Source organism: Melitaea cinxia, chromosome 19, assembly GCF_905220565.1.
Source record: "Melitaea cinxia chromosome 19, ilMelCinx1.1, whole genome shotgun sequence".
Taxonomy (NCBI): Eukaryota; Metazoa; Arthropoda; class Insecta; order Lepidoptera; family Nymphalidae; genus Melitaea; species Melitaea cinxia.
This window is the reverse complement of record NC_059412.1, coordinates 8,773,985-8,846,073: the sequence shown is the minus strand read 5'-3', so window position 1 is coordinate 8,846,073 and position 72,089 is coordinate 8,773,985. Positions and strand designations below refer to the sequence as shown.

Genomic DNA, 72,089 nt, shown 5'->3' with positions numbered 1-72,089 from the left:
TTTTTTTTTCTTCACTCTTCGCGATGTTAATGCTTTTTAAATTATATTCCAAAATTTTTTAATTATTTAAAAGTATCAAATTTTTTATATTGACGTTTTCATCATTTCAGCCTATCGCAGTCCACTACTGGATTATGGATATTAATGTTTTATCTGTTTTGAATTAACTCATTTCAAATTAGTTTGACAATCACTACGATATGTTTAACCTATACGAGTATATTCAATCCGAAGCGGAGCAGCGTTTTGTGTTATAGTGCGACCCTTCTTCTACATGAAGAAGAAATTATACCCAGTTGTGGGATGTTTAAGGATGAATCAATCAATCCATAAAAAATGACTATTTATATACTAAATTTAACAGTAGTACCTCTGATGTTATGCTTCAGCCTGTAATATCCCACTACTGGGCATAGGCCTGTTTCCCCATATAGGAGAAGGATCAGAGCTTAATCCTCTCGTGTTAAAGCTAATGGTATTTAGTCTCTGTGTCTTATATAACTTTCTCCTTCTTACTTTCGTTGATTATAAGTATTATCATAATTCTATTTCTATTGTTTGTGTTATTATTACTGTTGTCTTCTTGAGTCGTCGCATCTGCTCAAATTTGAATAAAACCATTGTGTTGTCCTTGTCCATTTTTATGTAGACCCATTTCTATAAAGCATTGTCTGCTTACTGCGCATTTACATTTATATCGTGTTTTGCTGTGTGTATGGTCACACCCACATACTAGAGCACATGTATGAGTGTTATCTATGCACTGCGTTGTTAGTATGATTTCAATGTCATTTTCGATACAAACTTTTATCTTGATTTGAATTTATTCCTTAATCACACTTAAATGATCACGCCGTGTATCAATATCATTATCATCGTAAAAAAAGCGTGTGTCTACTTGTGTACGCCTTTAAGTAGTTATACTTCATTGACTAGCTAAATTCACGTTGCTAACTTCCTCTTCGTTGACTACTAATTTCAGGGTGTCGGTTTATCGTGACGGTGTGCGTATCGTAAAATTTTCTTCTCATCATTTTTTCCCTAACGCGTCAACAGGAGTATAACTTCAAATATATTACTTAAATTACAATATAGCAATTATATTAAATATGTATATTATAAAAAGTTTTCATCGTTGAATTTATTAATATTGAAAAGGTTGTTGCAGCTAGAGAATAAGTTTGTGTTTCGTAAGGCAATATATCACAATGTTACATTGTAAGGAAAACGTTGATGTCGGTAACGTCGCCATGTGTTTCACAATATATTCGTCGCAGTGTTTACATTATTTCCTAGACATGAAGCAACTTCGTTATCAGTTTCGCCAGCGGATGCTAACACATGCATCGCCAGGTAGCGAGCAAACATCCGAACGAGGACGCACTGTTCGACGCTCATTCTACTTCAATTTGTAACATCCCATTTTTACATTTCCGCACATGTAATTACGACATGTTTTCCTTTGAATATTTTTTTTATTGTTGACGATTTTTTATTTGAATAATGTCAAAAAGAGAGAGAAGGTGAAACTCGGTTCATCTCGACCCTTGTCAAGATTATTGTAATCTATCATTTACCTGTTAATCTGATGATAAAAAAATATGTCCCCGACTCTCATTGTGTATTTATTAACTCATGATATATGAATGTGTGTTGGTATTGTTAAGAACATATGTATTTGACTTATACTTCCAACGTTGTAACAGTTCTCTGCACCTGTAAACTCATATTAGACGCGTTTTTGGACAAAACGATTTAGTAATTATCAGTAACTTTTCAAGAAATCAAAATTTATAGTGACACAAATATTCGTTAAAGCACTAAGTAGAAGAGAAATCTAAGCAATAATTTCCTACTAATTATTTTTGGCAGGTTTAGTTTTCTACTTTTTTATATTTTAATGACAGGTCCAATTCTAACTGTGATTTAGTACTCTAATGGTGAAGTATCCAATAGCGTACTAGTAAAAATAAAACGTTACCAAAATTCTAGATAATAAACGTCATTGATCCAAAAGTGGGACACGTTGAGGGTAGTGGTAAAATACAATGCAATGCAAACTCATTACATAGATTAACATACAAATAAATTAAAAAAACGTCATATAAGAGGCAGCATTATCGCTAAAACAGTGTTAATAAACTTAGAGAAAAGAGATAAGAAGATGTGGAAAGAGATAAGGAGATGGTAGTTCCTGAGGTGAAAATAATCTTGAAATAAAACTAGCCTTACAAAATCACTTTTTAAATACGTATAACCTTCATTTACTTCACTTTATATTCATAACAAGGAGTAAGCTTATAATTCCCGATGCTGTTACATTTCGTCGAACTTAACAATGCAAGCGGGAATAATAGCGTCATTAGCACACGTTTACAATGATTCACTTCATTCATCAATCTCGTTTGAACTCCCGTGAGTCAACTGTACAAACTATAGTTACCATTGTCAAAAATTATCCGTTCAGTTTTTCTGCTTGTGGTTTCAGTAACATTAAGGAATCGTATACTTGAATGAGTTCCACTATTACTTTAAACAGCTAGTAAAGCTGCGTCTCGCGGATTCGCCCGCGTAATTGCTGATCCCGTTTGCATATCTGTTATTCAGGATCTCAACCTCTTACGTAACGAGTTTCATTACAATAAGATAATGAGTGACAATCATCCATCCGTATTTAAAAATAATATTAAATTACATTCATAATATTAGTAGAAATTGCCAATTTAAATACGTCGACTAGATCAGATTACAATCACTCTGTTTAAAAAAGTATAAACTACCGAATTCAGGCTTCATACTAGCAGATTTTAGCCTGTATATTAATTAGTACAAGAAACTTGTGTTATAACAATATATCTGGAAATTACATGCAAAGCAATCGCTATTTTTAAGAATACTCGTATTATTATGCCATTTAACCAACAATGCAAATATGTCTACCATTGAGTGGATATTTCTAAAAATTCATTAGTTTCGTCGAATTATGACGTCAATAGAAATCTAATATGTCGTCATTAAAGATGTTTGTCATGATTTATATATTCATGTAAGAAACGAGATTTTCGCTATTGTACGTGCTTTATTTCTTTATAACTATTTATTACATTTTTTTTAATTGTGATGAGAGTGAATGTTACGTAACTATAACCTGCTTATCAGCAGGTTATAGTGACATTTACTAGTTGATTATAACGGTTTCACCCGCGTGTTGTTGATATACTTATCAGATTGTTTGATATGATTACTTCTTAGTCCGTGTGGCTTGTAATGATGCTTGCTATGCCATAATCTATAAAAATATTTTTGCAAAATTGTTAAAAAAAAATCAAGTGCGAGAGATATAGTTTTCTAAATGTTTTCTACTTTTTACATTCGAGTGTAGATTTAAGAAGTCTCTACGAATTGGTATATGATATAGATATAGATAGGATTTTAACTACTTTTTGCTTTATGTTTCGTTTGGTTGGTAGGTATTTGTCACTTTTACTATTATATTCTTTATTAATAGATAATACAAAGTTAACCTGAAAGCTATCTGCATATCTATCAGACTTGGGAGTTGGTTTATTTTGCGACAGTTTGATTTTCCGTACAGTATTATATTATAAAAGATATACACAATAAAACAAACGCATTAAGTTCGTGTTAAAATAAAGGTGTGTATGTTTATCCCCAAATAGTTTAATGTAACGGTCCTTCGTGACAGTGACGTGATTTCTCTTTAAAATAATGAGATATAATGTGACCTTCGTGTCCGATTTCTATGTCACGGGAACAATAAAGAATTCGTTCGTGAAATTGAATTAGTCACGGTTCGTTGTTTGAATTTGTTTTAAATTATCTTTAATTTGATTCAATTGTTATTTAGACGTACCTTGGTTAGAATTCAAAATACTATATATGGGTTCCCGGGGGTCACGACATAAACAAAAATACAATAAAGAAACTAACATTTAAGTTAATTGCCCAGTTTCTATATTCAGAAAACGATTTGTTACCCTAACGGATAGTTGTTTTTCGAATATGTGCTGGCCGATTTTGGCAATTATGGTACCAGTAGATGTCACCTGATCTCGTATAAAAGTATTCTTTTGTAGTAAAGATCGTTATCATGAACTAAAAATATTACTGCATATTATATTAAACTTATTGAGTTTCTACATCTTATTACTTACTTTCTAAAAATATTTCTGTGTTGTTTAAATTTTCATTCTCATTTTCATAATACGCTTTTTAAAGTAATTAACACAAAATTAACCGCATTTTTTCCTACTCCGCATTCTAATGAGCTCAAAAACAATGCTTTTTCAGTAATTAACAGCAGAGGTGTGGAGTATAAATCATGCAAATTCCGGGTGGTGCTATAGCAAAAGGTCAAGGTCATGGTGTTCTTTTTTGAATTAGCGGGATATCGTTTTCAGCAATAGCAGGAAAACAATTATATTAATAGATTTCTCAAATATAAAAGAATTGATGATCTTTAAATTGTCGAAGTAACTTCTCTAAATCATAGTAAAGTTAACGCGTCGTCAATAGTATAATAAATACAATATCATCAATCACGTGAAATAACCAAGGAATTCTTAAGTCTTCTTTTTAAAATAACTCTGACCAATCGTTCTACCATTTTAGTCATACGCTTGTACTTCGATTACCCTTGTAGTCATTATAAAATCAAAATCAAAAATAACTTTATTCAAATAGGCTTCAAAAGCATCTTAGAATCGAAAATATTGTTATAAATATATGACTAGATTTCATTTGTGGTCCACTTGCTTGAACATATCTATTGGATTTTTTTTTTATATCACTAGGTCGGCAAACAAGCGTACGGCTCACCTGATGGTAAGCGGTTACCGTAGCTTATAGACGCCTGCAACACCGGAGGCATCGCAAGCGCGTTGCCGACCCAATCCCCAATCCCCCCCAGGAGCTCTGGTCACCTTACTCACCAACAGGAACACAATACTGTTTGAAAACAGTATTATTTAGCTGTGATCTTCTGTAAGGTCGAGGTACTACCCCAGTCGGGCTGCTCCATATTTTGAGCAGGGAATTCCTGCTGTGCCTTACCTCAGTAAAATAATATATTCTTATCCCTTTTCTATTTAGCGACATGTTTTTATAGTCCGTGTCTTTTCTGTATTCTATTCTCTGTAGTCTATTCTGTGTGTATACCTAGTTACTTTAAAATGATTGGACCATTTAGTTCACATATATGTCATGTGTAGGATTTATTTACAAGCTACCGCTAACTAGGAGACGAGTCACTAACTTTAGTTCTATTTTCGTTTGCAATGTTATACGTTTTATAATGTTCGTTAGTATCAATGTAATCCTGCTGACAATTGCTTGATTACGACAATTAAAGACAATTGAGTGGAATGCATGTTGCGGTGCCGACACTTTAAATGGACTATTATAGCTGTTATATCACAAGTATATAGTACACTTATGTATATAGTATGTAGATATATATGTACATAACTAGCTGACCTGGCGAACTTCGTATCACCTTATTTTTTTCTGAAATATAATAATAACATAATATATCAAAATAAAATATAGCCTATCTTTTAAGTTGGATCAAACTGCACACGGTGTTCAAATTTGATTAAAATCGGTTAAGTAGTTTAGGAGTCCATTGAGGACAAACATTGTGACACGAGATTTATATATATTAAGATATAGAATACTTACTCTGCTACTGTATCATGTCTGCTGCTATTTTATCGTATCCAATGCCCAAATGTTATTTGGAAGAAATCGCTCTTTTAGCGATAAAAACGCCTTTGTACGTTTTTTATGTGCTTTTTTACTGTAATTGTTTGGTTTACAATAAAAATTCATCAATAAATAATAATATGACAAAGTTTTATGATTCATTTGTCGTTAGTTGATGTTAATAAAACGTTAGACATTAAATATATCAAGTCATATATGTCTTGTTCAAAAACAGTCTATCGCTCAAAGAATTTTTATCAGTAGGATAAGTAATTTTATTAGTTAAAGTAATTTAAACAAATAAATGCAACACAACAAAAAAAACAATTTTTTTAAGGTCGGCAAATTAGCGTACGGCTCACCTGATAATAAGTGATTACCGTAGCTTATTGACGTCTGCAACACCAGAAGCATCGCAAACGATGTGAAAGCGATGCTGACCCTATCCCCAATTCTCCCCAAGAGCTCTGGTCACTTTACTCGCCAGGTACATAATACTGCTTGGAAACAGTATTATTTAACTGTGATCATCTCTAAGGTTAGGGCACTACCCCAGTTAGGCTGCTCCATATTTTGAGCAGGAAATCTCCTGCTGTGCCTTAGTTCAGTTAATGTTATGTGTATTTCAAAGTTAGTCTAGTCTTAATTTTATGGTCTTAATCCGACTTCTCAGTGAACGAAACTCTTAACAGTTGGTTAGTATGTATGATTGTTATGCAAATAGTAACGCTTGTAATGCAATTCTAGCATATGACGTATGTTCGTGCGCAAGCTGCCACGAGCCAAACGTTATTTTTAGGTTATTTGTTTTATTTGGAGTTTATATCTTTAATTAATTGAAAATATATCAACCAAAATACACACCTATATTTATAGTTTAATTATAAGCTTTTACCTTACAAAAATATTTGTATTTTTAAAACGCTTATTATTTTTATTATCTTAATAATTTAATAGGGATATCTTATCTTTATAAATCTAATTAAATAATATTACTAGTAAAATCAATAATCTTATATCTAACGTAAGTTGAATGTTATATAAAGTTTTAAATAAGATTTAATGATAAGACTTTGCGGGATACTTTTTTTTAAATATTTGGTAATAAAAATTGGCTGTGTTTAAAACATTTAATAAAAACTCGCAAAAAATATTCCAAAAAGCTTATATAACGAAATATAACAAAATTATTTGAATAAAATTAGTTTCTTACGACTGCTAAATTATCTTAATTTTATACTTTTAGCAAAGATAACATTTTCGTTCTCTAGTTAAAAATTAATTTAGATCGATATGTGTGTGTACTTGAAATTATAGAGCATGCGATGTCTACATTTTGAAGCTTTTTTTTTGGTAGGAAGCTTTGGTAGGAAAATAATAGAGTAAGATTCCATCATCATCATTATCATCATTTCAGCCTATCACAGTCCACTGCTGGACAAAGGCCTCCTCAAGTTCACGTCAAAAATGACGTGAACTCACGTGTTTTGCCCATAGTCACCACGCTGGGCAGGCGGGTTGGTGACCGCAGGGCTGGCTTTGTCGCACCGAAAACGCTGCTGCCCGTCATAGGCCTGAGTATTTCAAAGCCAGCAGTTGGATGGTTATCCCGCCATCGGTCGGCTTTTTAAGTTCCAAGGTGGTAGTGAATCTGTGTTATCCCTTGGTCGCCTCTTACGACACCTATGGGAAAAGAGAGGGTGGCTATATTTTTTACTACCGTTCTGGTGATGGGGATGGGGAATCTTGGACAGTGGTAGACTTGGACTTGGACTTGGTAGTTAGGGCTTCTGAAAGCAAATTTGTTTCATTCGTTCTATTTGACTTTTTCATCGTAACTTTACCTATTAAGGTTATTTTTAACATAACGTTTATAAGGAAAGCAATTAAACAATAAATCTCTTAAACCCGTGATTGACCGTACAACATTACGTGATTTACGCGGATTCCAGCTAAGATAAATAAGCGTGGCGTCGGCGCCTGCGCAGGTTCCGTCTTTTCTTTTTTACTTTGTTACATGCGAGATCTCTGAACACGCGTCTCGAATTAGGGCAGCTTTCTTAGTAAGCTTTAATTAAATTTACATAATCTCCAATACATGGTGGTGTTTAAAAATAATTTTATAATTGTGTCATTATAATTTTGGAGAATGAATTATACTAATAAAATTTATCGATGAATATTCGATGTATTTTATAATTGTGTCTTTATCATTTTGGAGAATGAATTATACTAATAAAATTTTCGATGAATATTCGATGTATTTTATAATTGTGTCATTATGATTTTGGAGAATGAATTATACTAATAAAATTTTCGATGAATATTCGGTGTATTTTATAATTGTGTCATTATTATTTTGGAGAATGAATTATACTAATAAAATTTTCGATGAATATTAGATGTATTTTATAATTGTGTCATTATCATTTTGGAGAATGAATTATACTAATAAAATTTGCGATGAATATTCGATGTATTTTATAATTGTGTCATTATTATTCTGGAGAATGTTTATATATGTATTAAGGTAAATTGGCAATTTTTTTTTTCCTGAAAACTTATAATAAAACCTTTATTTTACATTATACTTATAATCATATAATAGGTATGTAATCTGCTTTACTGGAGTTGTAAAAAGTTTCGCTAACCCACTGTTTAGCCATAAAAACGTAACTGTAAATATACAGATGGACTTTATCATTTATTTATGTACTTGGTGTACCCGCAGTTTCACAGATATACATATATGTATATCGTAACTATGCTCTTGTTTTCCAAGGTTTTACTGAATTTTGGGAACAAAAGTATACAAGTACTTCAACCGTATCAAGTTTCTTACAAGTAAATGCAATAGTTTCGAAGTGATGCGCGGCTAACGGTAAAAAATTGTTAACTCTGCATTCTCTTTCAATTTTAGTTACCTTTAATACATAAGACAAACATTAATTGAGAAACACATTCATTTCTAAACTTTAAATACAGTTTTACATCTAATTATACATAAAAAAAGTAATCCATATGCGTATCATAAAAACAGACATTATGTAATGAAATTTTCAATATTAAGGACATTGTATATTAATTGGTTACTAATTAAACTACGGAAGTACAACGATAACGTATTAAAGTTCATGATATATGTCTAATAAAATTTATCAGTAGCTTAGAGTTCATTGCCAAGTTTTTTTCTGCAAAATTTTAAATCATTCAGCTAAATTAAACTAATTCTAGGTGCATAAGTAATCCACGATCAAATCAAATCTAATTGTAATTTGTAAAATTACTATTAAAAGTTCTGTTTAGTAAAGATACTTGCGATTTTTTTTATTGATCAAGCTATGAAAAAGAACCTATCTGTTACAAATTTACTATGTTTCGTTACCATTGTTGTTGTTACACGTAGAGTAGATAGTAGGCGGTTCTAGAACATTACTCAAGTACTGGCGCCAAACATTTCAGACCTTTCTTCGTGAGTAATCATGAAATAATTTATTGATTGCATATTGCATTCAAATATTGTACACGAACGTTAAAAGGAGCGTTTTCATATGTTAACGATTTTTTTCCCTTTATAACTAATAAACGCGTTAACGTTGTTATAGTCCACTATAATATTATTTTTTAATAAATAAACGCCTCACACTCAACTTCTTTATTTTTTTAATTAATTTTTTTTTTTGGATTTTTTATATAAAAAAATTCTTCTATTATTTTTAAAAAGGAGGAGGTTCTCAATTTGACTGTATTTTTTTGTATGTTACATCATAACTTTTTACTTGGTGGACCGATATTTTTAGTCGTAAGGTATTGAAATTTAGTCGAGATTTGATGACGACTTTTTGAGCTATCTAATATCTAATAACGCGTATTTACTTGACTATTTGAGGGGTATAGTTTCAAAAACAGCTAAGTCCAATGTTAATGATTTTAAATAAAATGAAATAAACGTTTTCCTCCCTTCATCATAAAGTAGACTTTACAAATTTATTAAATAATAAACCAAACAATAAAATACAAGTCATAATTATTATAAAACAACGTATTTATTGTCCTAAATATAAATAAAACACTAAAAACCAATGGACTTTGCGTTTTTTGAAACTAATCTGAGGACAATGCAGGTTTTGAATCAAACTTTGATGGACATTGCTGATATTGATTATACTATTTTAGTATAGTGCAACTTCTATAGATAGTTTGATACTTAACGAATTTTTTAAAAAAAATACATAAGTATCTATAAATTACATGAATATGAAGGGGCAATTGGCATGTTCAAATTGATATAAATAAAAATATTAAGTATGATGTAATTTATTGTTAAACAAAAACTTTTACTAATTTATCAATTTAAATTTTATAAAAAAAAAAAAAAAAAAAAAAAAACAATAGAACGTCAAACGATTTTCTTTGGAAATAAGTAATAAAGGATCTAGAAAGAAAATATCTGTATTGCGATTATTTAATCAAATTCGAACATCAGGTAGATCAAAATTTTCTTGACAAGATGCTTCTTCGTCTTCTTCTTCATGTAGTTCGCATCTTCCGCTATCTATATTTTGAGGTATGAGCTTATCATAATAGGACAATGTGGGTAATTCTCTCCATGCATCACCAAAATGCGGTGTCAACAGCTTATTCAAGTCTTTGATTTTTACTGTTTTTATACGTCCTATATTGGGTATACTCAGAGGAGTAATATCAGCCGCTTTTTTACCTTTTTTGCAAACACTTCTATAAAATCCTGTGTCAATTGAATATCATATCAAAAATTGACCGCTCCAGCGGGGATCAAACCCGCGTCTCCGACAGACCTTGTCGGCGCTCTAGCCAATTTAACTATGGAACGATGTACCCGCTAGATCAAAATTTTTGATATGATGATTTTTATTTTCGGTTTAAGCGAACCGTGGCGCTGTGAATATATAATTTTCTTTAGGCGTAACTGAATAAAAACAAACACACTTTCGTATTTATAATATTGGTTATGACGATAGCTAAAAAATACTACTACCATACTAAAATTATAAATAGATAAATTTTTTTTGGTATAGGAGGGCAAGCGAGCAGTCGAAGCCTTTTGGTGACTATCGACGCCCATAAACATCAACACAACCAGAGGTTATGTAAATACGTTGCCTACCTTCACTCCTCCTCTTCTAATAGGTCACCGGAAATTTACAAACCGTACGAAACGCGACAGCATAGCTGTCACTTTACGCCGGTATTATGTGAGCGAGAAGTACCACCCCGGTCGTGCAAGCCCAATTCGGCTGCAAAGCAGCATTGTACTACTTCTTACATATAATTACATACATCGACATAAATATTATAAAATATCTAGATTTATTTAAAAATAAAATATATATAAACAATAATTTTAGGTATAATAATATTTCCCAGAGTTAAAGGATCAAAATTAGTAAATGAAACTAAACTAACTGCTCAAATTTCTCCAAATTTCTTTTCCATTTTGTGGGATCTCTGATTCGTTTTCTAGATTTGTTATTATCGACAACTATTGGTGAGTTATCCATAATTAACAATTGAATAGTCTACCAACAAAATACAATTATTTACTATTTCTAAAAGTTGTTTTATTGGGTACAAAAGTCACACCGTATTACTCTCTGCGTTTGCACCCGCCATACTGTTTAGGCATAACACGCCGGCCTCTCATTGGCCGAATGGACAATGCTGTTTTTGATTTAACCGCATTAGGACATTGCTGTTTTTGTTGCATTCTTCATTCTTTGACCTCTAATTTCTATTGCACAAAGCTGATGTTGCTTTGATTGGTAAGAACGAATTAGTAGGAAAAGATATGAAGTTAGTATATGTATAAAAATGTGGCTACCCTAAAAAAATGGACTTTGCTGTTTTTGATACTAAACCCCTCATTTGTTCGTCTACCGACGTTACACTACTGGTCGATATAAATGAAGTCGGTTTTTTCGATTTGCGAGCAAACACGTGTATATAAACATACATAATGTAGGCATTGTATTTCCAATAACTTACAAATTAAGTATAGATTAAGATTAAAATCTGAATAAGCTTCATTAAGTAGGTACAAAGTAAGATGAAAAATAGTTTTATGTGTAGTAAAAGAAAATGAAAAGTAATATGTGGGCACATAGTAAATGTAAAGGATATTTTACCGACATTGGAAGAAAGTAAACCATCGTTTTAGAGATCTAAAAACCGTATGAGTGTACAGAGTCCGGTTTACGTAACATGCTAATGAGAATCGTGCGCCCGCGCAGGCGTCCCGTTAATAACTCCTGACCAATTTAACGCACGGATAACAAATAACACTTAAAATATAGCTACGTAAAAATTAGTTATAAATGCTATCTAAGTTCTGTTTATTTATAAAATAATTACATTATCGAATCAAAACGTCTTGCAAAATTCTGCTTACAGTAAATAAAAGTAACAACCTATCTATCTAATGAGATCATATAAATAAAATTCGATGCTTAGACATTTAGATAATATAAAAAAAATACCTACTATTGTAGGATGAACATAGCAATCAAAGTATCCTACTAATTAAAGAAAACTTTTATTACTCGTACTGGTCTTGTTTCGTTATGATAGGTACATAGTACTTTATATTATTATACAAATAGTTTTTCAGGTTTGATTAGAAAGTTAGTGGGTGAACATTAACATTGACCTATTAATATATTATGATTAACAGTTTTGGTTATTTATTAACAAAATGTTTTTTTATAATGGCGCTATATGTCAATCATTCCATAAAGAGCAGGTGACTATTAATATATTGTTAACACGTATTTAAATTATGAAATTGATGTATCTAGGACGGCATTAGGGGGTGACGTGTGTGGGATAAAAATCCCTTAATTAAATTAAAAGATTAAAAAAATGCATATGTATGATTAAAACCGTTTTGCACCGTTAGTTTCCTAATTATAATTGATTATTTGATATTTATTTTCTGCTGTCCGTACGTAACGGAAGATCTCTTTTTATTATCCTTCTGTGTTTTGGTTTTATTTCGGGTTCGCGGCCACTCGCGGACACGACGTCAATAAAGGTTAAGTGTTTGTAACTGGACATCGTTTATATACCGTTTACTTATATAGAAAATAAAAGTATATTTAGTTAACTAGTGTTAGTAGTTGTTGTGTAAATAGTATTTTTATGCTATGAAACTTACAAATTACTTACATCTGGGACTGTTTATATTGAAGGTTTTATATGCATTTATATTCATAAGTATATAAAATAGTTATATGTAAACGTGTGTATGTTATGTTGTATTACGCCTTTGATACCTGGAATCTACAAAAGTAACTATGAGTTCTAAACTTCATATTTGGCCATTGCTTCTATCGGTGTTTGGAGCATGCACTGAGAAATTTTCAGCTTTTATGAAATGACGAAAGTCCTTCTGGGCTCTCGGTCTATTAAGCACGTATCTATTACGTAACTTTCAGCTTGTAAATGTCTTTGCGGACAAAGACCTCTGTATCTGTTAAGAAGAAAGATACGGAGCTAAACTCAATATACTGTATCATTGTGGAGCAACGGTTATCTAGTAACTTTATGTTCTTACTTCCGTATGTACATAATTATGTATGTAGCAGTACGCCTTTTTAATTTTAAAAATTTAGTTATGTTTTCTCGGAAGAACCGTTTTTGAAAGCATGAGTAAAAAAATTTACCCTGAAGTTCTAAATACAAAATATGCAAGAGATATATACATAGGTAGATTATAAAATAAATAGAAATAGAAGTTTAAGTATTGATAATTTATTATTGAATTGTTAAAAATAAATTAATATCTAATTTGTTATACAAACGACAATAATTTAATTTGATAATTTTACCCGTCTGGGAACTTGGAAAAAATAATACCAGGTGTCTGTAATATAAGTGGCGTAGACGAACACTTTGACGCTTCATGGGCGGGAATCAAGCAATTTCAAGTGAATATACTAGCTACTTATATACTATAGTATGAATATGTGTATGATTTGGAATTCGTTTTAAACTGTCACGATTATTTCTAATTTAAATAAAACAATGGTCTGTCTATTTGACCTTATACATACTATATTTTTGACGGCACTTTAGGTAGAGAAATGTGATAAAGTTAAGTCAGCAAGTGATTTAAATAAAGTATTTAATAAAGATTTTTAAATAGGTACGAAAAGATAGATTTAAAATGATGTTTTGCTTAAAGGGGTAAATCTCACAATAAGACTGGGTAATTATCCCTAATAAGTCATTATAACGTTGGATGTTAAATGCGGGTATCTCAAGTTCATTTTAACATATTGTCACACCTGGTTAAATATTGAATCTTATTACAATGGTACCAACCCTGTCTCTGGTCAACTATTGCCATTGTAGTGATTGTTATTTACGGTTTCAGGTCATTTTATAACTTTAAAATGGCGCACAATGTTACCAGCTATCAAATTTATGGTTTTATTTTAAATCCTGCAAAATAAACTTCCAAAGTTTTTATAATTTGAAAAGGTAGAACTCGTTGACCTGCATACGGGCTGATAAAATATAATTTATTAGACACTAACCAGCTGCTACCGCTCAGGAGCAACAAAAAGTCCACACGTGTCCGTCCTTTCATAATTTAACGGACGTCTGTTTTGTTTACATATGTCACAGATAATATAATAGCTGTTATTAAAAGAAATGTATAGCTATTTTTTTTTTCATGCGCAAGGTATTAAATTATTGATCTTTATTTTCTATTTTTATAAATTACTACAGAAGGTAATTTTAAACTACTACGAAGAAAGCTTATTAAAGTTTTTGGGGTGAAATTAAAATACTTGCACGAATGTTAGAGCATTTATAAACGAGTGTGGAGTTAGACAACTAATTTGTCTGTCTATCATCGGGGTAAAGATATATTTGGGTTGTAAGTTTTCGTTAAGGATTAGAGGACATTTGACTCTTCTATATTAAGACTACGTATTGTTACTATATATTTTATATTATACAATTTTACTTAGAAAATAATATGAGTAAATTCAATTAATAAGTAAATTTTAAACGTACGAGGAAAATTACCAGAAGTATTTATAATGAGTTTAGCAGCAATCAAGCAATTGCTGCTAAGTTCTTGCTGTAATTTAATTTACCATCCTACATATGCTGTAATAGTCCCTCAAGGTTGTATCAGAACATAAACACTATAAACACTAAAGTAAACTAAACAGTCATTTTCTTAAACCGATTAAACCCAATTCACTATTTTAGTAGTAAACCAGTCTTTTAAATGTTAGGGCTTTGTGAATTAATACGAGCACCAGATGTTACGGTTTAAAAAAATGAAAAAAAGCATTCGACTTATTTTAAATTCATTCGTTGACTGAGATCCGACCTTGAACGTGACGAAACGACAGGATTCGAAAATTAAAAATAAATTTAAATTAAGCCAGTTCGTTCGTCAGTCGCGCCGCAGCTCATCGCTAACGGCCGGTTTAAATTTAGAACGAGTTCTATTCTCGAACAGTGAACTCCGGGATGGCTTCGTTATTGTTTTTGCTCGAATGCACAAGGATTAAGGACAGTGGCTGTTAACCTTTTAGGGATATAGGACCATAATCATGACAAAACGTCTGTTTTTCCACGGAATACCAAATTTTTGGTCATAAAATCTGGAGTACTTAGTTATTTATTACAATAACTATAAAGTAGTAGATAACACAAACAAATGACCAGAAAAAAAATGAGTAGTGACACTTTGCGCTCCGCTTTCACGGACCAAAAGTTATGAGGACTTTACTTGCTCACTCCTTGAAATACTTATTAAAAAGTGATTTAAAAAAACTAGCTACTGTATAAGCCACTTGAAGTCATGTTAATTTTTTTACATATTTTTTTGTTCTTTAAGTTTATATAATATAATTATTTTATGACCATTTTCTAAATCATTAGAAAACTCGTGATGTACGGTATCATTCTTTTTTTCTTTTGTATCAGTAATCCTGCTATTACCGTTGGTTACCTTGAAAGTTAAATTTGTTAAACAATTGAAACCATCAATAACGAATTTTGTTTTAAGCATATTTAAATTAATTAAATAGAAACAAATTAATATTAAGTAATGATTGAGCAAGTGATTTTTAATTAGCTTATAAGTAAATCGTCTTATGGATTTTTGTGAACAGTAGAGTGAAACGGCCTAACAATTCCGGACTACGTGGGTACCGAGGGCCAAATGGGTAAGAAAGTTACCTTTTATTTGTTTTTTTTATAAATTATATTGAAAACCAGATTTTTTTATTGGAGCATACTTTAAAAATACTTTTTAACCGTTATTTTATAAAATAAAACTGTATTAATTTTTAATAAATCAAAAATGGTTTAAACTTAAAATGACTAAAAGCATCGTATTTATGATTATTGATCTATTTCTCTGACTCTTTCTCGTTAAAACCTTTGTTAAAAAAAAAATTTAATTTAAATATAATGGGATATTTGCCATGTTTTTGTTTTTTGTTTTTATAAGTGCACCTTGATCTGGCAATATTGCGGAATTATCTAGAAGTCAAAATTACGAACAAATATAATTTTCACAGTCGTAAATTTCAATATACATCAGAGTTTGTAACCAAGAAAATTTATAAAATTTTAATACTAAGGATTTTTAACGTAGATATTCCTATATAGGTACATTAAATTATTCTCCGTTATGAACATTACTATACATTATTCTCAACGCAGCACACCTTGTGGAGGACAATAAAATTAAAATGCTTTCAAAAGGTAGCAACTAAATTATGAGATCCATTTACGGGTTGACTTTGACTCAGAAGAACAAAAATGTACTATCCTTATTATCGTAGAAATAAAGTTTATTTTTCCGCGAATAAATTTAAAATAAAGAAAATAACAAAAAATGTTTAACCATATACTTGTAAGGTCTATTTTAGAGTGATTTTTCACTTATATGGCGTTTTGTGATCATGTTTCTTTAGTTTTATTACGGCAAATGAACCTATGTTTTATTATTATATAAATAAAGAATGATTTTGTTTGTTTATTATGTATTGTAACTTTAATCTAAAAAGGACATGAATCGAATTACATATGAGTTTTGAACTTTCTTTAGGCGTGCTTCGTCCTTTTGAGAACAATGGTTTGAAAAAAAAACATAACTTTTTTTTTAACTTAGCATTACCATTTTCAATGTAGGTATTTTGTTATTAATGTTTTGTAAAGCTTGTCTTAAAAATATCACCAATTGTAGTACGTTAATTTCGGTCTTATACTATAAATGTACGTTGGAACTTACCCAAATATGTTTATTTATTTTATTTTTGTGCATTTTATCAAGTATGTTATCTCAAATTACTTCAAAATATGGGTTAATTTCTTCCAACTCCTCGTTAGTACAAAATACGCCTTTCATCTTCAACATAAATCTAACCAAAAGTAATAAATCACAAAAAGTACTCTAGACGTGTTTCCGGCCGCGCCAGATTTGAATGAATTTACCGGAAGTAGGGTACCTGCAACGTCCGCAATTGAATAGTAAAAGGATGTTAAAATAAATTGCTTTTTTATAATTCTTTATGCACAAATGCATAATAAAACTTTGTTTTGTCATTTATGTCTTTATTTTATTTGTCATATGGTATTGTGCGTTAATTGTAAAATTGCGTGTTGCACATACACACACGGACACACACACACACACACACACGCGTGCATGCATTATTAACGAAGCTTTGGATCAGTGATTAAATACCTGTTGAAATGGTTGCGAGTTTAATCTCAGCTGATGATATAATTTTATATTTGTCATACATGTTTCTAGTATTGTGCATGTGTATTATGTAAATTTGCATATTACCCAACTCAGCATATTTTTGTAAAGTTCGTTAATTGTGAAACTTTTTTAATGTCTATTTATTATTCTACAACAGTCCGATAAAGAATTAACATCATTTATTTCACGTAGTATGTTAAACTTTTATCTTAACTTTCTCCGAATACGGTATTAAAACTAATGTAATAAAAAATATCTAATGTGTAACTTTTGTTTCCTGCATTCATATGTGAAAGTTTCTCTTTTTAATTATGTACTTTTGTTAATTTCGCTAGTTTTCTACAAACACACGTATCATATTACTTTTATTTTTTAACGGAGCTAAAATTGTGTTATTCATTATTATAATTATTTTTATTTATAATTAGGCGTGTTACATTCGCCGTGATTTCATTTAGTTAAAAATACGTAATTATTTTATATTACTGTTATATTCAAATTATATACACGTTAATTTTATTTCAAAGTAACAGCACACTATCTCATTAAGAAAAAAAAGTATTTAAAATTTTAAATGAATTGAAATCGCAAAATCTTAAAAATCTAAACTAAATATTACGTAATTTTGAAATTGGTTTTTAGTAATATGGATAAATTTATTTAACACAGTATCGTCAAAACTAAATCTAAAAAAAAAAAAAAATACACAAATAATCTATAATTGTCATGAAATACGTAATTATATTGTCATACAAGTCGATTTCATTTTTAAACTAAAATTATATACTTAATTAAGGTTTTTAAGGATTTATCTATGGTAGTTGCTAGTTATAGATGTCGATTGAGCACTCGACTACTAACTATAAATATTCTCACGTTTATGAACACAATTTCTATTTAAATATTATAATAATACGCGGTATAGGCTATAAAAATTGTACCTTATTTCACATTCATAATATCATAGTTACTCTGCAAGAAATATATCAGTACGAAAATGGACTTTATAACCTCTGGTTACGGACGAAAGTAGATTGATAAAGATTTTATTAAGTAACATTTTTGTAGTATACCGAAGATTTCTCTTGATTATAATAATATTGAGATGGCCCTTTCCGAAGCGAAGTACTTCAGTTATAAGGTCTTTAGAAACTTACGTGTGCAGGGTGTGGCTTAGTTCTCAGAGAATGATTGATGTGTACTTTTTTTGTGTTACGAACAAATATGTAATTAAAAGCACGATCGTAATAATTGCTGTATGTTTGTTAATGATTATTGTAACAAATTAACTTGGTATGGTATTCATAGCAAACATAATATTCCGTCCATACGTCATAAAAATTCTTCTGTACGGGTTTGTCATTAATCTTTTGTAAAAAATTGAGCAATACTAGTCAAAAATAGGTGCTGTATGGCTACGGCACCAAAGAATATAGCCACCCCTCTTCCCATGGGTGTCGTAAGAGGCGACTAAGGGATAACAACCACCTTGGAACTTAAGAAGCCGACCGATGGCGGGATAACCATCTAACCGCTGGCTTTGAAACACACAGGCCGAAAACGGGCAGCATCGTCTTCGGTGCGACAAAGCCAGCCCTGCGGTCACCAACCCGCCTGCCCAGCGTGGTGACTATGGGCAAAACACATAAGCTCACGCATTTTTGGCGCGAACTTGTGCAGGCCTATGTCCAGCAGTGGACTGCAATAGGCTGGAATGATGATGATGATGATGATGATGAGTCAAAAATAGTACGTTTGTTGAGTAATACGGCTCTTACATATATACCTATAAGTCTAGTATCAACCTATAAATTATGCCTCTTCTTATTGGGATATCATCATTGACTATACTATCTTTTGTATCATTATATTTAGGCCAAACCTGTTTGACAGTGTATTGATTCAGTACATTATAAGCAGTTTCTTTCTAAGATTATTTGCCTGTTTCACCAGTTGTGGATAACGCTATTTGACAGATAACGATATCCAAAAGATTTTTTTTTTTTTGATGTATACTATTTTTCGCCATTGAATTCCACTATATTTTTTGGCATATTTCTATACGCAATGGTAAATCTAAAGCTATAGTTTATTAATTGATTTAAAACAGATCCTAATGACTTATTCTACATCCTACTGTTAAAGTCTAATCGTAACTTATTTGCAGGATAAACTTTATCCACAACTTGTGCACTATGTGGTGACAGTTTCTCATTCGGTCAATCGTTATATCTATGAATTATTATCTGAGGCTGTAGATGTACATTAGTAGGCACACTAGCTTAAGCGTATTAATATAGCAAGTCTATTTTGTAATATATATAAGAAATAAGTCAACTGTCATTTTTATTATTATTTATCTAAAACAATAATTTGTAATTTTCCACTTCCCTTCAACACATAATACGTGATTCTAATACTTAAAGTTATGAATTATGTAAACGTGCTTGATCTATATTTATGCTTTTTGTTATTGTTATATATTTATCGGAAAATGCTTTACGTAGTAAAATAATAATAAACATGTAACACGTAATGCAACGACCTAAGCTGGTATCATGTTATAAAGTCCTATTCGTTTGAGTAGCCATTAAATAGGTATATCCCAAAACATTGTCAGAATTAAATCTTTTTATATAAAATAACTAACGCTATACAAAAGATTACGTTACTTGAACCTCTTTCAAGGCACTCAAATACTCAATATAAAAATACACATTGTATGTTATAATAAGCACGCTGTTAAGACTTCAATATAGTAATAAACAACAATAGGATCTCGAGGTTTTATAACAAAAAGTTTATATAATACTTTAGACACCGTTTTTTAAATTTGGTTTGAAGATTATTAACACCGACAAATTTTAAGTGGATCGTACGATTTTAATTAGTTGAATTTTTTACGCAAAATTTTTATATATTTTTTATTGACTCTATGTCTGAGTATAACAAGAAGGTATTTATTCATTAAAAACAAAAAATATAATATTTTTGAATAGCATAAAATAATTAAATGTTTAAGGAAAATTATAAAAAAAACTAAAGATGTATCGTTTATAAACAAAGTTAGGTTTTAGACATGCGCAAACTGCAAGCGAGTTAAGGCAGTGCAAGGTTAGCAGGTGGTTCTGTGGTGCAACGACTTGAAAACACGTTTTCATTATATAACGACTTTATATCCCGACTGCCAAGGAAGGGTTATGTCTTTCGCGCGTATCTTGTATGTATGTGTGTATGTATGTTTGTATGTAATATTCTTTACTACCTTATATTTCCAGAACCACTGAACGGATTTACATAATTGAGGTATCGTTAGGTTCGTCTTAGCTGCCCAAGTGTTCTTAGATAGGTGACATTAAAAAAAATCAAACATGGCGGCTGCGCGAAGCCATTGTAGTTAATGAAAAAAAATTTTTTTTCTCGAATACTACAATATGGGTATCAAATTGAAGGGCACAATACAAGGATTTTAAAAAGGTATATCGTGATTATTATGCTATTTATTAATGCGCATTTTTTAGAAGATGAAGATGCCAAATAAACCCATTCGAGCTGTAGCCGGACATCAGAGTACTCGACATTAGCAGTAACACACTCAACTTAATGCATCATTGCACTATCACATACTCGTATATAACCCGTTGTCAATGTACGTAATTTAGGTACATATTACACATTTAGTCCGCTGACAAAGCACGATATTGAAAGTTCCTAGAGTAAAACAGTGAGACACAGTTAAGTTATTTAGAAATGATCGATTTGTAACTTTTTAACAAAGAAATCTGCTGGATGGATTTTATAAAACTTCAAAATAATGTTCAAAACCTGAAAAGTATTAATTAAGGATACAAACTCATCATTTTAATGATAATGCTCATTACACATTTAAATCAATTACATACTTGCTTTTTAAACCTTATATTTGTATAAAAATTGAGATTAATTAATCCAACGTGTTTTGACGTAATGTTGCCTAAAATGAAAAACATAAAAATCAATAAAGTTTTATTAACATTAAAAGAATGTTTACTAAGCAATGAGATACACTGAATGTTTCACTCAAACAATTGTAGCTATAAAACGTGTTTTTTTGTTTTACGATATGTTTATAGTGTCGTTATTTATAATGGAACCTTTGGATCATAAAGTCGTCGAACCTTCTTTGTCCACCGTTTATGGTGGAACATAATTTTAGTGCTAGCGTCTCATATTTATAGCGTTCACATTAAAATATACATTTGAATAAAAGTATGTAATTATATAGTTTTTATATATTTATGTTAGTATAGTAATAGTTAAGTATATTTTTTAATACTTAAGTTATTGCAAACCATATCTTTGCTTTAAAATGATAACTTTATAAGAACTAATTATTATGATATATTAATATTCATAAACGAAATTCGCTTTTAGAAGTACCTAAGTAACTCGGATATAAACTAAAAACAGGTTCTTTGGATATGGTATTAAGATAACATTTCCAAGAATTCAAAGAGAGTAATTCCAAATAATTATTTTAATCCATAAAAAAAAATTACATAATAAAATACATCTAATATTTATAACTTTAGGTGTACAACTTTAATGAAATGAAATAAATAATTAAGCTATTAAATGTAAGTTAATTAAAGGCTTTCACTGTTCAAAATGTTGCCGGTATTAAAAACTGTAGAAAAAATACAAATTCCCGCGTAACCACTATCATATTGTTTTTAGAGAACATTGAAACATGAACACGTATATTAAAGCGCGCGAAAAAAAATTTATTACGTATTACGCAACAGTCATAATTATTGATCATGGCAAGGTCGTTGTAATTTTTTAATGACGATAAAATGTGTATTTATCAAATGTTTAGCAGTTTTTCCGCGTGTGAATAATGTCGGTGACTCATACATTGATAATATGTTACTTGAGTCAGCGTCATGGGATCGTTCTGATGATTCTACACAGATTTTAAGATACAGGTAACACTAACTGGAAATTTTATTACTAAAACTAAAGTATTTGTAATATTTTAACCTTTTTAAAACATTTGTAAAGTTCCTTTGCAATGGTTTAATAGTTTAGATATTTAAGACAAAAATTCCTAATTTATTTAACAGGTTTTGTAACTAAAAAAGTATTTATAATATTTAAGTTATTTCCTAATTAATTTAAATTAAAAATATTTCCTCACTGTATTTTAATTACTCTTTTTTGTGACTGCTTAAAATCGTTTAGATTTTATTTTTTATTAACTTCAAAAATATCAAAATTTGCAGTATGTACAATTTGTACATACATATTAATAGATTTTTTACAAACAAAAAGTTTTTTGTTTTTCATATTTTAATGCTACTAAATTTATTAAAAAAATTATTGTTAAAATATTTTAACCTAAATATATTATAAAATTTTCCCTATGCTATCATCAACTCCATTCCGTTTATCAAAAATCGTAACCCAGTGCAATCAATATTTACAAATGGCGCATCTTCTTTCCCTTTAAGGATATATGACTGCGTTTTCAAAGAAATAAATACGTAAATAAAATTACGTGTAAAAAATACCCAAATGTAAAAATAAATATAATGCGGTTTTTTTTCATGACGTGGTTAGAATTAAATTTTAATTGTAATTGTTATATAAATTGTAAAATATAGTTTGCTTGGTTAAAAATATAAATTCATATGTATCTGTATCATATACACATACGCACTTAAATTAAAACTATTTATTTATAAGTATGTTACACATACGTTTTTGTATGAACCTACTATTCTTAGGAAATTTCCTCTGTCTTTAGCAATATTTATAGGCTGAATTAAAATACTATGTGTCTTAGATTGTTAGTTTATTGAAGAAATTGATAGGTAATAAAACATGAATTTTCGGTCATTAAGAGCAGAGTAGAGCGGTAATCGTAAGTGTCAATCAAATACTGACCACGAGTTGACGCAGTTGTCAACTGGTTACTTAATACATTAGCTGTCGTGAGTTCGATCATTGCTCATACACACACACACATATATATGTATAATTATATATATCTCATTCTTTTATCTACTTTTGATAAGGGATTTATAATCATATTATCATATGGGCTGTTAGTGTGACGCGTTTATTTAGTTTTAAAGTGTTAAGCCGCAAGGCGTAATAATATATTTTCAATTAACATTTTTACGTAAGGTTCGAATACTGATACCATATGTGGCCAACATTAAAAAAAAAAGTATGTAGAACCACACACCACTCGATAGTTCGAGTTACAAAATTTAAGTCAGCTAAATTTTTCATTGTTAACATGAATTTTATACTTATGCAATAAGGTATAAAATGCAATACAAGTTTATGACTTATTTTTATCTTGTAACGAATTTTTTCCTTCACAAAAACCCCGTGTAATGTTACTGTGGTTATCTTAAAGGATCGGTTTTTAACGGCATTTCCTTCGGCTTGTGGTTTGCTTTATAATCGTTTTATTGTATTCATATGTGGTGCTACATTAGTATTAACAGTTTCGTTATAGATTCATTGAAATTAATTCATTGAAATAATTGTGATTTTTTTTTGTAAAATTTTTGCAAACACTGCTAGTTTTGTTGTAATTTTTTCGATATTTCAAAAAGGTTATGTAAACTCCAAACTCGTGTATACCTGGCTACCAAAAGTAGTAGAATTATATTTATAAGCTATAGGCGTATGTCCAATCTATGATAAAAATAAATTCTTAACCTTTATCAGAGCTTAGCGACATTGACCTTGCGTAGCCACTACCGACCATAATACAAACACGTCTACACCGTATCGTATCTCTGTTCCTATGATAAAATATTACCTTTAATGACTTAAATATAATACATATATGATATATAAATTTTAATGCTATATTATTGATATTTTTATAAACGCATTTTACGCGCGCGAATTTTTTATATTTGATTTATTTCTATTATTATTAATGTTTTTATCCGCTTTATATTTAAGTATAAATAATACTCTACTTAAATAATAATTCTACCTCTCAGTTGCAAGTTATACCTAAAATATAAACTCTTAACTCAATCATTTATAGTTTATAGTAACTGCTAACAAATATTGAACCCTTCTGTATTCAATCTCTCAATATCAACTAATATCTGTATCCGGTGTGGGGCGATGAAAACATATTAATTAGTAACATATGGTTTAGATAAAGTGAAATGGCACAGTGGATAGGCATATGTGTAGATTTTAATGGAAAAATGAGATATTTATGTTGAAACCGTGCAATAAATTTTGCATACTTCTTATTATTAGAAGCACTTTCGAGGTACTTCATCATCATCACCATCATCACTTCATCATCATCATCATCGTCTTCGGTCTGTGTATTTCGAGGCCAGCATTTGGATGGTTATCCGGCCATCGGTCGACTTTTTAAATTCCAAGGTGGTAGTGGAACTGTTTTATCCCTCCCTATTAGTCGCCTCTTACGACACCCACGGGAAGACGGGGTGGCTACATTCTTTACTGCCATCACCACACAGCAAGTATCGAGATACTTGTCTGCATTGAAATGCTTGAATGCAAAACATTTTTGAAGTAATCAAATTGATGGTATGAAGAAAAGAAGTAATAAGAAAGTTTTCTCACGCTAATATTTTTTCTAAGCGCAGATCATTAAAATTTAAAAAACAATTCTGTAGTTCAAAGATCAACTAGTGATAGTAAACAGTAGGGATACCATGTTGACAATCAATACTTCGGGACAAATTATGATTTTCAGACATTTAAATTGATACATATAGATACTAACAAAAATAGTAAGCCCTCATAAAAGTAAATTGAATTATATTCTATTTAAATAAACTATTAAAAATTGAATTTCATAGTAAACAAAACATGTGATCGTGTTACTTTATTTTAATTTTAAGCAACGCAATATTACAACTACAACACTTACATATTTTTCAAACTAATAATTGGCGAGAACCCGAACGGCGAGTATTATTATGATGAATTCAGTCCGATCTGCAAAGAAAAAAAAATCCTGAAAACTCCTCAGACACTCTTCAAACTATTATGATTATTCCACGAGAAACTCTAGCAGATAGCCTCTCTAGTCAAAAGTAGAAAGTTCTTTATTAAAGCATCTAAATAAATCACTGCTACGAAACCATGTTAGACTATTATAAAAATTAGTTTGTACGGTAAAAACTATCTAAATCACACGATAACCGACGGCATTTGATTAATGATTGTAATAATATTATCAGTCCGACAATTTTGTTCCCCGAACAACATTTACTAGTTTCCCAAACACGTTTGGATGCAACTTTGTAGTTTAAATATCTTGAAGTTTAATAAGTACATTCAAGACTCTATTCAGTATTAATAAGGCTTGTTTTAGTCTGTGTTAAGATGATTATAGTTTAAGGCTATCATGGAACTGCATCTGTATCGTAATGAACTCGTTTTTATAAATTATGATATCATCAACTCGGTATATTAACGTTATGTAAGTCTTGGCTATTTTTAGAAAGAATGAGATTGTCAATCGGACTTGAAACCTGATCTTGATGATATTGTATACCGGAGAAATGTTTATATAGTTTCGACGGTTCGTTTCTTCTTTACGATATAAATCGTCTTTAAAAGTCGGTGTGCAAAACATGGCTTGGATCTAAGTCATTTCTTATAGAGGTGTCAAAAGTTCCATTAACGATTTTTGTGGTTTCGATTCCCACAGAGTATATATTTGTATTTATGTAAATATTTAGTCTAGATATTTGTTCTTGTACGTCTCCCCGTCGTACATAAGTAGTTGATAACACTTGATTTTTTTGTAGAGTTTAACATGAAAGCCTTTTGTCATTATAGAAAAAAAAGTTTATTGCCCAATTAACCCGTTTTCTTTTATAAGAAAACAGACAGCGTGTGCCCAGCGGCTGGATGTTAATAGGCTAATGCTAATACAATTCAGTTTATTGATTGATCTACTTAACATTGATCGATTTCTAATAACAACATTGCGTGGTTATTACCTGCATTTTCACGCTAAACAAAAAAAAGTGATACAAACCACAGTGCCCTTTAAATTTGAAAGCTAACAAGCAAGGTCAGCACTTGGTCGCCCAACGTCAAGCACGCACCAATTGTAAACCCCGCGTCCCAGCTGAAAGTGTCTCAACAATTGTCTACATGAATAAATTGATTCAGATTAATAAAGTGGTCGATAAGTGACGTTCCGACATACGGTTTTCTTATCAATATTGTTTCACTTGCAATTTTGCGTCGACAGTCTTCCTTCGTTCGTCTAATCGAACGCACTCTTTATTGTCTACGTTATTATATGTGTCATCGGTCACTCCGGTACGAGTGTTTAAAGTAATAACATCTGTGATAGAACGTTCAACATTATCAGGAAACGGTGACAGGTTAAAATTAACAACCACTATACGGCTACGATTAATCGTCTCGAGGCAGTGAATTATGGAATTAAATGTTGTAAATCAGTTCGTGGTGTGAGCATGTGATTATCGGTGTTTCTCAAAATAAATCTGACTAATGTAGAGATGACGGCTGTTAAACGCTCCGTGATATTTAATGATCGCCATCGCCATACCGATGGGAAACTGTGAGTTTTATCTGCACTACCGTTACCTAATGTGTGTCCTAAATAAAATCTTTTGTTCAGTCACTTGTTTAAACATGTTCGTTTGGATCTTTGTTATGTTTCCATCAACCATGTTTGAGTCAATTGGTATAATGCTTTTATAAATGTCTCTAACTACTTTTAATTATTTGCTGTTACTACTATTTCAAAACGCCTTTTAATAAACAGTTAAAACAGTTCCTAAAGTATTAGAATGAATAAAATATTACAATATTACGGTTTTAAATAATTGAAAAAAGTACTTTTAACCGCAAAAAAGAAATATTGTAGGTCGTACACAGTGGAAACAAGATAAGGGTGCAGTAATTCAAATCGGAAATTCCTATTGTTTATGTAAATATGTGTATGTTTATAGTAGATGAAAATGCATTATCAGACATTGATATTTAATAATGCTTGAAACACTTTTATTAAAAATAATAACTTTTTGTGACTAATTGGAATTCTTAGAAATGAGTTTAATTATGTTTGAGATTATATCTAAGAGAAAGTGGTAAAATAATTTTAATACAGTAAAAGTATATTATGATTTGTAGTGTTTAGAATTTGTGGATGAAAGTATTCTAATTGACATTATCCATTATTGTCAGTTCCAAACTGAATGGTAATTATACAAATGATATTGTTTGTCATTCCATAATGTCACTATTACTTAAATTATTCACAACGACATCTTAGACATATTATTCGTATGAATCACACAGTTGCATAACGGTTGTCCAGCGACCAACTTTAAGTAATGTCAATAAGTATTGTTTGACATTAGACATAGGTTAAGTTATAATAACGTCTTGGAAATTGTAATGTCCCTAATATTTTTTTTTAATAATTACTCGTCCACGTCGTTACACGTCCAAGCATCATAATATTAATAAAAATGTATCGCCGAAATGTGTGTATGGGAATTAATTTCCGAATGACTGGACCAAATTGGATATCTCTTTTGTGGTCGTTATTGGCAGAACCTGGTTTGCGTATAAGAAACTTTAATAAATGGATGTAAGTGAAAGTTCAACTTATAAATTAATATTGCAAATCTGATGGATTAGTTTGTTCATTTAAACTTACTATCTAAAGGTCCGGTTGAAAAAAAAATGCGTTAAAAATGAGTTTAATCAATAAATAAATTAAATAAAAATAGTTTATTTCAGATTAAGCATCCTTGGAGTATAAGTGTGTTAGTAAAAATATTTACTTATAAACTATTTTAGTTATTGTTATTAAGGTTATTAAAAAAAAAAATTCTATCCAATAATTTTGCATAGAACAATCGGGGTGAGCCCTAAATGTCTTTAAGATGTTGAGGAAGGTCAGAAAGTATAAGATTTCACGTTACAGCTCAGAGGCGCGGAGCAAGTATTATAAGGATATATACCTAAATATACACAGATGAAATTGGTCGTGTTATGTTTTATAATTGTCTATCAATCAGTTACTTATCAGATTCCTTGAATTCATACACATACATAGTTACATACATATATCTAACTGACAGAATAGCGTTTAATCCCGGCCGCATTCGATATTATTATGCAAAGTCATTGTTTTAGTTCACTTTTTAAGTTCCGATGCATAAAAACACATCGTATTAATCCGTTTAATTTTAAACTGACTGCAAAAATATAAGTTGTCTGAAAGAGAAATCCAACTTATTTTACAGTCTTGATTGAGTCAAAAAAAAAAAAATAATTCACAAAGTAGCATTTTGTAGCTTTTTAGAACTAATTTATCTCTCTGGTTATAGAGTAATTTGCCATCGTCCTCGATTTTTGCACATTGTAGCTCGATCGCTTTAGTAGAATAAAAAGTGACATATAAATAAGACTTGACCCAAGGGGAGCCCGTTTGAAGTTATTGTTATTCCGAATCATTTGGTTCCATAATGCCATATGCCATAAAACCATCATCAAAACAATTCTAAAAAAAAATACTTGTATTGTCTAAACTTTATAATATAAGTAATGCAAGAAACTTTCACAAATGCATTATATTAGGACAGTCGTGACCTTTCAAAAAAATAACCCACGGTTTGAAATACCCTGATGTATAAATAAAAACAGTTAAGTCGTGAAGCTCGGTTCACGTAAGAACAAGTGACAGTTACCACGACTTGAAACAATAGACCATTGTGGTCGCTCACCCGATGGTCGCCATGTGCGCCACTAACGATAACATCGTTGATAACAAATGAAACTGATTTTCATTGCTTTTACTTCATTAGGCAAAATAGTTTTTGATCGAAAACGTTTTGCTTTTACGTTATTGTGGATCTCCCACCGTGTCTCGGAGAGCACGTTAAGCTGTCGGTCCCGGTTGTTTTCATTTACACTTGATAGTGGTCGTTACTCATAGTAGGGAATATATCCGCCAGCCCGCATTGGAGCAGCGTGGTGGATTAAGCTCTGATCCTTCTCCTACATGGAGAAAGAGGACTATGCCCAGTAGTGGGATATTGCAGGCTGAAGCGTACGTAATGTATTCTATCTGTAGTGTATATCATTAGATTTAAACCATATTTCAAATCAACACTATTTAAGTAAAATAAATAAAAAAATAATAAAAAAAAAAAAACTATTTACAATCAATCAAATCATATTATTTGTTTACAAGCACAAAGATTTAAGTATTTAACCTTCTTTTCACCGTTAAATATCGAACAGTGATGTTAGTCTGTATCATGTTTTATGCATCGATCTTTACCCTCCGAATCCGATAAATATCGGAATTTAACCTTTGACGTTAGTCGTGTTCTGATCTTTAACTCGTGAATGAAGCCTTTATGTCCGTTAATACCTTTACCTAATACCTTTGAGGATATTTAACATTTCCATAGCCTTATTTGTTATGGCATTGAATTGTAACTTTTACGATTAATAAAATTCGGTTGAATTTCTTTTTCTAAGTTGTTAACTAGGTTTATCAAGTAAAGAATTTGGTATTTCCTACATTGTATTCTAGACAAAGATTGGATTTGCTTTTACTAATATTATAAATGCAAAAGTTTCTGAGAATGGCTGTGTATGTTTGTATGTATGTGTATGTATGAATATTTGTTACTCTTTCTCGTAAAAACTACTGGACCGATTTTAATGGAATTTGGTACGTAGATAGCTGGAGATCTAGAACAACACATAGGCTATTTTTTATCCCGACATTCTTACGGGATCAGAAATTAAACTTATAAAACCGTGTGGCGCAGCTAGCTTATTATGTAAATATGTAGTACTAACATAAACAATTTTTGACTAGCCCGTTGGCGTAGTTTGTAGTAGGGCCCTGCTTTCTGTTCCGCGGGTTGCGGGTTCGATTCCCGCCTGAGTCTGTGTGTAATATTTGTATTTAAATATTTATATATGTATTATTACTATGTAGATTCATCAAAAAATTTGCTTTAACAGTCGGCTGTTACCTATGTATAACGCAAGCATTAAGTTGCTTACCGTAGGAACAGACGACCGTGTGTGTATGTTATGAGATATTTATTTATTTATTTATGATAAACTTTATATTTATTTGTTATTTAGTTTATTTTTGTCAATCGGTGTTGGGACAAAATATTTTAGAAATACACGTGAACTTTAAACTTTGTTATTTAATTGTAAATAATAATACTTATAATATCATATTTTAATTATTAGAGAAAACATTTTAATTTTGGTTTTTTACGTTTTGTTTAAACTTTAGCAATAACCGAAACATTTTTTTTTATTATGCTCAGGTAGAACTGAAATTTTTTTTCCTGATTGGCTTTCTTTTGAAGACTGTCATGAATAACAATAACCTTGTAATAATTAAAATAGATATATTTTTTGAAACATAAACACAATCCCACTATTGTCGGTATCACACGCTTTATTAGACTAGAATTGACTCAAATTGTATGTGCTTCCGCTTACGAACTCCACACAAAGCATTCCTGCATGAGTATGTTGATCTAATTTACAAATCAACTATACAAGTATTATTCAATTATCACCATTATACGTAATTATTAAATTTATAGCAATAGATTTAAAGAACGGAAAATCTTATGTTATATTAGAACGAAATGCCTTTTCGATATTTAACTTTGTCAACTGGATATTTTACAATATACTTAATTTATGACTTGTATGTTGAATGTTTATCAAAAAGCGAAAGGAACTTCGTTCTTACCGGGGGTCCTAAGACCCCTTACGCCCTTTTTATCTATTTACGTTGCTATCAGTGTCTTAAATATTAATACAGACTTTAAAGAAATCCATGTATGAATACGTGAAGCAAAAACTTTGTACCCCTTTTTGCGCGGACGAAGGAGCGAAGAATGCTTATATTCTTTTTTTAAATTATGTTTAAAAATATATTAAATCAATGAAAAAAACATTACAGACACTACCATGTATTTGACAAACATACGCATATTATACTCTATTGTTCATTGTGTCTATAGTCAGATTGATTTTTTTTTAAAAAGGTTCTTTATTTTCATTTTTTTTAATTTAATTTTTTAATTATGGTCGATATTCGACCACTAGGCGACCACTAGTATATAATAAATACTTCATATTCTACTGCCACATAAGTTTAATGAAAATCCTATACCTGAGCTTTAAAACACAAACACGTACAGTCAATACAGATTTAAACGCCCAGAATAAATAAATGTATTAACCATACAAACATTTATCATGTAATGAACTTGAAACCCGCGACTGCTAAAGTACCTAATAGCCACAGCTGTGGCTACTACTGAACTAGTTCGTTTCAAACAGACGAATTTGTCCGTTTTGTTTAATATCTGATAGATAAAATCATACGCCGTCAATAAAATTAAGCGTATATTATTTATCCATAGTATTAGGTACCTACCATGGAAACTTACGACAGCAAACTGGCATAGAAAAACTGATTGTATAAAAATCGATTCAAAAAATAGTTTCGACTATTTTCATTTATTATAATAATTCATAATTTAATAAGAGTTAAATTATTATTTATTATTAAAGACTCGTCTCTACGATAACTATAAAGTTACATATATTTTTTGTGTGCATAAATTGTTCATTCAACTGGTGTTACGTATTTGTAACTCGATCAAGGTGAGTCTGCCTGTCAATTAAACGAGATAGGTTCGGCATAGTTTTTTTATAATTTTTTTATAACGTCTCGCTATCTAAATTTTTAATGATACAGCGATCGCCATATCAATCAATAATGTAATTATGTTTATAGTTTCTAAGCACTTACAACTATCGTTTACAACCCGATTGAATGTTATCTTATCTTGTTTAGCGATAGAATTTTGATATAATTATTGTATAGGTGATTTGTACTAAATTTAATAGGATGGAGAATTTTCGGACATAGACAATTTTTAATATGTCTTATTTCGATGTTGGCGATATCCTTAGTAACTTAAGAACACCTGAAAAAAAGTAGGTAATTGTCTAGATATCGATGTTTAATTTCACTCATTCACTTGCAGCAGTAGTGGACTGTAATAGGCTGAAATGATGATGATGATGATAATGATGATGATGATGATCAGGGTTTTGAAAAAATAAACTAATATTTTTTAGCGAATCTGAAAGACGCATCTAATTTTATTCTTAGTAGTATGAAGAACTTACGATTACGGTTCAGCCTGTAACATTCCACTGCTGGGCATAGGCCTCTTTATCCATGTAGAAGCGTCGACGCTTATTCCACCACGCTGATCCACTGCGGGTTGGCGGGTATAGAACCTACTATAAGTAACAATCGCTGTCAGGTGTATATGATAACAACCTGGACAGACAGCTTAACGTGCTCACCGAGGCACGGTGGGTAGATCCACATAGGACACAGTAGATAAGTTAAAATATATATGTTGAAAATCAGCACACTGATCTCTCTTTTTGTATCACTAGAATAAGAAACAAAAAAGTTATTTCACTAAAATATCAATCTAATCTAATCTCATCTAATATAATTATAATTGTGAATGTAAGTTTGTTTGTTACGCTTTCACGCGAAAACTACTTAACCGATCATCATGAAACTTTGTACATTTATTCTTGAAGGTATTAGAAGTGACATAGGATACTTTTTTCAAATTCCAATGCGACCGAAGCCGCGGGTAAAAGCCAGTGAAACTATAAATACATGATAAAATGTATAAAAATTGTTATAAGAATTTAATATTGAAATCTAAGATCTCTCCGTATCTACAGGAAATGTTTTTATAAATAAAATGTGCTACTTGTTTTGTTGCCAGTTCTGAGACAGTATAAGCCTCTATCTGAAAGAGATAAATCATGTTTCTCATTGTCATAACCCAAACGTGTCTTATCAAATATTATCAATATCGCGATTGTGAAGTTTTACTTTATTTCTTGTCTATATGACAGGAGATATTGAGTTTGGTAATATAATTGTAACATTTTTTAAAGAATTATTTATAGACAGTCAGAAAAATACTTTTAACATAATTCAATTTTTACTATTTGTCATTGCGATCTTATCAAAATTATCATTTTCTAGTAATTGCCTAATTTATCAAACTATACTAATATTATAAAGAGATATGTGTATTGGATATCAAGCCTGATTCAATAATTTTTTTTTAAGTAACAAATGTTTATTGCTAAAAAGCTTGTCAATCGAGGAAAGATAGGCTTTAAAATATCACGTTTCCAATAAATGGAGTAGAGTAGTAAGCATTAGTACGGGAGAAACCACGTGGATCGTCTATATATATATAGATATGCGCCTATCGTTTATTTTCAATAGAAATAATAATTAAATAGAAAATAGTTTCGTACTTTGCCCTCAAGACCGTCTTGCCCTAGATTCCATTTTGATAATTTTAATGACAAAATTATCGTCGACCTATATTACGTAACGAAGAAAAAATTACTGTAATTAATTAGTAAAACAAGCAGCATTTTATCTAATCTTTTTTTTACTGTCGTACAATTCAATAATTATGTCACCAATAGACGCTTGACCAAAACATAGCTATGTTAACTTTGTGTTTCATATGATTTTGAGTTTACACTTTTGAAACCGTTGCTCATATATATTTTTGCGCGTTATTAATATAATATCTATATAATAATCAAAATAACACACATGAGTTCACGCTATTTTTGGCGTAGACTTGTGGAGGCCTATGTCCAGCAGTGGACTGTATAGGCTGTAATGATGAATCAAAATAAATTAAAATAAATCGCTTTGTGTGTTGCTTAGTCCAAATTTCCCATATTTTTGTTTTGTTTTCTACTAGAAGGTTCTTACCGAATGAAATATTAAGAAAATTGATTATACATATATTTCACGTGATTAACAGATCACAAAACAACTTCTGTTCGCTGTCGGGTCAGCTGGTAACGCAATAAAATTCAAATCATCCCATACAGTGACTAATTTAAAAAAAACTTGTCAACAGGCCTCTTCAAAGGCTCAACAACAACCCTCGACGGGATAGGTCTCCGGCCGATGCCGGCCGAGCGACCGAAAACGTTGCGAAAACTCAAGTCGGTCTACGACGCGTCGCCGACCGATCAGAACGTGAACAGCTTGAGCAGCAATGGAACTGCTGACAGAACCAATGGAGTGGAAGAGGAGGTCAGACGGAGGAGTAATACAACCAGTTCGACTCAGAGTGGAGACAAGTCGCTTTCGATTCTCAGCCCGTTTGATGAACAGGTAACAATATTGTTTACTGAAAAAAAAATATCATAAGTTAACGTGCCTAAGTTATCCAATGATCCTTCTTTAGGTGTTTGTGAATCCTGTTGATTATTTTTGAAAAACCTAGTGCTTGCAAATTAGTCTTTAAATTAAGTAACTCTATATCTATCTTTGTAACACATTTTGCGAGTCCTTACTACTAATATTATAAATGTGAATGTAAGTTTGTTTGTTACGCTTTCACGCGAAAACTACTTAACCGATCATTATGAACCTTTGTACACATATTCTTGGAGGTATTAGAAGTAACATAGGAAAATTTTTTATTTAAAAAATTCAATTCGAGCGAATCCGTGTGTAAAAGATAGTAGACTATAAAAGACTAAGTGTTAATCTTATACTTAAATGGGAAAAGTCTCGTCAGTATCCACAAATCATTAGTAAACAAAACATTTATTATTTTGTTTATAATGTTTTACTAAAAAAGTGATTTTTTTAAAATTATATTTAGTACTTGTGAAATAGTTGATAAATAGTAAGAAAATAAATCGTATCTTTTATTACATATAAAGCGGTTGTTTTAAATGTCATATAAGTTGTTTGGAGTTACAAATGTCTTAGACCCAAATGGTTTATATTTACAACTTAGTATTTTATAGTCAATATTAGTCATACAAGACAGTCAACAAAGCAATCATATTTCTTATTTTTCGTACAATCATCCTCGTCCAGTATTATTATGCAGATGTGCAATTTGTTCGTATGTCCGTGAAGCACAAAGGTAGGAAACTATTGAAATTAGCGGTTATAAGAACACCTGCCGTTAAGGCTGTGCGTCTTATAATCGATTTGAATTTTTCTTTTTGCGAAATCAAGACGTTATTTTCAATAATAAATAAAATTTTTAAATTATCATACGTTAAAAGTTTTAAAGATAATAAAGTAGTAATTTATAATTTCTTTTTGTCACACGTAAACCTTTGTCTTTCTATGAGGTTAAATTGGTAGATAAGGTATTTTGAATAAAAATAATAAAATAAATAATAACAAACTGCAATAATAATTACAGTCATCACGTTGACTATACATTAGACATTATATAGCCACCATACATATACTATACGTTTAAAATCTTACGTTTTTTTTTAACGTTACGGACTTTTTTGCCGGCTGGTGTACCCTTCCGCAACGCCCCATAAGGAACTTCGTTCCAAAATGTATTAATAATAATAATAATAATAATCTTTATTTCGGGACTAGCCCATATAGTGTTAGTAACAATGATGCTTATAATCTAATGTTAGTACAATTACATTTAAATAATTAAATAATTACATTTTAATAAATTTTGAATTAACAATAACTATAATAATATTTCTTAATAATAACTACAATTTTAAAACAATTAAAAAGGTGCATTCCTTTTTTTAAATATTATATTAATGTGAATTATAATTTAATTATTAATTTATTTACCATTTCATTATCATTATTAACAATTTATAATTAAGGAGTTAAATGGAGGAGTTATATTATGAAATATTATCTTAACCTTCCTTACAACTCCGCGTAGCGACTCCTAGACGTAGATGCCAAAGTATACAAAATTGCTTATAATAGTTTGGCGTATATCTATAGATATACGCCAAACTATTATAAGCAATTTTTTATGTTATATAAGAAACAAAAACAGGAAGTTTAAATAAGTACACCTGCACTACAATTAAGGTTTGTTACAAAGACTTGTGACGGGTTCTGAATTTTTTAAATTTTTCCTTGTTCCACAATTATGGGGCACAAGGTATGTACGTCACTCATCATCATGTGCTACCAGCCATGGAACTCAAAGTATGTACTTATTACGGTTGTAATCAGCCAGACTCACACAGCCTTTGCAAAATTAAAAAGACAGATGATTTAGTTTCATGTTAAAATTTATGGTTTCAAAGTTACGTCATTACATGACATATCATGTGTTTTCTATACTAAAATTATAAAGTAGAATGGTTTTTTAACCGACATCCAAAAAAGGAGGAGGTTCTCAATTCGACTGTATTTTTTTTTTTATGTATGTTACTTCAGAACTTTTGACTGGGTAGAGCGATTTCGACAAATTTTCTTTTGATCGAAAGGTGGTGTGTGTCATTTGGTCCCATTTAAATTTATTTGAGATCTAACAACTACTTTTCGAGCTATATCTAATAATCCGTTTTTACTTGACGCATTTTTCGTCGACCTACGTTGTATTATACCGCATAACTTTCTACTGGATGTACCGATTTTGATAATTCTTTTTTTGTTAGAAAGGGGATATCACTAGTTTGGTACATGATAAGGAAACCAAGATCTGATGATGGGATCCCAGAGAAATCGAGGGAATCTCTCGAAAATCCGCAATGACTTTTTACTGGGTGTACCGATTTTGATAATTTTTAATTTAATCGAAAGCTGGTGTTTATCATGTGGTCACATATAAATTTTATCGAGATCTGATAACTACTTTTTGAGTAATCGTTGATAACGCGTAGTTGCTTGACTATTTTTTCGTCGATCTACGTTGTATTACTTGTCGATGTAATTGAAGTCGGTTTTTTTTTTCGTTTGCGAGCAAACACAATTATGTCTGTTACTTAGGAAGAAACAAAAACAGACAGGGTGGAAATAGAACAGTCAAATTTTCGACCAATTATGGTAGTCATAAAACGAAGCCATATTTATACCATTGATATAACTGAAAAATCTGCTTACTTCGATGAGCTGAGGTTAGGAAGTACTGTTTTATTTTGTGATGGTCTTTTTGCGTTGAAGCCTGTTTATCTAGAAAGTTTATAGGCAATAAAACACCACGTTACGACTCATAGAACAGTAACCATAAAGTATAGGCTGTCTAGGTCTTAATATACGCTAAGAAAATTTATTGCTATAATAATTTTAATACTATTATAGAGTAGTAAACATTTAATAAATAAAATAAATGTATAAAAAGTAAGTCTCTGATTTTTAAGTAATAGACGGCTGATATATCTGTATATTTGTTTTTGATAAATACACCCAGACTCGGGGTGGGAATCGAATTTACAAACCCCGGAACAGAAAGCAGGGTCGCTGCAAACAGCTCCAACGGCTTAGTTAAATTTGTATTTATTCATTATGTATCGACTTATTTATCAGTTGGTACTGGTGATAAGATATAGTCATACAATATGAAATACTAAACTCAAAGAGAAAACATATTGTCAATTAAATTTAAATAAAAAGCTATGTCGGAAACACTATCTGGTAGTTTTAAATTCAATGCCAAGCAATGATAGTGTCGCCATGACACAAAAACGTTTGCATATCGTCATTTCCAATAATTGTTCGCGGTTATATACTTTGTTTTATATTTATGCTTAACGTCGAAATAATGAAATTTTGTCAATTAGGTGTTTGAGTAATTATAATGATGAAATCGACAAAAAAAAGACTGATTATCGAAATTGTGGTGCCATCTAAAAAGTTCCAGATTACCCGAAACATTTTTAAATTATGTGAAATATTTGTAACTTATATCGGTATCGTTTTACTATTAAGGTTATATTAATAATTTTTTTAATAATAAAATTAGTTTTTAAGTGTAGATTTTTATAGGAGAATTTATTTATTGTTTTATGTTCAAGACTAAGGCATATAATCTTAAATCAAATCTTAAGTCAAGTCAAAAATTATTTAAATAAATGACTTATGCCCAGCTTCAGTAATCTCCGGTTTTGCTTACCATCAATAGGTTTTGACACAATTTATATGAAGTTTACGTCAAAATTGTATCTCAAGTAAGCAAATTCAGAAATAGATAGAGTATTGAAACTGGCTGTTATCAAACTTTCATCTTAGTATCCTATACGCGCTAATAAGTCGAAAAGCTAAGTAATTTTACTCCAACAAAGTGGCTCTCCACCGTACCTCGGAGAGCACGTTAGGCCGTTGGACCCGGTTGTTATCATGTACACCTGATAGCGATCGTTACTCATAGCTGGGATTTTATCCGCCAACCCGTATTTGAGCAGCGTGGTGAATTAAGCTTTGATACCTTTCCTACATGGGAAAAGAGGTCTATTTTACCCAGCAGGTGGGATATAATAGGCTGAAGCGAAAAAAAAATTTGAGACATATGTGGATAAACTAAAAAGAAAATATACAAATAAATAATATGTATTGTATTACGAGTATATATTTATGCTTTATATAGGTATTTAGTATATATTTAGCTGTCAGAGTTGGACCATCCTAGCGATTCTAGACGGTCTTAGAACTGATGGTCTAAAGTTAAACCTATGTAAAACACGCACGTAGATAATAAAACAAATATTTTATGTAGGACAATGGGTAACTAAGAGCCCGTGGATGTTGTGAAATATAATACCCTGTTGGACGAAGTCATAAACAACTAGCCTCGTAGACATAAACAATCAAAATCTCACTTGAGTTGCGTCATTAACATTAACACATGCTTAACAGATAATATTTACCTTAAACCTTGCTTCTGTATAGACTTACATAATTCTTGTTTTCTTTATAATGTAAATGTTTTACTCTAATTCGTCACAACATCTACACTGACTTCTACATACTCACGTCAGTAGAGACGTTCTTTTTATAGATTTCGGTTTAGACGACTTAGACTATCGGAACCCAATACGGTTAGTTAGTTAAGGTAGAACACGTCGTCACGCCATCGATACGAGAAATATAACGAGGTCATTCATTGACTAGATTTTACTCTTGACATTACCGGGGGCCTTGTATAAAAATTGATTCTTAAAAAGGAAACCAAAATTATTTTTTATAATCAGACTAGGAGACGCTGTCAAATTAGGTATAAAAAAACAAAGCAAACTTAAATATATATAAGTATAATATAATCTTAACTGAGGTAGGGCACAGCAGGAATTTCCTGCTCAAAATATGGAGCAGTCCGACTGGGGTAGTACCTCGACCTTACAGAAGATCACAGCTAAATAATACTGTTTTCAAGCAGTATTGTGTTCCTGTTGGTGAGTAAGGTGACCAGAGCTCCCGGGGGGATTGGGGATTGGGTCGGCAACGCGCTTGCGATGCTTCTGGTGTTGCAGGCGTCTATAAGCTACGGTAATCGCTTACCATCAGGTGAGCCGTACGCTTGTTTGCCGACCTAGTGACATAAAAAAAAAAAAAAAAAAATAAGAAAAACAGTTTTAAAATATCATCGTGTATTTTATTAGATAAAATGTCTTTCCCGTAGAAACATTCTATATACCTACGTTGAATTCCGCCTGAAATATATGTTGCATTAAAAGCTTTTTCAACCATAAAAATATTTAAATATTCTAAAAGTTTTAAAATGAACACACTTATGTTAAACAAAATATTACTTTTTGTTTATATTGCTGCCACTTAAGAATTCATAGTATTATGTATAATAGCTTCAGCATTACTAATTTCCTAACTTCTTCATTAAGTAGTCTATATTATTATATAGACCACTTAATGAAAAAATACTTTGAAATCTATCTCGTAGATTATAAGATGCTAGTTTTTAGTTTGTATATGTCACTGTATTCTAAACAGTTCAGAATACAATATAATAATAATACACAATAATATTAATTATATACTATGTAATTATTAAGTGCTCTTAAAATGTCTATACGAATAAAGTATTTCGCATACGGTTTTAATTAATCTTAGTTTTGTTTATACGATAAGTCTGAGTTATATTTATCTTATGATATCATGGAAAAAATTAATCGTGATATAAATAATATTGTATGTCATAAAATTATAGGCTTAACAGTTATTGCCAAGCAGATTTACAAGTCAATTTGATCAGATCCTTATTTTATGCCTACATGATATTTATAACTTTTTTCTGCAACATGCACATGCCAGGCAGGTGGTTTTGAACGTTTTTGCAGCAGGTGCTGTAATATGCTAATATTCGTTTGAACGTTTTTATTGTGATGATAATATCGATTTGTTGAACGTGAAATAATTTACATTTTTTTTACGTTTCAAAGGAGAGGTTACTGTTGCAAGGTGTTGTGTTGTATATTATACATATACTTTTTGAAATTTTCATTAATGTAATTAGCTAAAAACAGTTGTATTTAATAGTAGTAGTGGTACATTATTGATATTTCTTTGAATGGAGTAGATAAACATGTTAAGTTTTTATTTAATTTTTAAATAATGAAAAGGTGTTTCGCGTGATCTGAGAGTTTTTATAAACAACATTCACAACCTAATAAAGCCTGATTCAATTAGAATTTTGTGACTATAATTTTGACGTTGCTGTGTGAAAAAAATATGGTTCATTTAAAATTGTTATTTAAAAAAAAACTATTATTATAATATTTATAATAATCCAATTTTTATATTTATTACGAGTTAATTTGTTTAATTTATTCAATTCACATACGTAACGTCGTTAAGTAAATAATTTTGCGATTGAACGAAAAGACCACAACAATATACCGGAAACCATCAATGGCTTGGTGCCTTCATAAGAGTTGTGAGTCAACGAGCGTGGAAAACGTAACGATTTAGAGGCATTCGGGAGCGGTTAGTTAAACAAGCATCACCGTTGTAAGAAAGACGTATAGAATTATTTTTAATTTAAATTCAAATACTGACTCACGTGCTAAATACTAGGTGACCCGGCAAACTTGGTACGCCATTTTAGTAAATATTGATTATAATTGACCATTGATTTATTTATTTGTATAAAAATATTGTACTGACAGTAAGACATAAAAAAGTCCAATCTAAAATAATCTCTAATCCAATCCAAATTGGTGCAGTCCTTAGATACTTATATTCGTACATACATTTCGGCGATACATTTTAATTTTTATAGACTTCAGTTCGATGGTTATATTGTATTTTTAGTCTTTTAACAATATTATTAAGTATTATATTATTAATTATAAATAAATTAATTTAATTAACAATATAACTTAAAAAATAAGTCAATCCTGCTACTGATCTATTGATGATCTTTATATTTCGTTTTTTGCCAACAGGAGGAGTGGGCAAAGATATCCGAGATAATGGCTTCGTTTGGAAGCAAACTTGTCAGAGAATCAGTGTTCGTGTCAGAATTGGAGCAAGAGTTCACTTCGAGACTAGGGCTAAGCTGTTCTGAATCTAGTCTTAGTCCATCTGTTGCTTCGAATTTAGGTGTCTGGTTGTCTGGACTTGGGATGCACGACTACGAACCTTTGTTTGTGGAGAGCGGTTATGATGATATTGATTTTATTGTGAGTAATATTTATCTTATAAATTAGTGAGTGGTTTTTAAATTATAAATTTAGTTCTGACTTGTTTTGATATTTTAATTGAAGATTAATTCCATTATCACTCTTGTGTTTTATTATGTAGCATTTGTCAATCAGCGTAATCTTAAATTCATTTACCGTAAAACATAATAAAATTTTATCTTAAGCTTTCAAATCTTTGTTTACGTTCTGATCACTGAGTTTCCCATTTATTTTCAGAATGGAATCTTAAACGATAATGACCTACGTGAAATGGGTATAGAAGAAAACGATAGGCAGAAAATACTCGAGTCAGCTAAACAATTACCTCTTAAAATAACCGAAATAAGCAATAATCATAACAATAATAATATAAGTAAAAACCAAAACGAATCAGTGGATGATTGGCTAAGGACTATTAATTTAGAACAATATAGTGATACGTTTAGGAAACATTTGTATGTTGATATGGACAGAGTTAGGAGAATATGGGAGGTGGAATTGACTGCAGTATTAGAAATAAATAAACCTGGACACAGGAAGAGGATATTGTGTTCGGTGTCTGGTGAACAAAATGGACCTGCTAATAATATTGAAGAAATTAATACTGATCTCAAGAATTTGGTAAGTTTTATTTATCTTTCTATCTTTCAGCTACACCTGTTTAAACGAATTTTCTTTAAAAATATTTCATTATCATTTTGTCTTCTCCTATACTTTGTTGTATTGTAATAATGCTGCCATTCTTTGATATACTCGAAGACTTTGTTACGAAGTCTGTACTTATGTAAGTGAAATGTGATATACTTTACAGTTAAGTACATTTTGGGAACCTCATTTAATTTTAAGGCTGAAAAGTTTTCTTTTGGATTTGAGAACATTTTTTATAACATTAACAGTGGGTTAAACTTGGGTGGTTGCAGCACTTACATAAAAAAAATATTTAAAAAATCTTGCATACACTAAGCTTTTACCATCTCATTGGGTTCTAGAATGTTCGTTTCAATTAATTGGTAGTGACAAATCGTTTGCTAAACATGAATGACACGGATTACTAGGCTTCAGTTTCTAAGGTTTCTAGCTTAAACATGTTTAAGTGGCTTAACTTAACTAGCGCGTTTGCGGGCTCTTTCGTCTGTTTGTTTTTACTAAGTAATCGATAAAATATATTGTTTGTCGATTAAGGCGAATGTTCGTAAGTAATTTGAGAAGTGAACTGCTATAGTTAATTGAAGTATTATGTCTGATTATATTTGATTTCTCGACATTTAAAGTTTTAATCGAATTATAAAAACAAGTGTATATAACGATCATTTATTTTGGGGGAAAATGAATACTTTTACTTATGATGTGTATATTTTCCATTGTAGGTAGCTATTGGAATTAAGTCATTATCTTAGGTAGGTACGTGATTGGTGCTTATTCATATCATTATTGTGTGAAAAGGTAGCCAGTGGAAAATAATTATTTAATAATTATTTCCATAAACATAATTTAATTCCTTACATAGTCTTCAGAATCTAATTACTCAATTGGTATTTTTTACTTATCAGCGTGAAAGTCATAATATATTCAGATTGATTAAACATTTTTTATTCTGTTAGTTAGCCAGAGCTTTGAAGGAAATTGTAGACTACTAGTGTTTAATAAAAACTCGCAAAAAGCGAAAATAAAAAAATAAAAAATTAACAGAAAAAAATTATCAAAATATCAATCAATTTTCGACAATCACGACAAATTCTATTGGTACACCAATTTCAATCATTTTAGTACCTACTCGTAGTACATGTAAGACAGCGTGTTAACAACACGTCCTTGATCCTGTCCATTCGCCAATTTAAACCATATATACATATTCCAAACATGTTGTAGTCTGCACGTACAGACGGACTCGACAATGCCTATCACGCATATTAATACTGTTTCCCAGACATGTTGAGCAATAAGAGAAAACCGTTACAATTTTAAATATAATAATTTTTATGTATTATCCTTATTCGTTTAACTGATTATATAGAGGTATGCGTTTTTTATCGCAAAAAGTAATGAGTCAATGTTATACTGAGAATATAACTCATAAAAGAAAACTGAATATCATGACAACCGCTCTGCTGTAGTGGTGCGTGAAGGTGGCCTAAACATCGGCGACTGGGTTTGGTTCCGGCAAGGAATAATTGCATTTTTGCAAATATTTTTTTCCGTTGCTTCTATTATATGGTCTTTTATATGCTTTCCAAATAATTTCTTTTTATAAAAGACCTTCAATAAAGAATAAAATATACCTCATGTTGGATATTTCACAAGTCTTTAGTAATATCCTTTTAAAATATTATAATAGTAAATTAATTTGAAATCATAAATAGCCTCGAAGCTTAACGGCGTTCATTACATATAAATTATATGCAATGATTTAAATTAAAACATCGTAAAAAGGATATCCGATGACGAGCCGTAATATCGAGGGAGTTGCTACGATACTTGTGTACATCGTTGAAAGAGTTATTGTGAGAAATTGATTGTTTTTAAATTGACTTCTTGAATTACTATAAAGAATTAATTTATTACTTCTATTAATTACTTCTAAGATATATTAAGTAAATACTTCAAACGTTGCTAAAAATATTTTGTTAAATAAATATTCATACTTGACGTATTTATTACTATCTTTTAATGTAGCTTTGTGAGACTGTAAGATTTTAGTTGTAAAATGTTTTACGATTTAAGTTTTTTCAACTGAGGTTGGACACAGCAGGAAATTTCCTGCTCAAAATATGGAGCAGCCCGACTGGGGAAGTACCTCGACCTTACAGATGATCACAGCTAAATAATACTGTTTTCAAGCAGTGTTGCGTTGCTGTTGGCGAGTGAGGTGACCAGAGCTCCTGGGGATCGGGGATAGGGTCAGCAACGCGCTTGCGATGCAGCAGTCTTGCAGACGTCTATAAGCTACGGTAATCGCTTACCATCAGTCGAGCCGTACGCTTGTTTGCTGACCTAGTTAAATAATAAAAAAAGGGATTGGCATTAGTAAATTGTTCGTTCTTTACGTAGTCAATTATTTGTTAACTATTTTCAAAAAAAGAATAAATTTTCAATTACCGCATTATTTTTCAAGTTTGATTTAAGAACAAAATAAAATAAATAAGAAGTTGAAAAGTATCTCTCAACTGTTATTTCAGACTTATGTTGTTTCAGACTCCTAGTTCTAAAAAAAATATTAAAATATATTTTGATCTAATTGTTTCAAATAAAATAAAACAATTAATATACATTATAGGATTCTAAATAAACATTAAAAATCAATATAAAACTTTCACTTAATATTCAATTAAGTTATACAACACTTATAAATCACTTAACGTCCATAAGGACACAACTATCGAATTAATTCAAAGCAGGACATCCCTTCGCCATATACGTTATTGCATCTGTATGACGTATCATGATATCGATATTATCGTAATATCCGCTTCGTATTAATAAAGTTAGATTTATATTTTATCGTAGATACAATTGAAGCCCTTGTATTTTGTATGATATTTTATACAAAATTATTCGTCAATTTCGAATTTGCTAAATATTTTTTTAAGATCAGTGTCAAAATTACATTTGATGACGGGTGGTTGTAATAACTATAACCACACATGCATATAGCTGTTTTCATAATGGTAAAGAAAGTGGAAGTAGGAACTTCCAATCTTCATTCGAATCTTCACTAAAACGTATTTCAATAAATATTTCCTCTTATTATGTTTAAATTCTAAGTCCTTTGTAAAATCAATTATTGAATACCCATTTATTATGAAACCTGGGTAATATAAATAAAAGCAATCAAGCTACGGCTAAAGAACATATTTTTTTTATATCTATATCGTCACAAATGTCATTAAACCCAGACAAGTAACAACAAATTTAACATGTATGTATCTATTCGACTAAAATAGTTTTAAAAAGTAATTAAATACACATGCTATAAATACCATTAAATAAAGTTCGAATGTTCATTTAATATTAACCTCAGTGCGTTATCACCCTTAATCTCTCTATCACGTCACTCGAAGTTTATTAAAAAGCCATCAGCGTAAAATCCAAAGGGTGTTAAAGGTAATCCCTCAAATTGCTCATCTCCTGCTAATTAAACACGTGTGTTACCCAGCAACACCCCAGGTGACTGAAAGTGGTGTAGAAAATTGTAATGACAGGTTACATCGTCGGCAAATTGGACACGTGTTACGTTTAATATGGCGCTAATTTGTAACACTTTATGTTACGCGGAGGTGATCGAAATATTAAAATTGTGTGTTACTTGCAAAGCTCAAACTCAAAGCTCTTTAGTGTGTTAAAACATATATTCATTTATAAATAGTGTACAATTTATCGTTTTTGACATTTCTTGGGATAAAACATATCGTAATATATGCATTTGTTTTTAGTTTGACATATGTTGTATGTGTTAAGATACAAATACGTATATCGAACATAATAATTATTGATGTAAGGAGTCAATTTTTCAATTCTATTAGTGTGAATTTGAGCATGATATTTCTTTCAGAAATTCGAAATTACTGCAAAAGCAAATATTGTGTAGATGAATTACACAAATAATAATATTGTGTTTTCTCGCAAAAAAAACCGACTTCAATTACATCAATAAGTAATAAACGTCAGTAGACGAAAAAATAGTCAAGTAAATACACGTTATCGAAGATTACTCCAAAAGTAGTCATCAGATCTTGATCAAATTAATTTAAATGGATCCACAAGATAAGCTCTTGATTTAAATAAGAATCATGAAAATCATTATACCCGGTAAAAAGTTATGAGATATATAATACAACGTAGGTCGAAAAAATAGTCAAATAACGCATTATTAGACATCACTCTAAAATTATTCATCAAATCTCGATTAAATTTAAATGAGACCAAATGACAAGCACCACCTTTCGATTAAAAAAATAGAAAGAATCATCGAAATCGGTCCATACAGTCAAATTTTCTGAAGTAGCATACGTAAAAAAATATAATCGGATTGAGAACCCCTTTTTGGAAGTCGGTTAAAAATATCAATAATCTTCACAGAACATAAGAACAAACCATCGAAATATTATATACATATATATATATATATATATATATATATATATATATATATATATATATATATATATATATATATATATATATATTTGTATATGTATACTTTTTATTCATTCAGATAATATTAAATTAAATAGCACTACTTTACTTAAGCCTTTTTTATGGACAACTTTTATAAATAAATAAATAAACGCTTCATACTCAATGGTCCCCAGTAGACTTTTCTCCTGTGTTGGGGTCCGGAAACACACAATACACAAGCACAACGCCCAGACCACGACAAACAAATATATGGCCGATACAAATGCTGTCGTGAGTGGGAATCAAACCCGCGACCGCCATCGCAACAGCCAGTGCTCTGACCGCTGCGCCAACGCGTCCCGCGTCGTCAAGCGTTTTGTCTGAAATAAATGAATGTTATTATTATTATTATTAAATCATAAAATCTAAATCTATATTTTTCATGTACACTAACGTATACATGACTCATACTTGTATATATCTCTATACGTATGTTTTTAAAAGGTATAGCCGAGACCTTTTTTTTAATTTCACACGTCGCCAACCCTGTATGGGTAATTAGTGTTCAATTCGTCTATTCAGACCGCTATTCATTCGCCGAGTGAGCCACTCTACGCAGCCCTAACTACTGGTATGACGTAAAAACGGTGAAAATACATAGGTTTCATAGAAAGAAAAAATCTATGTGCATTTACTTGGGCCTCTGAATATGTAGAAATGTTGAGTGTTTTATTAGTGCTAATGAATACTGTTTGCTGGATAATTTTTAATACAGCTGCTACGTAAAAGATAGATAAAGATAAAGTTTAAATTTGATTCGTTATATAGATTTGTATTTTCTAATTACAGTCTCATGAAATATTTTTTATTGTTTGTATGATAAACAACTATATTCCGTTACTTTGACACAAAAAATGTATTCTTTGGGTGACACTTTGGTTCGCTTATATTTATATCCGTAAAATGCAATGTTGAAAAAGCAAATTTTCTTAATTAAATTAAAAAATACGACAACTCAGATGTAATAAAAAAAAACCAGCAGTAGTTTAGTCGGTATTCTGTGAGCCATAAAAACGTTACACGACAATTTAAGCTCAAGCGAAGTCGAATTAAGCGTGGACATTATCTTTCATCAGCTTTTTTGGAAAATCGATGAACCCGCAACCTGTACTCACGAAGGCCCAAATGGCGCCCTATCTCCCTAACCATTGATGTTCACTGCAACGGAAGAACATTCTATTCAAAGCCCAACTACATTGCTCTACCATTTTTTATTACCATCAAATGACACTCGTCAAATTAGATGGTTGACACTGTCAATTATATCCTTTTGTGCCTTACGCTTGTAGAGGCTTAATTAAAATTTCACGCTTGTCTACTACGCGTTTTTACGTTGGAACATTTTTGTTTTACACTTCTGAAGTGTGAACTGTTTGATTCAGTTTTCCTTTTTGTTTCAGGCTTTGTTGGGCACTTTTTGATTTAATTAGCACTCTTTCGCGCGTTGTGTTTTTTTTATTCAGGTTGTCGATTGGTTATTACGTTGCCTTAACATCTGCTAGGTAATGAGTTTCCCGATTGTATATCACATTTCGAGTTAATTAAGGTATTTCTTTTGTGAGGAACAATTCGTTTCATTCCGTTTTCGCGAAACTCTTTTGTTTGCTCACTATTGGAGTTGGGAACGTTGTGTTTCAATGATTAATTAGGAAGTTATATTTCACGTTGTATGTATGTTTTGTTTTAGAAAAACAATATTCAACAATTGAAAGAAGAAATAAAAGAAAAGTTACCGCCGTCGGATAACTTAAAACCTGTCCCGCCTCCCGTGGTTCCAACACTAGCTCCACCTGGGGGTGAGACTTTGAAGAGGAGTAAGAAAAACAGACCAGCTCCTCAACCCCCTCGACCCTCGGACCTGGAGATCAGGGCTCCATCAGAACTCCTCGTGGGGGTCCCAGGGGCATTGAAAACGCAATGGAAACATCAGCCATTTGTTTTAGTTACCGGTGCTGTGACGTATGTCGCTAATGTAAGTATAATGATAACAAATATTTATTTTTGTTCTTCACTCATTTATTTCTATGAAACAGTAAAGCGACATATCGACGCACGTACACATATGTACATAAATGTTTTAGTTTATGTATTTTTTATGGTTCTAAAATCACTAAAAATTTAATTTATGGTATATTCGAATTTTCCAAATTATAAATTTTTCTAATAAGTTAATATCAGAAGTTATTCGGTGTTACTTTCCTTAAAAATACGAACAAATTTTTTTTTTCTTTGTCATACAGTACCTAGGATCGACAGTTGTAAAAGAACTTCGAGGAACTGAGTCTACAAAGAAGTCCATTCAGAAGCTGAAGAAATCTACCAAAGAGCCACGTGATTCTCCTGATATTATCCTCTCGATAAGTTATCGAGGAGTCAAGTTCCTAAACACTATTACTAGAGTAAGTATTTTTAAAATTCTGCATAACTATAGTATCGCGTAACTTTTCAGTTTTATATATTACTTACGGGGCTACACTACCTCAGCTCGAATTCAGATTTTACCCGTACTAAATACACATGAGAATCTCCTAATCTATTTTCTCTCCATAAACATTACCAATAGTTATTTTTTAAAAAACGCAACATATGAAATGTTCTTCATACTTATTCCAATTACCATGCTTAATCTCAAGTCCATAACTTCTATATTTACTGAGATATTAAGGTTTTAATACAAAAATAGAGGTGCGCGTGCGTGCGGTGAGTTTGCGATTTTTTTGTATTGAGAAAATTTTATGGAATCATGTTTTCGAAACATATGAAAGATAGTTTATGTCCTGAACTTTATCACACATAAACTTCAAACTTAAATATTCAAGATATGGACATCCTGCCGAGTGGAAAATAAGCAATTTGAGGTAGCATACACTCTTAAATTGTTTGTTATTATCCGAATTCCACGAAAATAATCAGCTCGATTCTAAAATACCGATTTATTAATATTCATGACTGAAAATTTATCTCAGATTTTATATTTAACATCTCCCAACTGGTACAAATAATCAAACTCAGCTTTATTTACGTTGAGAAATTCTTTGTGTAAAGAAACTTTCTTTGAAAAGTAACCAAGCGTACAAAGGGTAAATCCGTAGTGACTCCCCGGGGGAGCTAAACGAAACCCCTGACTTTGCCCATTTGATTTTTAATTATGGAACAAGGTTCACACTTGATCGGTCGACTCGTCTAACCTTTGTGTTTCTTACAGAAAAGGATTGTTTATTTTTTTTTGTTCGAGGATGATTTTTATGTTAGAAGGCTTTACGGTTAGTTAGGCTGGATAATTAGTGTTTTTCTCGCTGTTGTACCCGCGAAACATAAATTGAAAATTTATTAAAATATTTTACGTAAATATTTATTTTCCTTTTAAAAATTGTTTTATACAAAAAAATAATAATCATTTCGGCAAACAAACGACGGCTCACCTGATGTTACGTGATTATCGTAGCTTATAGACGCTTACAACATCAGAACCATCGCAAGCGCGTTGCCAAACCTACCCCCAATAACCCTCTGCTCTGGTCACCTTACCAACAGGAACACAGCACAATAAAGCACCATTAATTAGCTGTGACCTTCTGTAAGGTCGAGCTACTTCCCTAGTCGAGCTGCTCCAGATTTTGAGCAGAATAGGCTGTGCCCTACCCCAGTTAATGTTGTTTTATAAAAACAGAATTGTTTGTTACTAATGTTTACTTACGTAATTGATGAAATTGCTAATTGTTATAGATATTTTAGAAACAGTACTTCGAAAATTTTGGTTTTTATAAAACTATCTGAATATATAGACTTATAACGAGAAGACTTGAAGGTGTAAAAAATATTTTCAATTGAAGAAAATAAAGACTGATTTTATATTATATTGGGAACCATTTTTAGACATTTATTTACCCTAATCTATTATAAAACAGTATGATTGATGAAGTTCTAAATTTTCTTCTTAATTTAAATAGAGACCCAGCACTTATACCCCATGTAGCCTCTTCCGGATATTTGATTTGAATAGCCTTTAGCTTATAATAATGATATCTTCTTTCTTATCAGAATAGAAAACTAGAAATCAAACAATCTACCGCATATTGAAATATAATTGATGGTATTTAATATTACTAATATATGTAGTTTTAAACCTATCCAGTTAATAAAAAATTACTTTTTCCTCTAGGAACTAGTCTGTGAACATGAAATACGTAACATCCACTGCGCTTGTCAAGACGCTGACGATCTCACTCACTTCGCTTACATCACTAAAGATCACACCACTAGGAGTCATTACTGCCACGTCTTTAGAGTCGCTACTATGGTAAGCATCATTTGCATTAATAATTAGTATTAAATTAATTTTTCTAGCATAAAAGATGAAATGTGTTTTAGACAAAATCTATTAAACTTTTTTGGATATGATTTGAGGAGAAGATATCTTCCCAGTAGAAAAAAAAGTATTTTTGATTGCGTCTGAATTTTAATCACAACAAAAAACAAATTATCCATTGATAATGTATGTAATAAAATACCATTAGTTATTATAAATTACAGAATTGACTAAGAAAAATATATAGAATTTAATTACAACGTTCTTTTCCAGGATCAAGCGACAGAAGTAATACTAACACTTGGTGAAGCTTTCGAAGTTGCGTATCAAATGGCGTTACGAGAACAAGCAAATAGAGTCAGAATACCTCCAACAACAGTCAAAACTCCTACACACGATCCTGTAACAAATAAAGAAAAACCTAACAACCATGGTAGATCACATTCCATAACAGAAATTAAATTAAATGGACATCAACTCAAAGTAGCTCCAATTCCAGCGTCATTATCTAACGAAGATTTCCAATCTACAAAGAATTCAGATGGTACTAGAAGTCCAAGAACTATTCTTAAAGCTCCAATAGCGTCCACTGAAGAGTTGTGAAAGGAAAGGTAATGTTTACTAGTATTAGTAGGTTATTAAAGTGAAAAACTCTTTAATAACGAATATTTACCAAAAATATTGGCACCGTTTCGGTCCCTGTAGCTTATTTAGCTGTTGTTGAAAATTATGAGAATGAATTGTCTGTTAATGTTAAAACTAAAGTTGTATATGGTAGTGATTGTGTTGAAGTGAATGATAGATTGATTGATATAGATTTCCTGGAAATTTCGAATTGAATAATGGTATCGATATCATATAATCAGCTATAAAAGAAAATGCAAGAGCAGAAAATTTGAATAAGGTTAAATAATTAATTGCGAGTAATATTGGGCCTAAATAAAAGAGCCTTAAAAAATTTTTCGACACTAATTAGTCTTCCGCTTTTGTTCGATTCGATTCGATATCGATAAAATTCTCGAATATATAACGGTGATTCATTATTATTAAATAGGTACTGGTTTTTTATTGTTGTAGTATTTAATTGTAAATGTAAGTTTGGATTTCTACACTGCTTTTATGAACCTTATCCTTATTTATTGACATTTTTGTATTATGAACTATATTAGGTAAATCAATGGGAATTTTTACTATCGAATAGTGAAATTCTTGCGGCTGTTATATTTATAGTAGTTTTTTTATTGTATATTTTTGTTTTATTAAACTTTTTTTCTAGTTGAGGAATTGGTTCATTAAGTGCAGCTATTTCAACGTTATTTGGTCCAAGTAAAGTTAGTATTAATATTTGTGTTTTAGTATTTAAGGGTATATCAGTAAACATTATCGGCTTTGTTATTATATTGGCTATAATTTTAGTCGTAAATGTATTAATATCTATAAAAAATAAATTGTCTGAAAATGCACAAATGTTATAATCGAGTTTTAAAATGTTTTAGCTAGAAAGTCTTATCTAGATTCTTCATATAAACTGGGCGATTTGTGGGCGTTACTTCGTAACCTAGTCTAATTTTATAATGTATCCTACGGTTATATAACCCGAACTGGGTGACACTTATCATACCGATGGATATAAATCTGTCAACTTAGATTTATATCCCAAACTACTTCAAATATAGCCAGAGATATTACAAAATGAAACTTAATAATTTTTTAGTAATTAATATTGGCCTATTATAATCATCTATTAATCTTAATAATGTTACCAATAATTCAAATTCTTGTATATAATTACTAGTACCTAATCGTGTGTGAAACTAAACAGTGGTTTGTTTGTACACATCAATAGACCATAAAATGTTCATCTAACGTATAGTACATGAAACATATCATACCATTGTTATATAATTCAGTAAACAAGCGAAACTCTAATATGTGGAGCATATATTAATAGAACATCTTCTAGAATTATGATTGAGGCAATTATCACTACTTCTGAGTTATGATAAGTTTATCAATCATACTTCTAGGTAATGTTATGTTACTTCTACGTACTTCTAGTTATATTGTGAGGTTATAGTACGTTGCGTATTGTCTTATAAATGACAAATAAAATTGTCTTTAAATTTTCAATGTTTTAATCAATTATTGCAACTCTTTGCTCAAAATATTGATTTTGTTTTATAAAATTGGGAATAACGTTTTGGTAAAGTTGTTGTCATTTTAATGATGTAATTTTGTTTATTCTGATTTAAGTTCAAGTTATCTTATACTCGATGTGATATGGCATAGTAAAAGAAATATTTAAAAAAAACTAACTAAGTTTTTTCATTGCGAACTCTTTGTCCTTCGCTTATATATTTAAGTTTATATGTAGCTCAGCTTTTTTATATTTAAAAAAATTAAAATGGTATTTAAGGTTTTCATTGTATTGATATATAATTTATAAATTGTATCTATCGATGTTGGTTATAATGTAGAATATGATATTTATCTTATAGTAATATTATATGATATTAATAATGCAAAAACGAATTGTGCCAAAATGCAATAATACAGGTAAGACGCCAATATTCAATTGACAGTTATTTTTTTATGAAATAGTACGGACGTTAAAAAAATTAAGTTTTTTTTTATAGAATGTTAATATTTCTAAATGCATGGAATTAAAATTAATAATTTGGAAATAGTTTTTTTTGGTATCAGTTTAGATAACAATATTCTTTATTTTTTTTTATAGTAGGCAAATGAAATTAACAGTTATTTATTGACAGAAGTTTTTGATAGATAACGAATATATCCGGAACAACAATAACTTTTATTGTGTTCGATTATGAATAAATATTGTGTACTTATGATTGTAATAGCTCATAATATACATTTAATAATAACGTAGAAATAATTTTAGTAGATATTTTATTGAAAAAAAAATGTATACCAAAGATTTATAGAATACATTATACGATAATTAGTGAATATTGAACGCATTAAATATGGTTTGTTATACTGTTGTAATTTGCAATTGAAACACTGCCGTCAAAACGAACGTTTTTCTCATTAAGTAGTTTATGTATACTTTTTATATATTTATATTGTGTAAATATTATTTCATAAATAACAATTATTTAAATAAAATATAAAATATATCAGCTATATTATAATTTTTCACGAAATCGTATACTCTACAAGTCGCATGCTTTTTAATATTTTAACTATTCATCTTTAAAACTCGCTTTTAAGTACCTTGATATATTATATATTAATAAAAAAAATTATATATTGGTTGTGTACCTAACTATCTTTTATTTATAGTAGATCTACTATTCTACACTATGGTAGCCGAAATTATCTAAATGAGTATCTATTGTAAATAAACAAGCTCATAATAAACGATTAAATATCTATTTGAAGTATTATTATGCGTGATTTGTGTGTGTGGGTGATTTGCATTTCTTCTAGTATTTGTGTAACTTCTATATGCCTTAATTCTATTTATCGTAATGTTATTTTTTTACCCATTTGTTATTTTTACGTTTTTTCAGTCGCTAAAACATTACTTAATTTTGCCTCTGTACTAGTGATAGATCAGTTTTATATAAGTATTAAAAGAATTTTTCGATTTTTTAGTAAACACATGTTCTTTCTAATATCCATAAACAACAAGTTTGGCGTGCTCCTTTTCTGTCTCTGTTATATTTAAATTTCCACTTTGATAATATCCTATTCAGTATTCATTCTGCTTGCTTCAGAATTACGATATAATGCGTCTATTTACGACGACCATGTGATCTATGATACCAATATTACTACTATATATATTTTATATATTTTCATTTTACCAACTCCCAAGACAGAATATTAATTAACTACTTTCCGTTACAACAATAATGACATAAACGAATATTACTTATGTAGCAGAACGTGTTAATTAATAAATAAATTAATTAAAATTTTCTTTACTTTGAAAAATTATACGGTAATTTAATTTAATAAAGAGTATTTTTAGTATAATAATTGTGTTTGCTAGTAAATGAAAAAAACCGACTTTAATTATACCGACAAGTAATACAACGTAAGTAGACGAAAAGAAATAACAAAAGCACTAGTCACCACTACAATTTTCGAATGTTCCCCTCGATTTCTCTAGGATGCCATCGCCAGATCCTGGTTTCCTTATTATGGTACCATCCTTGGCATATCTCCTTACCAACAAAAAAAGAATCATCAAAATCAGTTAATAAACGACGTAGTTATCCGCGAACATACACACATAAAAAAATATACATATATACGGTCGAATTGAGTAACCTCTTCTTCCTTTTTTTGTAGTCGTTTAAAAATAAGAATAATATAAGTCATAAAAACTGTATTCCAGTTCATCAGAAACTTTACTACAACAGAATCGGAAAATTATTTGCAAGAGCAGTATTGTAATGAAAATTTGTAACTAAATTTTACCAGAACTCTCACAAAATTCTAGGTAGATATTTATTTTTTGTTATTAAAATGATAAACTACTGGTTGGTAGGAGTAGATACATACATTTCTACATTTCCTATACCAGCATACCAAATAATACCTCTTATCAAAGAATCAATTAGTTACTTACATCGGTATCTTAATAATTTATTTAAAAGCCGGCTAAAATATCCAACGATAAATCTTGGGGAACATTTAGCGGCTATAAAAAAGCAGCTATTTATTCGTGGGCCATTAGCTTAGCCGAAAAAAGGTTGAGTTTTAAGCGTCATTTATTAATCGCGCTTGTTCACGGACGATTTCACTTACAGGATAGATGGCGCTGCTGGTCTGCTCCCGGCCTCAATGTATTGCCTTAATTAATTGACGTGATTTTATTGAAGGAGTTTTTAGAAGATAAATTGTATTGAAAGTGTTCGGAATGGAGTTCCTGTTACGAGAAATGAGGCAGAATTTTTTAAACAATTGTAATTGCGATTATATTCAAATAAAGTAGAGCCTTTCATACATTGAGTTATAAAAAATAATAAAACTGATAATTAACACTTACTATATTAAAAATTGCTATGTGGTTACGGTAGCAAAGAATATAGCCACCCCTCATCCCGTGGGTGTCGTAAGAGACGACTAAGGGATAACACAGTTCCACTAAAATCTTGGAATTTAAAAAGCCGACCAATGGCCGGATAACCATCCAACTGTTGGCTTCGAAATACACAGGCCGAAGACGGGCAGCAGCGTCTTCGATGCGAAAAAAGCCAGCCTAGTACATTCTTGTTTCTAAAATTTACCAAATCTAGCCATTCTCAAGTTTCAGTTAAAATGCAAATGGTTTTATTTGCTAATTTAAATTCAATTTAGCGAAATCCAAGCTAAGTTAAAGCTTGGTTTTAGTCTTTTAAAAAGTCCCGAATCGGGAAAATGTATGTGTAAATTTTAAGGTATTTACTGTTGAAACATTGAGGGAAAGTGTTAAATGATATGTGAAATATTAGAATCATTAGAACGCAGACGATTAGAGAGATTAAAATATGGAGGATCAGATTTATTTAAAAAAAGAATAATAAATACCAAAGACATATAATAACAAATATTATGATAAAAAAAATTCAGGTCTGTCGAGAATCCCATACCATGGTTTTATTTGTTACATAAATTATCAATTGAGCGTTTAAAAAAGTCGTTCTACAATAAAATTCTTTTATAGCCAAGATACGTTCTCGCAGACTAAAAAAGTAAATCAAATTTAAAATAGATTTCTTATAAATTGCCAGTAAATCGGTACAATTACCGAGTGCAGGCTGATCACACGAGCGAGTGGTCGAGATGATCACTGTTATATTGCGCCTGATGAAAAATTTCCACTCCGACTCGGAAACGTTGCTCCGATGAGAATAACTCTCCTATTAACGAAGCCTCGGCTTTACTGTTGTTTTTTATGTTAATAATACATGTTGAGAAAGTACTGTATCTTTCATTATACATACTTGAAGATAAACATAAATTTTACTATCTGATGGTTTTTTTTTTAATTTTTCAGTCTGTAACATCTTACTGCTGAGCATAGGCCACTTTCACAGTGTCGGAGACTCTTTGGAGTGATCCTACGGCAGTCTTAATTATTTTTTGTAAATTTGTATCATCATCGTCAGTAGACAATATAAGAGTAATTAACTTAAGTATAGTATCGCCAGTATGTCAGTATATGAGTAATAAAATGAAATAAAGTGTATATTTAAGACTAATCAACTGTTTAAGACTAATCAAATGTTTTATTTTAACAGTATTTCTGTACTACTGCAAGCAGCAGCAGTAGTATACGAGAAGGCCAAAGAATGAATGGTCATTTCTGACTACAGTCAAAAACTGTGGTGTAAAATACCGTAATATTCCAAGTAAGGATGGCATATCGCTGAACTGACAGGTAGATCGCAGCGAAATATTTAAGTTTCCTAAAGACGATACTTTTTATTGCCTTATACTGCCGATAAAGAGTTTGAATGAATATTATAGCATTAAAATCTTAGTAATACCAGTTCGGATTTAAATCCGCAACCATATCAAGCAAACCTGTTAGACAATATCTATTGTAACGTAGCAGGCAAGAACAATGGAATTAACAAAAAAATATTGAAAGTAAAAACGATTAAAATTTACTTAAACCATCGACAAAATCTTCTATCGGACGTAGCTTTTAAATTCCATCTCTTAGCTCGTTTAAAAAGTAATTTTAAAAAGATATGCAATCGAAAGACTTCTTAGATTTATAAAATCGATATTCCTATAAATGTTCGAGATATCAGTGCAATTACGTTGCACGGAGATGCATCACGAGCGAGCGGTCGGGATGATCGCCATGCCTCTAATGAGAAATTTGCCGCGCGCCGACACGGAAATATTGCCGATGAGAAAATAATATACCCGTTAAACGATGTTTAAATTTATGGTTATAAGAAATTTAGTTTTATTATAGGTCAGTTTATTAGTAGATTACTTAATATGTTTTGATTTTTTTTAATAAAATAATAAATCGTGTATGCAAAAGAAGCAACAAATTTAGACAATTCCCCTATCTCACTCTAACACTAGTTCATTAACTCTATTTTTCACTTTCCGAACAACTGGCGTGGCTATCATACCGTTTAACTATTGCTTAGAATACAAAAGATTCAGATAGGAAGTGTTTTTTATCTGTGCAAAGTCATACTCCCAGTAAACACAACCAAATTTATTACAATTAACAAAGTTAACTTATTATTGTTTATGGTAGAAACTAGATAAACTAAGGAAGTTTTTGAGATTCTTTTAAATAAATTATTTTGTTGCAATTATTTTTTTTTAATCTTCGAAGTTATGATTTTTTTTGCACTTTTCTTTTTTAAATACTTCTTTTATGTTTAAGCGCATGATTTTAATTTTAGGGTTTATTTGTGTATGTATTAGTTAGGACCCAGGGTTTAGCTAAATTACAAAAAAAAAAATCAGGCATTTATCGCAATTATTTACGAAGTTGTGATCAAAATAGCGCTAAGGTCGAAAAACACTAAAAAAATCATATCTCCTAAACTATAAAAATCGGATCATATACATAGGGGTGATTTGAAATCCCCAAGGGGTGTTCTTGCTCAGGACTTCCGCTTGACAGTCTTTCCTGGGACACCTGTATATAATTAACGATCTAATATTTGCCATGTGTCCCAATCTATCTTAAAGGCTTTTTCAGTTGGAACTCGTGAACTTGGAGTACAACAATGGGACCAGCAGGGCTATTCTGTAAATAATCATTTCGATATCGAGCTTCACCTGAGTGACAGCGCTCACTTCGAAAGCGAATCCACTTTACCTTGGTTTGGAATTCTGTAAACATTCCGTACGCACAAGCGATGTGAAGTGAGTGTCGAATCGAAGAGCGGCAATTTAGAGCTGTGTTTATTTTATCCATATTCTTTTCTTATGACTTTATTTTAGAATATGTGCATGAAGTCAAGTGTCGAATCAAGTCTCGAATTGTGATGTGTGAAGCGGTAAATCCCCTTACAGAATACCGAATTCATACTATTAAATGTCAACGTTCTCACGCAACAGGGTTCGACTCGTCACCGCACTCACAAGTGTGGCGCTACGGGACTGTCTAGTTTTAATGAATACGAATTTGATATCTCACCGCGGATTCCGCTGTCGAGACACGAAAATGTTCTTACAGAATAGCACTACAGCAGAACTACTATTTAAAAAAACTGTTCTTCTGAATGCAGATTGGCATGATTTTTTTTTGTTTGTATAATTTTAATTGAGTTTAAAAGGTGAAACCCCGGTTTTAAAACTGCAGTAGTGCTATTCTGTAATAACATTTTCGTGTCTCGACAGCGGAATTCGCGGTGAGATATCAAATCGTATTCATTAAAACTCGACAGTCCCGTAGCGCCACACTTGTGAGTGCGGCGACGAATAGAACCCTGTTGCGTGATAACGTTGACTTAATAGTATGAATTCGGTATTCTGTAAGGAATTTACTGCTTCTTCCGCCAACCCGCATTGGAGCAGCGTGGTGGATTAAGCTCTAATCCTTCTCCTACATGGAGAAAGAGGCCTATGCCCAGTAGTGGGATATTACAGGCTGAAGCGTGTTAATGCTTCACTCATCACAATTCGGCACTTGATTCGACACGACCTAATGCACATATTCTAAAATAAAGTCATAAGAAAAGAATATCGATAAAACAAACACAACTCTAGATTGCTGCTCTTCGATTCGACACTCACTTCACTTTACTTGTGCGTACTGAATTTTTACAGAATTCCAAACCAAGGTCAAGTGGGTTCGCTTTCGAAGTGAGCGCTGTCTCTCAGGGAAGCTCGATATCGAAATGGTTACTTACAGAATAGCAAAAAAAAAGATATGGTACAAAATAAGGCACCTGCAACTAAAAATCCGTAGACGTACTAATAAAAAAGTGTATGTATACTTATGTAGACACGTAAGAAGTAATACTTCATTAGCTAGCAAGCTTCACGTTGCTAACTTGTTTTTCGTTGATTAGCAAACTTCAGGGTGTTGATTTTTTCGTGACGGTGTGCGCGCGTATTGTAAAAATTTACTTTTTTTTATTTTTTTATATCACTATTTCGGCAAACAAGCGTACGGCTCACCTGATGATAAGAGATTACCGTAGCTTATAGACGCCTGTAACACCAGAAGCATCGCAAGCGCGTGCCGACCCAATCCCTCCCAGGAGCGCTGGTCACCTTACTCATCAACAGGAACACAATACTGCTTGAAAACAGTATTATTTAGCTGTGGTCTTCTGTAAGGTCGAGGTACTACCCCAGTCGGGCTGCTCCATATTTTGAGCAGGAAATTCCTGCTGTGCCCTACCTCAGTTACTCTAATAATTCTAAGTGCCAAAGAAGTATAGCGATAGAAAGTTGCTAAGAAATTTTGTTTGAATATAGGCTCCTTTAAAGAAAATAAATTTATTGCTGTCAACATATAACTTACAATAGACCAATTTTATACATATAAGCGATAGGAGCTGCGTCACAAAACACAAACGTCTGAAGTGTGTAATAAGCAAGTAATTAAGACTCGTGTCTTTAATCACTCGTGTCAAAATCTGCTAAGGTGGGAATGTAAGTACATTATAAATCGCTATTCAAATATCCCATACTATATGTTTAATTCGTGACTTTGCTTGCTTACTTTGGTGTGATGTAAATTCTAAAGGATTTCAACTGTTAGTAACAGCTGTTGTGGTATATTTAGTGCACAAGTAGGTTTTTAATAGTTCAGTTATTTTTATTACATTATGTATATAAATATCAAATAAGATACACCAAGAAGAAATGTTTCAGAAGGAAATATCCTGCCTTAAATATGCAGCAGCGCGACTGGGGAAGTACCGCAAAGTTTCATCATTTTGTAGCCAAAAAATACCGCTCTAAAGTATTGTTGTGTTCCTGTGTTGAGTACGGTGGTCAAAACTTCTGTTTAGGTAGGGTCGGCAACGCGATTACGATGTTTTTAGTATAGCAAGTGTCTTCAGGCTACAGTAACTGGGTGAATGTATGTATAATAATGCACGAGGGTGAATGTACGCAGAAAAAACCAAATAATTTTCGAAAACTAAAAATTAAAGCGTAGAAATTTCTCGAAGTCTATCTCAATATTTAGTATCATACTCAATAGTCTCAATAGTAAATTACATACATATACATACATACATTTCGTATCGGGGTTTGTGTAATTAAGTTTATTGCGAGAACTCTTTGACGTGTCGTGTCTTTGAAAATGTATTCCGTTTAATAGGAATAGGTCGTTTAATATTAAAATAGTTTGTCATATACGTGCTGTGTAGCGACTTCATTTCGATGTGGAGATATTGTTTTTGTATTGAATGTGAGTATTTTATATTTAATTTAGGTGATTTTTCTAGAAGGTTATTTAGGTCCAAATATAACGCTGTTTATTAAATGTACATGTGATTCATATCTTAAGATATTTATCCCCTTTCACTATAGCGGCTACCGTAGCCTATAGACGCCTGCAACACCAAAAACATTGCTAGCGCATGGGACCGTCTTTATACCAGGGGCCTCCTTACTTAGCACTGGAAGACAATAATACTAGAGAGTAGTGTTATTTACCTGTGATGTGTCCTGTACCCAACTCTTGCTATGACCTACCTCAATGTAATTAATTTTGTTTCTGGGCGACTATTTATTACGTTTCCGCTATTTCAATTGCGTCATAGTGATTTTATTATGATATGATTATACGATTAAATATAAAAATCATGACTTAAGAGTTTTAAATTACCTATATAACTTTTAAATTATATAGCATTCCTTATCTTGAAATGATTTCTTAACGTCACTATTCTCATAGTGGACTGAATACAAACTACTGAACAAATCTATAACAAGTCTACCCTTTAAATACAGATTAGAGCTATTGAATAAAACCACCCAAAGAATTAAAGATGTCGTTTATATGAATCTATAGTAAAAATATAATCTTCCATTGTGCGGCAACAATGGGTCCGTCACATACGGTTATTATATACTGGAGGTATATAACGTGATCTCGAACCAAAGAAGCGTGATAACGGCACGTGCTCGGTTTCTATCGTGACGTAAGAAGATCTCGGATGAGGCTTTTATAATAACCTTCTATTCCGTAACGGGTAAAGACACTTTATTTCTTATTTCTTATTAGGACAATCATTCACTTACTGAGAAACACTATAAATAAAGTTTAGTAGCAATACAAATGAAGCTGGTAGGTATTAATTTAACCAATGACAGCTGCACCGCAGCCGCTAACAAAGCGATATCATTGCTATTAAAACTCACGATCAATGCGAGCTCTTTTGATTCTACAGAACTTACCACGATTGTTATTTTGAAACTTTCGATATTTTCGCGATCAGGATCGCTTGTGGGCTTCTGCAACAAGTCCCGTAGGATCAAGTATTGCTATAGTTATTATAATTGCTTTGACATATGGGTAAGCTGACTCCATTGACATACCCTGCTTTGCACCACCAATTTTCATATTGAATATGTGGGGCGGAACGGGATTATAATATTTTTTTTTTACTCATCATTTTTTAGTGTTATTAATCATTAAAACCTTATTTAGAGACCTCTTAGTGTAGTAGTAAGCCGATAAATTGTTAACTCACATTGGGAAAAACTTATTATTAAACAAAATTTCATAACTAAACAGGCCATAATTGATCTTATTGAGCGCGCCTTACATACTTTTTCCTATATCTCTAATACTTTTTTCTCAAAACCTGCATCTTTTTTTCCTTCAGACACCGTCAAGTAGTTTTTATAAAATACAAGTCTCTAGAAGGTATAATAACACACTTTAGGTTAAAGGATTCATTTCTTTGGATTATCCATTTTCCACACATCTCGACATCTTGCCGAGGTCTGGCGAGTCGACTGAATACAAACTGTGGTGATCTCAAATTCTACTGCGCCTCCTGCAGACAACCAGAAGTTAAATCACGATTTTTGTAATATTATAAATTTTATTTCTGTGTACATGTTCAATTTGTTTTTCCGCTTGCTATTATAATGTAATCTTTTACTACTTATAACTTACTAAGATGTAAGTGTGTAGATTAATATACAATCAAATATTATGTACATTTAGCATCAAAATTTAAAAGATAATAATTGTATTTGCTCGCAAACGAAAAAAAAAACGACTTCAATTACATCGACAAGTAATACAACGTAGATCGACAAAAAAATAGTCAAGTAACTACGCGTTATCAAAGATTACTCAAAAAGTAGTTATCAGATCTCGATAAAATTTAAATGTGACCACATGATAAACACCAGCTTTCGATTAAGTTAAAAATTATCAAATCGGTACACCCAGTAAAAAGTTATGCGGATAGTCGAGAGTTTCCCTCGATTTCTTTAGGATTCCATCATCAAATCTTAGTTTCCTTATCATGCTACTAAACTAGAGATATCTCCTTTCCAACAAAAAAAGAATGATCGAAATCGGTGCATCAAGTAAAAAGTTATGTGGTATCCTAATACAACGTCGGTCGATGAAAAAAGCGTCAAGTAAAAACGCATTATTAGATATATTAAAAAAATTTTGTCGAAATCGGTCCACCTAATCAAAAGTTCTGAAGTCACATAAATAAAAAAAAATACGGGTCGAATTGAGAACGTCCTCCTTTTTAGAAATCGTATAAAAAATAGTACAAATTGCTCACACCCAATTTTTAATACAATAACAATTCTTTTCTAAGAAACTGGGCTATGTTAATGTGAATAATACGAGTATATTAAATAACTGTTATGTTTGAGTTACACATAAAATATTACTTTACAAATAAAAATTTTAATCTTTTATGATATAAAACAATTAAAGATTTTGATCAATAAATTAAAAATTATCATGTAGTATTTTTGAGTCTAGATTCTAGTAAATGTGGTGGGAATATCTTTGATGAATGTGTGAATAGCAGTCACACAATCGCTTGAAACAAGGTTTCGCAATGTGCTGTCCGATCACTGTTTGTTTAGTCTATGTCCACAGGTGACTCACGTTTTGGTTTGGTGTAAACCACAGATTTGTATCCACTAGCTTACTTCCGATTACTCGTTGAAGAGATTTCCATTTAGAAAGTAAATCAATAGACATGTTGATAGTGGTCTAATCTATCTATAGTTATGTCTAACCTATCTGAGAGATAGAATACATGACCATTGTATCGATGTTTGCAAGATTGCATACGGTTTGAAAGCATTATTGAAATTGATATCATGATATGATTTGATATGATATGATATTATTATATATTATAATCTTCTGTTTTATAGATTTACAACCGCTACCAGTGTCACGCGATGTTTCAATCTTTTGTTGGTTTCATTTAGGTACGTTAAATAATTTACTCGATTCCTAATTTTAAAATACTGCTTAAATTCCATATGCATTTAAAAATAATTTTAAGCTTCTATATATTAAAATAGATACAGCCAAAATCTTAATAAATATAAAGAGGAATATCTCGTCATCTTTTCTCCATAATAATCAAATCTTTGACCAGGATCTATTTTTGCGTGTGCAGTCACGCGACTCACGTCCTCATGCGACTATTGTATGTGGATTAAATTATATTTCTTTGGAATATTCTTACGTCGAGGAAATTGTTTCCTAAGACCACTGAAAATAGAGAGTTAGGGATATATGTATATTATGGCCAAGGGATGTAGGTATATCTTCCATAACTGAACAAAGATCATATGTATTAATACGCTAAGGTTAAGACGTCTGCCTCCCTTTTTAAAAAAATCCTCACAAATACTCCACATAAAAAATATATCATTTTTAACCAACTTCAAAAAAGGAGTAGATTATTAACTCACTTCAAAAAAGGAGGAGGTTACTCAATTCGACCGTATATTTTTTAAATGTATTTTTTTATGTATGTTCTGGGATAACTTCGTCGTTTATGAACCGATTTTGATCATTCTTTTTTTGTTGGAAAGAAGATATCCCAGGTGTGGTACCATGATAAGGAAAGAAGGATCTGGTGATGGAGTCTCAGAGAAATCGAGGGAAACTCTTGAAAATCGGCACAACTTTTTACTGGGTGTGCCGATTTTGATGATTTTTAATTTAATCGAAAGCCGATGTTTATCATGTGGTCACATTTAAATTTCATTTAGATCTGATTACAACTTTTGGAGTAATCTTTGATAATGCGTACTTACTCGACAATTTTTTCGTCTACCTACGTTGTATTACTTGTCGATGTAATTGAAGTCGGTTTTTTCGTTTGCCAGCAAACACAATTATATATTTAATTGCTTGCTCTACCTGCATTGACAACTAAAAAAATTATGATTGCTTTTATTTTTGTAAATTAATTAATTATAAAAATTACAAATATGACGGTTTTAATTTTGAAACAACATCATAATGATTGACGGTGGGTAAATATTTTGTTCGATTTCAAATCAACTCGCATATAAATACTTTGCTGTTACAATTTTGTAAATTTTATTACTTTAATCATTATACTTATTAAGTGCGAATTATTCGCACGGGTATAGCTAGCTAGACCTTTTTAAAGATAAAGCGCTGCCTTTCAGAATCAATTCCGTTTTTTAAAATATTTAGTTTACTACCAAAAAATTGGTATTTCATATTTTTTTTTTTTTTTTTTTATAGAAGAGGGGGCAAACGGACAGTTGTCTCACCTGATGGTAAGTGAAAAACAACATCCACAGACACTCGCTACATCAAAGTATTAGCAGGCGCGTTGCCGGCCTTTCAAAAAGGAATATGCTCTTCATTTGAAGGTCCCTAGGTCGTATTGTTTCGGAAATACCGTAGGTGGCAGCTGGTTCCACAGAGGGGTCGTGCGTGGCAGAAAATGGCGCAAAAATCGAGCTGTCGTAGACTTCCAGACATCGAGGTGATGTGGGTGAAATTTTGAATTTCGACGCGATGTCCGGTGGTGGAATTCTGCTGCAGGCATTAGTCCGAACAATTCCTCAGAACACTCCCCGTGGTAAATACGGTAGAAGATGCAGAGTGACCCGACATCTCTACGCAGTGCCAAAGAATCTAGCCGATCGGAGAGAATCTTGTCGCCAACGATTCGAGCCGCTCGGCGTTGAACACGGTCAAATGGAAGGAGCTGGTACTGGGGCGCTCTAGCCCATAGGTGAGAGCAGTATTCCATGTGGGGCCGGATCTATACCTTATATAATTGTAGGCGGTGGCAAGGCATGAAATACTGCTTCGCCCTACTGAGCACACTAAGTTTCTTCGAGGCTAGTTTAGCCTTTCCTTCCAGATTACCACGAAATTGCACATTGCTCGATATGTCGACGCCAAGTATCCCAATACTGGCCGAGGCTGTTAAGGGAGTGCCTTCAAATTTAAGAGGAACGACGAAGGGTGATTTTTTTGCGGTAAACGCGCAAACTTGTATCTTATTAGAGTTAAACTGGACTAGATTATGTCGTCCCCATTGCGAGACTTTGGCTAAAAGAGACTCGATTTCAGACACAAGTTTGTTCCGACACTCATCGACTCGTTCCCGAGAAATATTAGGACGGCCTCTGTATAACGCGTCCCCGGTGCTGTCGTCCGCATAACAATGAATGCCACTAGTTTGTAACAGGTCATTGATATGCAGAAGGAACAAGGTAGGTGATAGTACACAGCCTTGGGGAACGCCAGCATTGACAGACTTGAGGTCCGAGCATGCACCATCAACAACGACCTTGATGTTCCTGTCTGCCAAAAAACTGGTGATCCATTTACATAATTTCTCGGGAAGCCCATAGGATGGTAGCTTTGTTAGAAGCTATGTCCAAACTAACCGCCAGCGCTTCTCCCTTGCTCTCGACTGCCTCCGCCCATCGCTGAGTTAAGAATACTAGAAGATCACCAGCCGAGCGACTCCGTTGAAAGCCATATTGGCGATCGCTAATCAGCTAGTGATCCTCCAAATACCGCCGGAGCTGGCAGTTGATTATGGATTCCATAATCTTTGAAAACAAGGAAGTTATAGCAATTGGTCTATAATTGGACGGATCTGAGCGGTCCCCTTTCTTAGGGATCGGGTGCACCAAGGCCATCTTCCACGAGCGTGGGACAACGCCTAACGAATAAGAGTGCCGGAAAAGACGCGTAAGGACGGGTGCCAACTCAGGAGCACAAGTTCGTAGCACTAACGGAGGGATGCCATCATTATCCTATCATTTCAGTGAAAAGCATCTTTTTGTGACTATTTTAAAATCGACTGTTGTCTATCAGTGCTTACGAATTACGCTTCGCTTATTTAATAATAAAACTTGTCACACTTAACTGTCCCTAGTGGTTATAGTAATTATTTAGTAATCTGTGCTACTGGGATTAACAATTTCAGAAACACACACAAGACAAACATAAACGCCCTGGCCATGGCCAACATCTGTATGCCAGCCTATACAAAGGTGTGCTGTAAATGCTAGGCTAGCTCGTCAACAAAATTAGGTATAATTAAATCAATATTTATTAATCTTTTAGTCGTAAGTTTACGTGGTGTCACCGTTAAAGGCTGTTAAGGAAAAATGAGGTTCAGATTTTCGCGTGGTCGCTTGATTTGCCTCCAATTCTCGTCACGGCGAGATAACTCCCGCTACCACTAGGAGTACGCTCCATTGTGGTTCTTTATCAACGTTGTTAGGAATGCTCGGATGAAGTTGATTGGTTTTTTAACTCGGAATATAATAGAGTATATGATACTGCTATTTGTTACGATAATATTAGAATTTCTGTTGGTATAGGAATATTATTTTTTGGGATGATAGTGTTTTAAAAGTTTGCGGAGTTATTTGTTTTTGTAAAAGGAATTTATCATTTTTTTGCTGTGAAATTTTATAAAACGTAAAAATTTAATTTAAATTTTACGTTTTTTAAAATTTAATTTAAATATTAAAATATTTAAAGTTCATTACAATTTTAAGTTATATGTACAATTATGAGGCTCATATAAACGGGTTGCGACTGTAAGTATTGTAAAATCATTTTAAAATGTTAATGAATGAACATAGTTAAATCTGTAAATTAAATATGCTCTATCGTTGAAATATTTATACTAAGATTTAGATGTACATTTAGTCATATAAATGAACTTTGAAAAAGTTCAATCCAACTTAATTCTCCTAAAAGCATGTCAGTCAGTTGTTCCTGTAGTTTTCTAATAAAGTTCAAGACCAAATCTGCACAACTTTTAAAGCTATACGAGTTATGTATTATACGTTTGCAGTATATAATATAAATGAAATGGCAAGCGCGGTTCGAAGGGCGGAAGTCGTCACGTCGCGCCCTCCGCGTCGCTGCTTGAACGATTTGATTTTAAACCTATATAGAGTTGTTTATTACAGCAACTTATATTTATTTTAAGCTAGCTGCCCGGGCAGACTTCGTTCTTTCAATAGTTAATAGTAAAAATTTTAAGTTTTTTTTTTAAATATAAAAACCTTTCGTGAGCCTTAAGAGGAACATACAAAAAAATAAATTAGCCGAATTGGTCATGCCATTTTCGAGTTATGCGCTTAACAACATTCATTTTTATTTATATATATTAAAAATAATTAAATTTAAAGTATCTGTCCGTTTAAGGCCTACATATAATTCTATGTACCTATAATTTTATACTCATTAAACAGTAACCGCAAATAGCAACAAATTTGTCTTGTACGGAAAGTTAGAAAACCAAGAAAATTGTAATTTAAATTAAACGCATAAAGCTTTATAAAAATTTGATGAAATTTTCTAATGCGTAATTTATTATGTAGCGGTCTTTTAGATATAAATATACTAGAAATAAATAATGGCGGACAGAGACATCACAGAGACAGTCACATAATACGAGAACATTATAAATATTTGCCATTTTCTGAGATTATTTGATTTAATATTTAGATTAGATACATCTTACTGTTTCAATAAGTAATCAGTTGTTAAATATATTATACATCATGCTCAATTAAAAAAATTAATAGTGGTATTTTTTTTTGTAATTTCTGCTAGCTTTATAGCTATTCTAACTATGAACCTACAAATAATCTATGACTCTATGTAAACTTAAAACAGTACCGCACAGCGCTAGTGATTCTATGATTCGACTAGCCCGTTGGCGAAGTTTGTTTCGCCTTGCTTTCTGTTCCGCGTATTGCGGGTACGACTCCCGCCTGAGTCTGGGTGTATATGTGTATTTATATATACTAATTCTAAGTATAATTATAAAAAAAATTGTTATAACAGTCGGCTGTTACCTGTAACAAGCATTAAGTTGCTTACCATAGGAACAAACGACCATGTGTGTATGTTAAAAGATATTTATTTTTACAAAGTTAAATTTAAATTAGCTTCCTATATTGGCGGTAATAATAACTCTTAAAGATACGTAATAAAATATTCGCAATCCGTGCGAGTCGGTGGTGCGTGTCAGTCTGCGCCAGTCCTTAACTCCTCACACGGCGCGGCTGTTCGAAAATTCTTTGACTAGTTTACACCCCGCAAAATGTATTTACTAAACTTTCAGGGATATTACCTCCTTTGTACATATCTATGTTAAAATAGGAAACAGCGACTTTCTAGCTCTTATTATTTGTAATTGATCAAATAAGGCAAATAGATGTGTTTTACTGTTCTATTATTAAAAAAGTAACCATTTAAGAGCCTAAATAAGTTAATACCAATTTTTATACTTTAATTTAATAACAATTATGATTAAATTATTTTTTTACTTTTTAATATAATAATAATTAAGATTAGATTATATCACTAGAAGAAGAATAAATAGACATGATTATTACAATACTGTTGATTCTACGGGAGTTACCACGATTAGTATTTTGAAACTCCCGATATGGTGTCACTCACAACCATGGCGTCTGCACCGTTGACGTCGTCGAAATATCAAGTTTCAAAATAACAATCGGGACCAACAAATAAAAAACAAACAAATTAAAAAGTGTTCGTAGTGACGTGAACTTTAAAAACTTATTTTCGTATGGTTGAGATTACAAACTCAATTTAATTTTGAAGTCTACCAAAGTAGACAACACAACTAATTAAACACAGCTACGTTTTTAACTCTTTACTTGAACTAAGTAATAAACTGTAAATCAAAAAATAAATTGCACTCAAATAATCAGTAATCAGTTGTTGAGAAATTATAATATCATAAAGCATTTATAACAATTCGATATGAAAGGTGTAGTCTAATAAAATCAAGGAGGTTCCCCAGCGATCCTTTAGTAAATCTCATAATGCGATCTGCGCGCGCGCAGTAGAGCGTGCGAGCGCCAACAAGTCGCGGCGCTCCTCGACCGAGAAATACCGAATACGTAAGTCGTAGCTGACGGCGGACTAGCTATTCGTGATTCTATTTTACGAATTTTGTTAAAAGTTACATTTAACCTGTTTTTTGAACGGGCTGATATATCAGACCTGTCTAGCGAACTGTCAAACAGGTGTAATTTAGACCAATACTTGGGAAGTTTAGTTGCCTTTTTTACCTTATAAGTGTTTCAGTTTTCTGCTTAGTCTTTTTTAAAGTTTTATTTAAGAAGAATCTTAATGTTTGTAGAAAACTGTATAAATGAGTCACAGTCACAGCAGTGGCTGTTTCGCTGGCGGTCACGGGTTCGATCCCCGGCCACTACAAACATTTGCTTGCTTGTATTGTGCTTATGTATTGTGTGTATTTCCGGACCCCCGACACAAGAGAAAATCCTATTTGGGGGCCGTTGAGTTTGAATAGTTTAATTTAATTTTAATACTTAGAGTCTATAAGTTATAGATGTATATTTTTCATCCGTGGTGATTTTGTTGAAATTACTTATAAAATAAAATAGAAAATAAACGAAAAATAAAATTGTGATGACTCGCAACTGATATTTTTGTACTTTGTTATTAGTTACTTCTATTTGAATACTTAAGGCCAATCTGCAGCAGCTGTTACATTAACGTACAATAAATCGACAACCTTAAACCAAATAATAGAAACAACTTAAGCTGAAAACAAAACTAATAAATAAGAAATTATGACATATTAATACGAGGCAGTCTTAAGTAATAAAATTCGTAATAATTACATTTTTAAAAATCACAGGTCATATGAAATGAAACTTAAGTAAATAATAACAAAATTAAGATCGTAATAATTTATGTTTATAGATACGTTTACGTATATTAAGTACAGCTAAGAAAAGCCGACCCAGTAAAATTTGTTTTGCTATATATATTATTAAGCCTATTAACCCCCCCCCCCCCCCCCCTTGTAACTTAGGGGTATGAAAAATAGATGTTAGCCGATTCTCAGATCTACTCGATATATACACAAAATTTCATAATGTATAAGATTATATTTAAATATTTTAGATGGTAAGTACTTGGGATCACGAAAGGTCAATCGACTCACCTACTGACGTAGACGTCTCCGTAGCGACTTTACGCCACGTAGCTCTAACTTTTGGTTCTTAAGATAATAATCTTATATAATT

General features: G+C 31.4%; 1 protein-coding gene and 1 long non-coding RNA gene across 2 annotated transcripts in view; one reads left to right on the top strand and one right to left on the bottom strand.

Moving 5' to 3' along the window:
* Nucleotides 1-10,064, bottom strand: part of LOC123662575 — a 19,411-nt gene extending 9,347 nt beyond the window's left edge. Inside the window, exons 1-2 of the long non-coding RNA XR_006744505.1 lie at nucleotides 9,606-10,064; nucleotides 1,393-1,402 (exon numbers count right to left, since the gene is read on the bottom strand). This is a non-coding gene — a long non-coding RNA (uncharacterized LOC123662575). The remainder of the gene's footprint in view (nucleotides 1-1,392; nucleotides 1,403-9,605) is intronic.
* Nucleotides 10,065-15,856: 5,792 nt separating this feature from the next.
* On the top strand, nucleotides 15,857-52,445 carry LOC123662574 (ankyrin repeat and SAM domain-containing protein 1A-like). Its single transcript, XM_045597404.1, has 8 exons — nucleotides 15,857-15,956; nucleotides 34,555-34,814; nucleotides 41,840-42,076; nucleotides 42,314-42,697; nucleotides 48,939-49,223; nucleotides 49,492-49,650; nucleotides 51,414-51,551; nucleotides 51,834-52,445. Exons 1-8 carry the CDS (start codon nucleotides 15,953-15,955, stop codon nucleotides 52,161-52,163), a joined length of 1,797 nt encoding a protein of 598 aa, XP_045453360.1. The 5' UTR covers nucleotides 15,857-15,952; the 3' UTR covers nucleotides 52,164-52,445.
* The last annotated feature ends 19,644 nt before the right edge of the window (nucleotides 52,446-72,089 follow it).

Coding starts and splice junctions, on each gene's coding strand:
- LOC123662574 (XM_045597404.1), top strand. Junction 42,698..48,938: donor ATACTGATCTCAAGAATTTG/GTAAGTTTTATT, acceptor GTTTTGTTTTAG/AAAAACAATATTCAACAATT. Junction 51,552..51,833: donor TCTTTAGAGTCGCTACTATG/GTAAGCATCATT, acceptor GTTCTTTTCCAG/GATCAAGCGACAGAAGTAAT.